The 70,749-nt window shown below is 37.9% G+C and overlaps 8 protein-coding genes across 10 annotated transcripts; 4 read left to right on the top strand and 4 right to left on the bottom strand.

Annotated features, from left to right (window-relative positions):
- Nucleotides 1-1,555: 1,555 nt before the first annotated feature.
- On the top strand, nucleotides 1,556-4,913 carry LOC108104932 (alpha-protein kinase 1). Its single transcript, XM_017211285.2, has one exon. It carries the CDS (start codon nucleotides 2,145-2,147, stop codon nucleotides 4,239-4,241), a length of 2,097 nt encoding a protein of 698 aa, XP_017066774.1. The 5' UTR covers nucleotides 1,556-2,144; the 3' UTR covers nucleotides 4,242-4,913.
- Nucleotides 4,914-8,467: 3,554 nt separating this feature from the next.
- On the bottom strand, nucleotides 8,468-17,522 carry LOC108104931 (autophagy protein 5). The gene is made up of 6 exons (XM_017211284.2): nucleotides 17,282-17,522; nucleotides 17,111-17,210; nucleotides 16,922-17,027; nucleotides 16,211-16,436; nucleotides 16,012-16,117; nucleotides 8,468-9,175 (listed from the first exon to the last, which is right to left on the bottom strand). The coding sequence occupies exons 1-6, from the start codon at nucleotides 17,432-17,434 to the stop codon at nucleotides 9,057-9,059; spliced, it is 810 nt and encodes a 269-aa protein (XP_017066773.1). The 5' UTR covers nucleotides 17,435-17,522; the 3' UTR covers nucleotides 8,468-9,056.
- A 507-nt stretch (nucleotides 17,523-18,029) lies between these two features.
- Nucleotides 18,030-24,376, top strand: LOC108104925. The gene is made up of 3 exons (XM_017211277.2): nucleotides 18,030-18,467; nucleotides 19,237-19,554; nucleotides 21,651-24,376. Exons 1-3 carry the CDS (start codon nucleotides 18,384-18,386, stop codon nucleotides 23,115-23,117), a joined length of 1,869 nt encoding a protein of 622 aa, XP_017066766.1. The 5' UTR covers nucleotides 18,030-18,383; the 3' UTR covers nucleotides 23,118-24,376.
- Nucleotides 19,567-21,608, bottom strand: LOC108104927. Its single transcript, XM_017211279.1, has 3 exons — nucleotides 20,473-21,608; nucleotides 20,188-20,399; nucleotides 19,567-20,125 (listed from the first exon to the last, which is right to left on the bottom strand). Exons 1-3 carry the CDS (start codon nucleotides 21,355-21,357, stop codon nucleotides 19,888-19,890), a joined length of 1,335 nt encoding a protein of 444 aa, XP_017066768.1. The 5' UTR covers nucleotides 21,358-21,608; the 3' UTR covers nucleotides 19,567-19,887.
- A 62-nt stretch (nucleotides 24,377-24,438) lies between the features above and the next one.
- Nucleotides 24,439-26,623, top strand: LOC108104926 (malonate--CoA ligase ACSF3, mitochondrial). The gene is made up of 3 exons (XM_017211278.1): nucleotides 24,439-24,640; nucleotides 24,698-24,887; nucleotides 24,997-26,623. Exons 1-3 carry the CDS (start codon nucleotides 24,563-24,565, stop codon nucleotides 26,565-26,567), a joined length of 1,839 nt encoding a protein of 612 aa, XP_017066767.1. The 5' UTR covers nucleotides 24,439-24,562; the 3' UTR covers nucleotides 26,568-26,623.
- Nucleotides 26,624-26,696: 73 nt separating this feature from the next.
- LOC108104928 (antigen 5 like allergen Cul n 1) lies at nucleotides 26,697-27,750 on the bottom strand. 3 transcript variants are annotated; one of them, XM_017211282.2, is made up of 3 exons: nucleotides 27,567-27,750; nucleotides 27,068-27,414; nucleotides 26,697-27,007 (listed from the first exon to the last, which is right to left on the bottom strand). In XM_017211282.2, exons 1-3 carry the CDS (start codon nucleotides 27,675-27,677, stop codon nucleotides 26,791-26,793), a joined length of 675 nt encoding a protein of 224 aa, XP_017066771.1. In that variant the 5' UTR covers nucleotides 27,678-27,750; the 3' UTR covers nucleotides 26,697-26,790. The 3 variants fall into 3 exon arrangements, with proteins under 3 accessions (XP_017066771.1, XP_017066769.1, XP_017066770.1); XM_017211280.1 differs by having other exon boundaries at nucleotides 27,068-27,483; nucleotides 27,567-27,748; XM_017211281.1 differs by having other exon boundaries at nucleotides 27,068-27,480; nucleotides 27,567-27,742.
- Nucleotides 27,751-33,522: 5,772 nt separating this feature from the next.
- LOC108104930 lies at nucleotides 33,523-39,014 on the top strand. The gene is given in 4 exon segments (XM_017211283.2): nucleotides 33,523-34,020; nucleotides 36,234-36,440; nucleotides 37,474-37,782; nucleotides 37,839-39,014. Coding segments are annotated over 4 exon segments (1,653 nt in total). The 5' UTR covers nucleotides 33,523-33,879; the 3' UTR covers nucleotides 38,835-39,014.
- Nucleotides 39,015-43,382: 4,368 nt separating this feature from the next.
- LOC108104921 lies at nucleotides 43,383-44,040 on the bottom strand. Its single transcript, XM_017211271.2, has one exon. It carries the CDS (start codon nucleotides 43,920-43,922, stop codon nucleotides 43,617-43,619), a length of 306 nt encoding a protein of 101 aa, XP_017066760.1. The 5' UTR covers nucleotides 43,923-44,040; the 3' UTR covers nucleotides 43,383-43,616.
- Nucleotides 44,041-70,749: the final 26,709 nt, after the last annotated feature.

Below are 70,749 nucleotides of genomic sequence, written 5' to 3' on the forward strand. Positions count from 1 at the left end.
TTGTTAAGTTTAGACAGGATGGCGGCAACGTCAACAGAAATAAACTATATATAAAAAATGTATATGGTATATATGCACCCACGACCATAACGAGTATAAAAAACCAAGATAGTTGGAAACCTCTATTTGTGTGTGTGTATGTTTGTATAAATATAAAAAATGCAGCAATGCATTCAACAGTTGATTCAAGAGAGAACGAGAGAGCAAGAAACCTACAGCGCTCGGTTGCCGAGAGAGCACCGCTCAACAAGTTCGTTCGACGATCTGTTGCTTCGCTTGCTTGTGAATGTGTTTGTGAGTTGGCAGGGGGACCGTGGCACAGGGGTGTGGGTCAAAAAGGGTGGGGGTTGACCAGAGGGGTAAATTGAAGGGTGAAGGGCACAGGGGGGCCGTGTGTGGAGTGGCAGTGCCAGAATGTCTGGCAGCCACGACTCTGGCGCACATACACATACACACTTTAGAAGTGCCGTGTCTGTATATGTGTAGGCAACTGGCAGAGCCAGCGAATTTGTAGCGCAGCCAGAAACAACAACACAACACAACACGGCAACAGCAACCGCAGCCGCTAAAGAAAGTCGCAGCACAGTGTGGCGAAAAGCTGTTTATATAAATTTTATAATTTAACAATAAAAAACTTACTCTGTTTAGTTTAAGATTTGAAAGTAAATCTTTAAAAAGGCGTATATATATTTCTCGTAGCGTATTTACAAATACAAGCAATATTTTGTAATTTTCATTCCATCTCAAATAAAAGTTTTAAAGTTATCTTTCTCACTTGTTTTTTTTCTCTTTTAGACTTTTGATAACAGTTTGTAATTGTTTAAATAAATTGCATAATGTTATATAGTTAACAGAAATGATCTAAATTTGATATAATTGCATAAACTGATTTGATAAATTATTAAATTTCTTTGTTAACATTAAGTTAGCAATGTTATTTTTCCAATTTATAATATAAGTAAGAAATTTATTTATTTAGGAATGCCTTAACATTTCTTGCTTTGGCCCCACTGTGTCATTTGCGGTGTTTTTCAGTTAGTCAGTCTTCGGGTGACTGTGGCAGTGGCTCCGCCGCAATCGCAAAAGGGATGGGGCTTGACGGGCAAGGGGAATGGGTTGTTCCGAACATTCGGTCCCACCGTGCACACAGCAGCAACAACAAAAGCGCCGCAACAGCGAACGGGTATTTCGCATCTTGCTCGCACTCTTGAAACACACGCACACATGGAAAGGCAGACACCTCGCGACACGATTGTCGTCAGTTTGTCTACAATGCTCAGCGCCATGCTGCTAGCCGTTATTGTTGTTCTTGTGGTTGCGCTCTCTAGCGCGCGCGTTTTCTCTCTTTCTGATTACTCTCTTTTTGTGCACGCACACGAACACCCACACACAAACAACAACAGAAGCAGCAGCGGCATTAGCAGCAGAGCACAGCAGACAGGCAGGCACTTTACGTATGTGTGCACCAGCGAATGCGTGTGTGTGTGTATGTTGGAGTGAACTCAACGCTGTCGACGGCGGCGCCGGCAGTGACGCCAGCAGAGCGGGGCAGTCTAGAACGTATCTTCGAACTAGAACGCCGAGGGCAGAACAATTGTGTTTTGGATTCCTTGCCGTGCGGATCGCAAACGCGAGTTATGAGAAGAGCGTAGTAAAACGTACGAAGTAGCTTAAAAGAAGACTAAAAAAGAAATAGCCAGCCAAACAACAACACACAAACGTTTAGTGCTTACACATTATTTTTTTAACTGTGTTTTGAATAAATGCATATATAAAGATATTTTTTGAAAAAAAAGAGGAATTTTAAAAGTGATTTTCAGTCGATTTTTATCATTCATATAAACTCCAAAAGTATCTGTGTGGCGAGTGTTTGTGTGCGTCTGTGTGCGAGTCGACGTCGACGTCGCTGCTTTGGGGACAGAGCTGCCAGATCGCGAGTTATGAAAGCGCAAGCGTCGCACGCAAGTAGCAACAACAGCTACAACAAAAGCACATAACACTACTTACTACCTACAACAAGAGCAACACACTTTTATACTACATTTTTTGTTTGCCACAACAAAGTATATATATACTTTACAAAGAAGAATTGTTCAGAAGAAAAACTGAATAAAGAACACTTAAAAAACAGTCAAAAAACCATAATGGATAGCAGCAGCAGCGAACAGCTAAACGGCTCTGGAGCTTTGAGTTTCAAACGGCCCAAGGATTCTTCAGAGAATTCCACAAGTAATAACAATTCTTCTGGCAGTCCCAAAATGGGCAGTCGCCGCATTTTTACGCCACATTTTAAACTGCAAGTTTTGGAATCGTATCGCAATGATAACGATTGCAAGGGCAATCAAAGGGCCACGGCCAGGAAATACAATATACACCGCCGGCAAATACAAAAATGGTTGCAATGCGAATCAAACTTGCGCTCTTCAGTGGCCAACAATCAGCAGCAGCAACAGCAACAGCAGCAACAACAACAGCAACAACAACAACAGCAGCAACTTCTCCCGCAGCAATCGGTATCACCGACACCGGCAGTCAAGGTGTTCCATCAGTTGAATCATCCGTTGGTACATCAGCTCCATCATCATCATGCCGCATCTGTTGGGCATGGACATCATCATGCTGCTGCCCATCATCATGTCGCTGCCCATCACCATGCCGCCCATCATCATCATGCAGCAGCAGCAGCGGCGGCAGCTGCAGCGGCGGCAGCTGCAGCAGCGGCCCATCATCATGCCGCCCATCATTTGTTGGCGACCAATGGCATGGTGCCACACCCCCTGGCCGCCCATCCACATTTACATGTCCCGGTGGCAATGCATCCACAACTGCATCATCAAAAGGAGCAGCAGCAGTTGCAGCAGGAGCAGCAACAGGAGCCACAAGCAGCTGGAAATATTGCCTCAAATTGCAGCAGTCAAGGATCCTCTAATGTCCTTTCCGCAGCAAAAATTGCCGCTGTTGTTGCCGCCGCCATGGCCACTACTAGCAATGGCAATTCCACACCAACAGCAATCCCCGCCAGCAGCAGCAGCAGCAGCAGCAACAGCAACAACAGTAGTTGTAACAACAGCAATAATAGCAGCAACTGCAACAGCAACCAAGTGCCAATACAAGTGCCAATTCTGAGCGGTTCCCCGGGATCCTCGTCATCAGCCAGTCACATTCCACACATGCCCTATGCATACCATCATCATCATCATCCACATCATAACCATGGCTATCTGGAGAATCGTTTGGAGGCCGTAGCCACACCTGCACCCATGGATTTATCTCTCGGATCCTCTGCCCGTCGTCAAATGCAATTGAACGAGAAGGATCCATCGGGCGTGGATCTCACTTTCCGCAAACGTAAGGTCATCACCAATCCTATGCAACCCGATAAGATTAGTAAGCTAGAGGAAGTGATCAAGAAGGAACCCGAAACGGAAACGGAAAACGAGGATGTCGAAGTGGATGTGGAAACAGAGCAGCCAGAAGAGCGCAAAGTGCCCTCCAAACAGGTCAAGCTATTCAAGCCCTATTTACTGGACGATGATGAGGAGCAGGAACATCGCCAGCAGCAGCAAGAGGATTTGGATGAGGGAGCTGGCGAGGATGAACACGAAGATGATGACGAATACCGTGATGCCGATGACGATGAAGTAGACTCCAAGGATGCGGCTGACAAGAAGCAACGTCGTCTCAAAAAGAAACCAGCGGTAATCAACGAACAAAGGGATCCCATTATCTGGAGCAATCATCCATATCCTGGAGGTTGTCTATCGCCTGGTAGTTCTACCACTAGCTTTCAATGCCCCAGCACTATGCAACAGCAACAGCAGACATTTCCCGTCGGCGGCGGGAGTCCTAATCAGCAATTTCAGGATAACTGCAGCTCAAGCAAAGCCACCTCGCCCCTTAGCCCATTCTCGGCGCCCGCCCTCTCGCCCACCGGTTTCTGTTGCCCCAAAGGATCGCCCGTTTCCGGTTACGAGAGCAGCTCATCCACCTACAGCGACAGCGGCAGCAACTACAGTCTCAATCTCCAGCTGCATGCCGTCTACAACGACAATCTGATGTATATGCAGCAGCAGCAGCAGCAACAGCAGCAGCAACAGCAGCAACATCAACTGCAACATCAGCAACACCTGCAACGCTGGCTGGATCAGGAGTCTTTAACGAATGCGAGGAGCACATCCGTGAATCGACCACTAATCCTTGTGGCGGATACTGCGCCCGCAAACATGACCCTGGTGGCCTAAAGAACACAACAAATACACAACACACACACACACACAATAGCAACTAAGCAAGCAGCAATCCCACCAATCGGATGTTATAATGGCAGTCACTGGGCCTGGCCTTTTAGTTCCCTAAGCCATATTTAAGTTTAAAAAAAAGCGTTTTTTTTTCTTGTCTTCTAGCTTTACCAACTAAGTTTATTTTATATATATTAAATTCTACACTTTAAGCGCTAGCGAGAGAGAGAGAAAGAAAGCGAAAACATATATCTTCCAAGCATATCAGCAAAAACAAAAAAACTCCCCAACCTTAGGTTAAAGATTATTATTTTTTTTTTTTTGGATACCTTCTAAGAACAAAGTTAAAGCTTAAGTTTAGTTATTCCCTTTTTTCCTTTTTTAATTAGAATGTGTAAATAATATTGTACAAAACAAAAGGAAAAGGGAATACTAAAACAAGGCGAAACAATTTAATTTAACTTAAGAATTTCAACGCTAAATTTAATTTGTAAAAGATGAGGGGCAAGGGGGATTGTGTGAAGTAAATAGGAGAGAAAAATGTGAAAACTGCAACTGGAAAAACTGAGAAAATTGTTAAGAGTAAAGCTTTAAAAATGAAACAAAATACAAACACACACACATACACCTTTACAATAAACACACACACACACATATATAAATATTTTTTTTTTTTTTAAATTTGGAAATTGAAAATTCTTGTGATATGAACAAACAACAAAACAAAATTTTAATAAAATTGTTGAAAACTGAAGCTTAATGAATATTAATAAATATATATATTTACAAACACAAACGAGAGCAAGAAATTAAATGTAAATTTAAGGGTTAAATCTAAAAAAAAAAGTTAATTATAATTATATATATATACCATATACATATATACAATATATTTATATACAAACAAGAGGATAACGTTTTTTTTTTATTGCCAAGGGAAAAATTGAATGAACCTATTTAAAAGAGAAAGAAAGAAGCGCATATACATAGAGAGATATATATACATAAATATATAAAAATCAGTATTTTTATATATAACATTTGACAACAACAACAATAATTTTGTTACCATAAAACCAACAAACAACAACAACAAAACAAAACCAACTACAAAACGAATTGATTAAATTACCAACAGAAAACTAAAAAAACTTTAAATTGAACTGGTTTTATCATTTTATTTGGTTTGGGAATTCGCGTGGAGATTTCAATTTTCAGATGGCTCTGTGGATTAAAGGAATACATAACATGTTTCTTTTTTTATAATATGGATAATGGAACACCTAAGCTTTGATGATCAGTTGGTTATTTTGCGTTTACAAATTTCTATGGAAACACTTTCTTACTGATCTTTAGCCTGATCTTTCATCATTTTAATCTTTAAACATAGACAGTTCTTAAAGTAGATGAGCTTGTTAAAGATTTCCGACTGAATCACATCGATATTTCCTGCTTTCTGGGGGTCTTAGAACCCCCATTTATAGAACCAATCGCCGTTTGATCTCATTCATGCCATTCAAAATGTGTATGTTGTTTCGTTGTGACAACTCATGGATTGTCAAGTAAGTCAGGGCATAGCTTAAGGCTTTTTAGGAGCTTTTCATTTCGACTAAATTGTGCCACGCCCCCAAGTCCTCATTCCCCCTAATCTATAGACCACCCATCGCCCCCCTGCCCCCAACTGAAGCAACACGGTCTCTGGTCAAATTCGCTTGGCACATTTCAACGGCGGGGTATGACTAAGCCGCAAATTCTATAATGATCGTATTTTTAAAACGTTTAAAAATAAAGTGCTCTCGTTTGCCAATGTGTGTGCGCCAATCACGAGCCCCGAGCCACAGCATTCAGCACCACGGCGATCTACATCAGCATCACCACCAGCACCAGCACCAGCACCAGCACCACATCACCATCGCCAGCTATCGTATCGTATCGTATCGGATCAGATTGAATAGGTTTTGTTGGGTTTAAGTTCTCGAGACAGAGCGGCATACTCATTGTTTTTCACTTTGACGCGTTTTCCCTTCTGCAGAACGAAAAAAAAAAAAAAAATAAAAATAAATAAATAAAATAAAGGAAATTCAAGTGATCACTGCCAAAGAATTTTTTGCGACATTTGCGGACAAAAACAGACGGACAGAACGATTGCAGACCCCATGGGATACCCTAGTCATGCACGGAAAGAAAATCTATACATGGCTTCCAATTTACTAGTTTTTGTAGATTGTAATTAATGTTTCTCAAAAATGCATGGTCATGAAATATCATATTTTGTAAAATACTTTGATTCAAATCTTAATTTAACTAAGAAATAAAACTTAATATTTGTCTCTATGTATGAAAGGGTGGGCTTGTTGCTAAGAGATCGGAACTGTTGGCATCTATGCTATTTGATCGTTCAGGTTCCCACGTACTCAAGTTAAGCCAGAGAAAGGGCGAGGAATCAGAACGGGGTGATTGATTTTAGAGGAATATAAAATCAACTACCATGGGAGATATAATCAAAGTTGAAATGATTTGGAATAAGAACCTGAAGTACCACAGTTCAGATTGGTGACAAAAAAAGCTTCAGAAAGAGTATCTTTAAGGAAAGAAACTTCAGCACAAAATATAACCTATAATTCCCTTTTAAGCTAAGAAACATCATCTAAAAAGTAATACCCCTCCTAATAGCTAAAGATCGGTACACCTTATGGCAGAAAAATATACAGTTTTTGAGGGAAGAGCGCGAACCACAGATGATTGCTAAATTTTCGATTTATTTTCGTGTTGTTTTCTTCGAATCGGGTTGCCGTGTAAACTTTTGCTCGCCTTTTTTTCTACCTCCCAGAAATGTGTGCTCTTTGTTGTTGTTGCCTTTCATGCCACGTGACAAATTTCGATCGTTCGGACGTAACAAAAACATATTATATATATATTTTTTTTGATTTGCAGCCAGCCAAAAAATTTACAAAGTAAATAGGGGAAGAAGACATATAGCACGGCAAATAGAATTCACCTGAGTCCCGAATCTCGAGTGCTTTGCAGATGGCCAGATATATATTATATATATATATATATATATTCACCTATATAGTTTGTTATTGATCAAGCGAGTTTTGCGGACCGTGTGATGTAATCACAAGGAACGACTCTCGCGCGATCCGATCGAAAATCGTGACATAATCTCTGTTATATGAATTTGTTTGGTTCTAAACTGTACCAATCGGTTGGGTATTACTTTTTGGTTTTCTTTAGGTTCCAAATGTGTGGCATAAAGTAAAATTTTTGAAATCGGAAAAACTAGTCTTAAGTTTTATTTTAAATATTAAACTAAAATGCACAGAAATCACTCCACATACATGGATGAATAAGTTATCTTTTTAAACTAATAAAAATATACAAAATAAGTAATAAGAAATGTTGCAGAAAAGTGATCTGTAATCTTAAAAGATATTTTACTTAACATTATTATATACAAAAATCTACCACTATAGCTTTAACATAAGCTTTTCCATACCCATGATCCCTGATCACTCAAAACCGCAGACAGCCAAAGGCATCCATCAATGGTTCCATCAGATTTTCGATAATGCTAACCCCTTCACTTTCCCTAGAGCTAAATATACACCCCCTTAACCCATACAAGCCATGTGAACTAATAATTAATAAGAAAATTGATTTTAATTTGGCTTGCCTATCTTTTTTTTTTATCAGATTTTAAGTTTATTTTTGGACTCATTCTGACGAACGTGCTCAGACAAACGATACAAATAACAATCAAATAAATCATTTTCAAGTGGTGCAAAAGCGTTAACTAATTATAGATCACTATGACTATGTGTTTATACATTTCCCTGACAGTTGCAAATCGATGCTCTTCAAATAAAGGAAACTAATATGAAGATCGCCGATACTCGGGGTTGGTCAAAAACATATTGTGTAAGGTCCGCTGGGTAGCAAAACAATTATTAAATAAAAAAAAAAGATCAGATATAGTACTACCAGTAGACCCATCCAGACCCAATTTTCAATTTTGGGCAGTATCTTGACAGGCGGATAAATTGCCACCAAAATTGATAACCTTTTTTTTGCCTAGGGCTTGTCCAGTTTCCGGCGGCTTAAATGTATCTTATGCTAGTTGATCGATGAACACTGCCAGCCAACGATCTACCGATCCATCCGCTAAAATATATTCGTACAGTGAAGATTCTTCCCTTTACTCGTACAAAATAAAATGTCATAACAAGTTTTATCATAACTTTCGTATATATATTTTTGATTTAGTCAATACTAAATAGCTTAAATCATTAATGTTGCGTGATGTTTGTTAATAATATTTAAAAATAAAAAACCTAAATATTTATGAAATACACAGAATTGAACATAAGACTATATTAATTTCATGTAAATTTATCGCAACTTAAGCTAACAGGTAGTGCTTTGAAATAAAAAACAGTGCACGACTGTATAAAGTTATATATATATGTATAGAAGTGTGTATGTGTGTTGATATTACTAGTTAGTGGGTAGTTCCAGTAATCGTTTGGTTTGCGCTGCTCGCTTCCTTTAAATGCTGGCATATATCGTACATTTTACTTAACTAGGCGTATGTTTGTATATATATACATGTATATATATATATATATATATATATATATGACTTTAATCGATCGCAGAGGATCGCCCTGGGATTTGCTGGAATCGAAAAATAGAACAGCGCGAAAATTCTCACAAAAAACGCACATATGGATGCACTTGAACACTCATACACTCACGGACTGGGCAAAAACATAGAATATATGGAGTATACATATATATATACATATAGATAAAGCGCTAAACATCCTTGTAGTCGACCGATAAATGCAGAAAATTGTCGGGATAGCTTAGGTGCTCGGACATCCATTGTAATTGGGTCTCCTCGTGAAGATCGATGCCATGGGTGCGGCAACCAACTGGAAATAGTAATATTAAAGTTAAACTATATCAAATTATACTAAACATAACCTAACAAATTGGCACTCTAAAAAAGATCACTCACTTCAATTGCTAACCTTTCCTTATTCAAGGCTTTAAGGTATCTCCTTAATAATATATTTTATTTATTTTTCTAAGGATCATAATAGGATTTATTTTATTTATAAATTACTTAAGTTTTTGGTTTTAATGTAAAAAAAGAAAAGGCTATCTTTGTGCTTTGTGCTAACCCACACTTGATCATATTATCGATCATTTCTTAAGACTGCCAAAAGTAGTTTACAAACATAATCGATCTTCATAAAACTTAATGAGATCATTTAAAGTTCAAAGGAACCATGCCGCCTGCATATAGTCCTATAATATAAAATTCAAATAGACTTTATGCCAGTCTTTTACAATGACTAAACAATATCGCTTATCACTAAATGATTCGTATTATTATACAATGGCCAAATTGGAAACCGGAAATCTTAAAGATTATTTAATCTTGAAAAAAGGTTATAACTTTACCAAAGGATTGATTTACGCATTATAAAATACCCATTAAAAGGCGTACTAAAACGTTCATTATGTAAAAGAACTCGGCAATCAATATTTCATTAATGAGAGACAGCACTGATATGAAGTCTCTACATATAGCTATACTGTATATTATAATGAATGAGATTAGCCATCGATTACTTTACACTGATAAGCCTCCATCTCAGTGGCTTCTATATATATATTCTGAGGGGATTGATCATGATCAATTTGCAAGCTATAAAGATTATAGACACCGAAAAGAATAGCAGAAAGCAATTTGACTCGCCTGGAAATCAGAGTTTAGCGCCTTATCAATAAGTGTGTTTTCTTTTCTTTCTTCTTTTTTTTTTTTTTTTGGAAGTACCAATCGTGACAAATTTCGTCATTTTTAATTTTAGCATATAAAATTGTAATTATAGATTGCTGATCGCCAATTCTCGATGCCTTGCGATTGCCAATCGTTCGGTGGTTATGGCGAAACGTCCCGATCGAAGCTCTATATCAGCTACATATACATATATATATTTGATATAAAATACATACATATGCATGCTCAGCAGATATGGAATGTGTATGAGAGTGGATGGTCTGATAATGGCTGATTACAGGCGGTGGGAGGCGGTGGCGATAAGATTTGTGCAACGGGGCGCGAGTTCAAGTAGGCCGCATAGCTCTATAGCTATACTATATTCATATATATACTATATAGTATAGTATACTACTCACTACACACCGTTCCATTCCATTTCGATCCGTTTCGGTTGGGCAAGTCACGAGTTTAATGACCAAGCTAATGGCGCTACCCCAAAAATAATAATAATCGAATTGTTTCGAGGATGGGAAATAATAGGCAGTGAATCGATTGGTTAAAGTATTAGGATTGTTCCAAAGATTGCTTATGAAACGTACGTTATACTTTTATAGTAAAACTTTTTAATGACCGATCGTGTTTAATCATGTAGATTTCACCCAACTTTATATAAAATTCCTATCTCATTCAAATATATATATGTATATAATTTTATAGTTCTAAAAAATAAAACTGTTAACCAATTAAAGGTAATATCACTCAAGGTATCGTTCAATCGCCAATATATCCAGCGATTTGAGAAACTCTTAAAACCCAAAAGGAAAGACAGCTCCAAAGCGCCAAAGAGATCATAAATCTTTCATTGGAAACCAACCCAAACGACATAAACTATTAAATAGACCGAACCGCAGATGTATATATATAAATATATCTATATATATACTTATGATCTTAATGATATGTGTAATTGTGTGCGGTCACCCAAAAGAGAAAGAGAGACATGCAGCGAGTGAAAGAGAGAAGAAGCAAGAACGAGAGTGGCGCCAAACAGTCTGAAAATTTATTGATCCCATTTTTATTATCGTCAGCGTGGAAAAAAGAGGGATCGGTGGGTGAGGAGGTGGTCGTGGTGTGGTGGTGGAGGAGGAGAAGGTGGTGGCGATGACAGAACGAACGACACCGCCTAGCTCATGGCTAAAAATAACAACGCTTCATCGATCTGATAAGGCGCCCCAATCATTATAATCACTTAATAGATTGTGTTCTATAAAGCCATTAAAAAACGAGTATATAAAAAATGGAAATAAAAAAAGCAACACACCTATCTCTGTTTCACAATTCCAAACGTTCCCAATTGCATTTGGGGAAAAGACAATTTTTGCAGTTCAGTGACGCCATTAAAAAAAAAAAAAGAAATAAGAAAAAGAGTGCGAAATCGAAAAGTGCTAATCAATTGTTTTGCCTTTTGTTTGTCTGTCTTTCTTTGGGCTTTTTCTTGCTTTTTCTGTATTTTTTGGGGCCCCATAATTTCAATTTTAATTTCGGTTTATTTTCATCCAGCTACAAAGTAAGGAAATTATTACGATCAAAGGGGCAATGAGAGAGGTGATATGGTGGGATTGCGGATGTTTAGCGAAAAGAAATCAAATCGAATTTCGTTGACGGTGCAGTTGAATTGTGAACTGAAGATTGCACCCGATTATGGCCGATCAAGCAGACAAGAAAAAAAAACAAACAAATAAGAAAATGGGGAAATTGGGGGGCAGGAAGTCAGCCCAAAGAAACGAAGATGTTTTCCAATCCTTGTTGGTTAAAACATTTCAACAAAGTATCAATATAGCATTAATAAATGTCTAATAATTGGATTTCCAATTTTATATATCAAAAAATAACTCAATTAACTACATACAAAGTAGTTTTAAAACCAAATTATAAAAATAATCATTTTTAATGTAACTTCATAGGCCTTTCAGAGAAACATTTTCGAATTCATTTGAATGTTTTCCTTTAGATTTTGGGATCTTTTAAATGAAGTATGATTGATGATCACCGGGTGTTAAAAAAAAGGTAAATTTAAATAATGATGCTGTGAAGATCAACACACAAACACTCACACACACACGCACACATATCTTCAGCCCACCCAAAAAGCGGGGCGTGGCAACGCCAATTGTCGCACAAACACACCTGCAAGCACTCATGGCTACACACCCATACATGTCCATTGTGCAGGTTGCATTTTGCAGGTTGGCATTTGTATTTGTATTGTTTGTCTGATTGACGAAATGCAAACGAAAAATGTGTCGAAATGGGACTAAGCAAATGCCCCGATGAAAGACCAAGTAAGAGGGAGAGCGAAAACAAGCGATGGTAGAGGAGGGGGGCAGGAGGTTTGGCTAAGGAGTAAAAGAGAGATCAAGAAAGAGAGAAGCAAAAAGTGATAAACATTGAGGTGCGATTTCCGTGCGCCGCCGTTTTCACCGGAGTTTTGTCGGAGTGCAGCGAAACAAAAAAAAAAAAAATACAGAAAATAAGAAAAATGTGGAACGAAGGAGGGGGAGAAATGAGAAGAGGAGTTGGAAAAACATTGGAGAGGGGCCAGCCAGGGCGACGAGGTGCCGGCGAAGGTGTAAATACAAATAAGCGGAGGTGATATCTCAGAACTTCCTTTTCACACATTCGAGAGCACCCTACAAATACAAATACAGCCAGCATGCCAAATACTTGCATACACATACGCATACATACATATAATATATAAACGTCGCTATAGCAGTTCAGCCAGTTATAGCTTTTTCAAGCCAAAGCTATACAATACACAGAAAATAAAAGATTTACATAGTTATAGAAATAGTAGACATTGTAATGAGTAAAGATTATTTCCAAAAAAAAAAACCAAAGTTTCTCAAAGACTAGGACATAAAACTGAAGTTAGTGAAACGTATTTTGCTCACAATAGTTTTTAAAATCTCTTCGAATGCCGAAACTTTTCAAAGCCTGGCAATACTGAAAGCCACTTGCATTTATTTGTTGCTTCTTTCCGGTGACGGCAGCGCAGTTGGCGTCTCTGCCGGCGGCAAATCATAAAAGCAGCAACAACAAATGAAGCGAATGCCGATGCACAAGGAGCTAAATGAGAGAAAAAGAGACAGAGAGCAAGATATAAACAGAGAGTGTGTGAGAGAGAGAGAGAGAGAGATAGAAGGAGCAGGAGCCAAAGGCAAAGCCCAAAAAAATGCGTTTCTTTTATTTTTGACGCGTCTTAGATTCTTCCTCTGCCGCTTGTTCTTTCGTCTTTATTCTGTTCGTATTTCTTCTTTTTTGATTTCTTGGAATCGCATCTACTTTGAACCTTCCACGTTCCGACTGAAAACTCAGATACCCGACTGCATTGTATATTTGAATTTCATTTTAATTTAAATACGATTTTCTATGAAAATGCACGCACCACAAATACGTGCAATCGTTATCCAAACCATCGCTCCCCCCCTCCTCCTCTTCATCCTCTCTCTTTGGTCTTTCTTGCCCCCCATCTCATCACAAGTTTCATGAAAAGGAAAAAAAGACCGGGCCAACAAATTGATCATGTTTTGAATGCATTTCTGTTTGATTTCAATTCCGATTTGTGTACTCAAAAATGCAAAAAATTTACGGATGGGGGGGCTAGAAAAAAAAAGAGAATGGTGGGGGTTAAATGAGGAAATGGAAAGGCATAGGGAGTATCCAAAAGAGATCGTATAGGAGGAATCTGATCCTAAGGCAATGCGAATATTGTATCTATTTATGTACCTTAAATATTCTTTCATATGTACATTAAACATAAATAAGGGAGCCCTTCATTGAATTGACATCCCTTAAAGCCATGGCATAAGCATAACCGAAATCCCGACAAAATAACAACCATTCTATCACGATCTTGCGATCCTTAGAGTTTTGGGAATCCACCTAGTCATTTCTAGTCATCGGATTCCATTAGATGGCCCATTTAAGCCAGGCGTGTGGCTAAAAAGAAGCCGATAAATCCTTTACCGAATCCGAATATCAATCTGAATCCTAGTATGAATCCTTCGCCAAGGACAACACTACTATATAACAACCATCATCAGAGTGCCGGAATGACCTTAGGGAAAATACGTGTTGATCGACAACCATCGACAATTGTTTAGGATCGTTGGAAATCTCTCACATTTCGAATGGGAAATTCCTTGGGATCATCAAGTGTGCCGAGAAGGCCCTCTATAAGCATGCAAATAAAGATTTCACACCTTGGCCAGCGCACTAGGGTGCATGGTGCATGGTGTATGGTGCATAAAGAACCATAGCAGCCAAAGGACACGACTCGAAACGAGAGATCGACATCGAGATCGGGACACCTGGGAAATACCCAACCAGCCTGAAACATATGGACATGCACACACACACTGGAGGGATCTCCGCTCTCTCTAGGTCTGAATGGGATGGATGGATGCATGGTGAGCTCTATAGGCACTAGCTACGTATATCCAAGTGGTTCCCGAAACGAAAAAAAAAAAAAACCCTCACAATATAATTCGTAAATCCCAGCCGCAGGTATTTAGTTCCGCCTTTTGTCCGTCTTTGGAATTCCCAATGCTATTATTGCACCTAAGCCACTGGAGTGGGAGGTTTGCAGTGTGTTGTGCGCGTTGCAAGTTTCTATCGTCCAGCAACACATCTATGTATCTCTTTCTATAGTGTTGTCTCCCTTTCTGTTCCTGCTGTCTCGCTCTGGTTCGTGCGTGCTGATCTTGTCGCCGGCGCGGCAGGTCAACAGCAATGTGTGGCATTTTCTATTGCTGCCCCTTAACAGACAGTTGCTGTTGTTGCAGGTTGCAGGTCTTTTGACAGTTTCTGTTGCTGTTGCTGGTGTATTTCTGTGGCATTTGTAAGTGCTGTTGCTCGGGATATTCTTTGATGTTACAGGTTCTATTGCTATTAAGTTTTTATCTACTTATAATAATTTGTAACTATTTATAGCTGTTGCTGGGGATGTCCGAGAATGTTGCCTAGGTTGCTTGCTTGCTTCTACTGACTTTTTAACAAATGCTTTTCCAAGATGTTTCCTCTGATGTTGCATATTAAATTGATATAAATTTAGTTTTATTTCTTATTGCACCACTAGTTACCATAATATGCACATGTCAATGTATTTAAAATTGTATCTTAAATGGCAGCAACATTGTTTTGTTTCAAATTCGCTTATGGTTTTTTGGATATTATTTTTTGATCAATTGATGTTGCTTTTTTGTTGCATTTGCTACATTGATAGCAGTTGTTATTGCCACGAAAATCTACACGCACATTTTCATTGTCGAGAATTTTCAGTTGGCAGACAAAAAATTTGTTCATTCCTTTGAATGGCCAAGGAAAATGCAACGAGCTAGAGGGAAACAGAGCATATTATTGGCCAGGCTAGTTCGAAATGGGCAAAGCGATCCGTTCCGATCCGATCCGCTCTGCGTCGCTTTTCCACCCCGGGGGCATTGTATTCAGCCCGAGAGAATCTCCTTTTCTATCTTCCATTTTTATTTGTATCTTTTTTTTTTTGTTTTTGAGTTTTTGTTCAGACAGGACATTGATGAATTGAACAATGATTGTTGGAGAGTGCCGCTCAGGGCGGATTTTTCGTCTCGGCTCGGCTCGGTTCGGTTCGTTTGTGTTATTCATTAGAAAAATAAATAAGTCAGACGGGTGGGTCAGCAGAAAGAGATACAGATAGATAGACAGACATGCACTTGGCCATGCCAGACTGACTGGCACCTTTTCCCTAATTTCCAAGAGACGTTGCGTCTGCGCAGACAATGGGTTTTCTCGTTTTCATTTTTCCTTACAGACTCTTTGGGTTTCGTTTTTTTTTCTTCTTTTTCTTTTTGTTTTTCCTTTTTCATTTTCATTTTAGAGTGCCTGTGGTAATTGATAGCCGCCAGTTCTAAAGTCTTAAATCGAAAATTCCGAACTCACCCGCTTTGCGCACAGGTGTCGATAATTCGGCCATCAGGTCGGCCAAACTCTTCTTTTGTCCGCCCTCGCTGATCGGTGAAATCAGTTTCTGGGTGTACGTAAAGTCCTATTAATAAAAATTTAGAAAAAAGGAAGCGGAAAATCCATCAGTTTAAGCTGAACTGAACTGAAATTATGTGATCTTTGGGTTTTCACTCACATCATCGATGTAGATTCGCAGGGGAATGTTTTTGAAGGACTCTTGATCGCTGTACGGTTCCATTAGCCTTCGATTGACCGCCCAGAATTGATCGAACTTGTCGTTGACCAATCCCAGCCAAAGTTGATTGTGATCCTTCTTCTGCATTGCGGATATTACTAGACCACGATGTTTTAGGACATCTGCCTCTTTCAGGCAGGACATATAGTGCGATTCCAGCAGCTCCCTAAATAATATGAATTATTAATACACTTTACCAGTTAAAATATAAACATATAAAGAACAATTCTCAAGCCTTTTATATAAATCATTATGAATATAATAATTCCATAACGTTTTTAAAGCCCTTGCAATTATAATAATTTCGTTTATATATTTTATAATTTCTAGCTAAAACCATAAATTTATGAATATTATTGATCAGCGTAAGCTGGAAAGTTTATATACATTTCTTTTTAATTTGTGGATTCATTTCATTATGTTTTTAACATTAAACAAGTCACTAAGCGTTACCAAAAAATTGATAAGGTATAACATTTTATAAACGGACTCTAATTGGCCATGATATTATATGTTGGAAGACAGGTTTTCAGTGACCCGGATTTAGTAACTAAAATAACCTAGTAAAAGCTGTATTATAACTGCAAGGTATAAAGTCGTTGTTTAGAGGAATTAGCTTTTCAAAATGATTTTGTTTTTTTGTATAAATACTTGGAGTTGAGCTTGACGAGCGTGTCCTCGGGAAACTTAGAGAAGTGAATGGTGAGGCACCACGGTGTGCCGTCCTCCTCCGGATGCAAAAGATCATAGAGGACACCTGAACAGCGATTCAAAGAATAACCATTAGTGATCAATAAGAATGTCATGATATATATATCATCGCATGAGTGTAAATCCCACCAATTGGATAGTGCAGTCGCAGGGGCGTTTCATTGAAGTCGAACCAAACAGCACCATCCTGATGTTCAGCGCTTATATAGCGGGAGAAATACTTGCGAACCTATAAGGTCACATGGAGATTATCATAGATCTTATATTGATAAAGATATACCAAGTATATAAATTGTTTACCTTGTCAGTTACCAGTGGCAAATAGCTCAGTCGCGATATCATGAGATAGAAGGGCTCTGGCTTTATGCCCACGATTTCGTCCCGATCCGCCTGGAAACATATACCAATCTGACCCTCCCAGATCATTCGCAACACCTCGCGGTCGTGGGCCATACTCCTATTTTCGCTTTTGTTTTGACTAAATTATATTTCCTTTTTGCACTATAAGACTTGCAGTGTTACCAGATGGTCGGTTACTGTTTTTACCACAAATGTTTTGACCAGCCCTGGTTTTTTAATAAGCAATATCGACATTTTTTTCACTTCAGTTCAAACGTGCACTATATTTCATTTTGTTATTCGAAAGCGTAATAAAAAATAATTTAAATAAACCTAAATCAAATAAAAATTGTAATGAACTTTTTATTATTTAAATAGCCGCCAATCGCTAACACTCGATAACAGCAATGGCACTTTCGCAAACGAGTTGGCATTTCTGTACTATCGAAAGATTTTTTGTTAGCCGGTGCGACTTTAACAGAGTTACCGGACTTTCAAATATATTTCAAATTATAGCTTCCATGTAATTTGGACGCAATTTCGAAAAACAAGCCAATTTTTCATCAAAATAAAAATATATATGCCCATAAATGAATAAAACCAATTAGATTTTATATGTCCCCCAAAACTAGCACAAAAAGTAAGATTATTAATTACATACACCTATCGATCGTTGCAATATATCGATTTGTATTGCCGCCATCAAATGCAACCATTCAGCACATAAATAAATAAAGTTGTGGTGGCTCTGCTCGCATTTTTATATTTGTGCTGCGGCTGCGTTTTTCAAAATTCGAATCTTTGCAATTTGCGATAATGTGATGTGATCTCAAATATGAAGTTATAAACAAAAACTGAACGCGAAAGTATCGTAAAAGGCAAATGATCGGATAAATTAAGGGAAAACTCCAGAATTCCCATAGAGCCAACTCCAATAGCAGCAGCAACAACAACAGCAGTTCGGAATCGGAGGCGCATTGTGTGAGCAAGATCCACGAAGGAGGGTGAAAGAGAGAAGGAGAGTGGGAAGAAGGAGAGGAGAGGTGGAGGAGTGGTGCACAGAATGGATGTTGAAATACCTGTTTTGGCTGGATATCTTAATGTGCCGACCCAAACTGGATTTTCGCTAAATCGCATCTCGAAAAAGGTATGGAAAATCTTCCTATTCGTTTCTCAACTATATCGGTGTTTTCCCAACTCTTTCCATTATTACTAAGTTATAAAGAGTTTTTTATTTTGGTAGTTTTCTACAAGTGCGTAGTTGTCGATAAACCAAACAGGACTTATTTGTGCATGTGTTTTTCTTTTGCATACTTGTTGCATACAAATGAGGTCCACTGTGGGAGTGAGAGTGAGAGAGAGAATGCCCGCTAGAAAGGGAGAGCGAGAATGGGGCCGACAACATACAATTATGGTCAACAAAGAATAATTGTCAACATTGATATTGTTTTAGATACTTGATTTTTAGGAACAAAATCACAGAAAACAGTATTTTTTTTGTTTATTAATGCTATCAACATAATTCAAAATGATTTAGCAAAGTTGTGAAAATTGTTTAATGTACATAAAATAAAGCTTTATGGAGTGCTAGTATTTTGACCGCAAATGTTGGAGTTTCAGATGGCACACACAGCTGGCGATTCATACGATTTCATGGTATTTGTGTTTATGTGCGACAGGAAATTCTTGAGCCAGCAGTAAACTAGGGGGAGAAGGGGAAATAGTGGGATTTGCAAAAAGTGTGTGTGTGTGTGTGTGTGGTGGTGGATTGGGGGGTCGGGGCGGTTAGGTGTTGATTGATGAGTAGTCAAGGGCTAATCCCATTATGTAAGTCAGAATCTATGCTCTACTTATGCATAGTTATTAAGTAATATTAATGTTAGTAATGAAATCTAATTAAGTTCATTCATTTGCAGAAAGCATGCAGTCGCTACTGTTTGCTATTCAAGGCCAGTCGTCATGGTATAGCCCGACTGGAGATGTGCGAAAGCAAGGAGGATCGCAACCCGAAGATCTTCACTCTTGAGAATTGTGTGAAGATCACGCAGGAACCACCGCCCGATCGCCTTATCCATATCGTCAAACGACATGTTAATTTGACATTGAGCACAAGCAGCGAGGAGGAGCTGAAGGACTGGATCACCGCCCTCCAAACGGTGGCCTTTTGCGACACTTCACAATCGGTCGGAATTGGGGCCATCGAGGAGGACAATGACCTGTACTGCAGCTCTTTTGTGAGTGATCACATTTTATTAAACCCGAAAACTAACAGGGGTGTGTCGATGAAAGGGGGATGTGATTTTCAATAATTAATTTCGAATCTTATAGTAGTTTAAAACTATCACATTCTATTTAAAATGATCTGTGAATGTTAAAGTAACGTTAATGCAGAAAAATTGCCAAGAAATTCACATTTTATAGAACCCATAAATTGTCTGATACAGCTCTTAGTGAAGGTTTTCTGTGTAACCAGATTAATATATTGCACAAACCACACTTATAAAACTCAAGTTGGATGGATTATATTACAAGTTCCTAGACCTTTTAATTGCTAGATTACATACAAATTAAGGTCTTTCGTGGAATGGGCAGCATCTTATTTTGGGATCATCAATGGCACGTACAGCGAGCAAGTGATTTATACCAGCGGTCTGCAGCCATTTAATATAACTCAAAAAAGAGTCTAATTCGTAGTACTGAATCTGCTTGCAATTAACCCCATGATGATGGGGCGCTCGATAGTCGTAGATCCAGTTGCGGGAAAAATCCCCAAAACGTCCCAGATACCTATACTTATATTTCTTTCTATTGGAATAGTTTTTAACAATTGATGATCCGTATTTAAGCCTTAACTGATCGCAACTTACATTTTTTTCATGGATTCAAAAGCTTGCACTCGAATTTCCGGACTAGTCAGCAACATTTGGATAACTGGAGGACCACATTTCATTTCACCTACAATTGCCATTAGGAACAAGAAAGGCATTAGGTCAAAATGTATGGCACTTATCATATTAAATGCGAATTCTTTACGCTGTGGCCACTTGTAATTCAGCCAAATTATTAAGGAATAAAAAACCTAAAGAGATTAGACAGTTGTTAACGATGAATTATATCCAAAAAAGCTAAACAAATAATTAGATAAAACCCACCTCCAATTCCGAGTTAACAGCCAGTGAGGGCAAATCTAGGAATCTCTTTACTGTGTTCATCTCGAGAAGCAAAAATTCCTGGCTACCGACAAATAGAAGAAACATACTGCCCAATCGCGATAGCAGACTCTCCTCTAGATGAAGTCCTAGCTTAATGCTGCCTATATATAAGTATAATGCTCCTTCCGGAGTACGAGAACCTTCATCGACTCCATTCCATAAATTGTCGATGATATCTTGGCAACCGAAGAAACGGGAAGCGTAGAAAATCTCCAATAGGAGATCGAAGGACATATGATCGCATGGCTCCAAAACCCAACGATACATGGAAGCAAAGGCTCGGGCGGTAATTATCGATGAGGGCAGCTGGAAAATATGTGTATGGGCCCAATCCTGGCGATGGAAGAGGGTCGATAGCAATCCAAGAACCATAGAGTGGCACCTAAAATACTTTCCCTCTACTATAACTGTCAAATTGGGTTTTATGCTAGTTTTCAATAAAGTCATCATCTCTTCAGCAAGAAATGAACGTGGTGTTCCCGGAGAATCAAACCAGGCTTGTTCTAATGCCGACTTCTTGGTTCCCTTCGGATCCAATAAGCATTCCACTTGACTAACTGATATCATCGGCATTAGATTTTTTGTCAAATTTCTATTGACGCCATTGATTTGATCAAGAACATTATCAAAGTTTCCCACTCGGAGGTCAAAGGGTTCTTCAAGGGGCAAAGGCAGTTCGTATTGCAGCTTCATGGAATTTTCAAAAAACAGATCGGTGCTACTGGCGCTATTTGTGAAATGGTTGTAATCATTTTCGTTTGGCACCTTAAGCTCCTTTTCGTCCGATTCATTGTCTTCCTTCTGATTCTCTAAAATCTCAGACATAATTTTTCTAAAAGTTTTAATTTTTAACTTTGAATTTTGAATAGAAAAATACTTGAAAAACTTTATATCACAAAAATGGTATCAATGGCTGTAGGCAATGTATAAAACTTGTACAATTTTCAATTTGTTTTAAAAAGCAATGCCAACTATTTTGACTGAGGATAGTTCAGAACTTGAGTTGGTTATATAGATATGAAAACTAAGTGCTTCCAAGGTAGAATATATTACATATTATATATGTTAATTATGAATATACAATTCCTCATTATTAACTCTCCATTTTTCCTTTGCAGGATGGCCTTTTTATCATCACGTTAATTCCTTCAGAGGCCTCCATTCGTTGCTGCATCGAACCCAAGACCTATATGCTCCAGATGACACCCACTGAACTTCAGTTGAAATCAGAGGATATGGGTGCTATAATTGCCATGTGGCCGTATCGATTTATAAGGAAGTACGGCTATCGGGATGGTAAGTTCACTTTCGAGGCTGGCAGAAAATGCACCACCGGCGAAGGTGTTTTCACTTTGGATCATACCAATCCGCAGGAGGTATTCCGCTGCATGTCTGCCAAAATGAAATCGATGAAGAAACTAATTAGCGGCGATAGTCTGAGCACCTTGGAGTGCGGTGAAAATCAATTTAGTGCGGCTGCTGGCATGGAACCCGGTTCGCGAAGTCCCCTGCCACCATCGCCATCGAGTAATCCCCATGGTGGAGAATTCGAGATAAATTCAACGCAAAGTTGCATTTCCCTAAGGGGTTTTATTAGTTCCAACGATTCGCTAAACAACTTTTCGGCTGGTGGCAGTGTAGGAACTGGAGCTACAGCGGGTGGTGGAGGAAATTCTTCCGGTGGAATCACACTATCTGTACCCGCAAATAGCAGCAACAGCACTAACAGTAAACACATTCCCAATAAACCTCCACGCAAACCGGGTGGAGTCAGCCCAACAACCCATTGTGATAAATACAGGAACGTTGTGAAATATGAGCCTGTGGCCATAACGACGATATCCTCGCCATCCGCCACCTCAGACGTGAACAGTTCGGTGATATTGAAACCTTTGGAAGGCGAACCGATAAACCTGCCAGATATTGCACCCGATTTACCGCCTGATTTGCCGCTGCGAAATGAGAGCGCCCCAAAGGCGCCGCCACCAGAGCGGGATTACGAGTGCATCGAGAATATAACAGAGGCGTGGCGCACCAGGGGCGTGGGCGATGTTAGGCACTGTGAACGTATGCCAATACTCTGCGATACCTCAGAATTTGTACGCCAGCGATCGGTCACAAAATCCACCTGTAGTGTTCCGAACACACCCAAAATCATAGACATTGATATTGGTGAGGGTTGTACAAGTGCGACTTCCATCGGTGATTCCAATTATGATCGTTTGGATTTTCTATCTCCGAACAATAAGACATCGAGTGGCTACAAGACCATTGTGAATGTCACACTGCCAGGTAATCGAAACCGTTGCAGTTCACCCAATGAATACGAATTGATCGCTAGTCCTGATACGGAAAGTTTCCGTAAGGCCGATGATAGCCATCTTGGCTACGGGGTGCTGCGAAAGACCAGTAGTACTACGAACAACAATAATAATCTAGGAATCTCCAATAGTAACATCAGTGGCGGCAGTGGCAACATTAACAATGCCACAGCCAACAAAAGCAACCTCGATGCAGCTGCCATCGATCATCGCAGCTATAATGGCCTTAACTATACAATCGTCAGCAAACCGAAGCGAGTGTGAAAGATCTGAGGATTTTTGGGAGTAGGGATCGGGCGGGCATCCAGAGATCCTGGGATCGAACCGGGTGCAATGGGGTTTGGGGTGGACCAGGAGGTGATAATCCATGTTTTATTTGACCAAAAAAATTGTTTTCAATCTAAGCCCCCAGGCAAATATTATTTCAAACAGTCTTAACTTATAATTTCCTTTCATAATTCTAAATTTTTTTTTATAAAAAGATTTCAAATATTGAAAACTAACAAGCCAGTAACTGAATATTTCCATTAATTTTGAGAATAAGTGAAAAAGAAGAGACTGCCGAGTGCCTTACAGTTCTACAAAAAGAAAATAGAAATTAAAAACAAACAAAAACAGGCTAGAAGACGAGGGAAGGGAGTGCTCCGAATCTCCAAATCCCAAAAACTGTCCCTTCCTCCGCCCTGCCAAAAAAAAAAAAAAAAAAAAACCATTCGAATCGTTCAATTTTTTGTTATGTTAAATTCGTAATCTGTGATTGTATTGTTAATTGTGAAACTGTTAAATTTTAGCCAGCACTGCCCGCCACTTGATTGCACTCGAAAATCTTATATTAAATATAATTCTCTGGACGTAACGAAAAGTTTCAAAATGTGTATGCGATTTGTGCTAAATATATGTATTGTATATTTAATGAAACTAGATTTTTAATACACCGAAATTGTACTTGTTTCCGTTTTTCCGACCGGTCCTCTCAAGGTTTTTTGTTGCCATATATAAATCGGTTATAGAAAATCCCTCGATTATAATTCCTATACGTTTTTGTATGATAAATGTATGATAAAAACAGCCATAGGAACAATCGGTTTAATGCCATAATCTCCAAAATGTCCCCAAAACAACAGTTGGCCCCTAATTTTGTTCAATCTTAGACTGTAAATATGTAGGTTTTTTAAGAGTTTTTTTTTAATTGCACCTCCTCTTATAACCCAAAAGAAAAAAACAAATATAAAGAGAAAAACCCATGCACGTTCGAGTTCTCATGCCAGGATCGTTGTAAACGACATTTTTTAGTTTTATGTAAAGGTCACAAACAAAAAAAAAAACACGAACAATCAAAACAAATCGAAAAACGAACACAAAAAAAATACCAAAACGAAAACTTGTGACTTACATATTACTTGAAATAAATCATTTTTTTTACTTATCATTACGTTTACGATTATGACTATTGTAATTATTATTTTTTGTGTCTGCAAACTATTATTGTGTAAATAAAGACCAACAAAATCAAACCACTTAAATTTAAATGAGTTTGTCTTTTGCACTCCCAAGTATGTCATGGTAGAAATTTCAGAATCGTTTTGGCTTTTCAAGCGATAGCAATTGAAAATCGGAGCTAAATTCTGCTCTCCGTACCATCTACTCTTATTAAGTGTTTTCGCACCAACACCACTTAATAAAAAAATATTGAAAAAAAATTTAAAAAGATGCTTTTACTGCGACGTTGCCACAAATTAAAATTGCGTCCTTGGATACGTCTTTGCTCCGCTGAATTAATTCATAAGGTAAGCATAAATACTTTATAAATCTTAGTTCTCTAATTCCTTGATCCCTTTTTCTAGGATGGCTTTATCGAAAAGCTGCGTCATAGCTTTGATGAGGATGAACGCAGTAATCTGGTGGTGCCCACGTTCAAGAAGGCCATGCTCTATCCGGATGAGATCGCTGTAAAGGACATCACAGGAGAATACACCTATTTCCAGTTATATTTGGCCGCCAAACGTCTGGCCATCCAGATCTCAAATATATGCGGTAAGTTTTTTAAATTAAGTTTTTTTTTAGATATCGAATCAGCTAAAGATATCTTTAATATATGATAATATGCATATCGATCGGTTCATATATATTTTTACCCTTATAGGCAGTGCCTCGCTATCAAATGTGACATACTTGTGTTCAAATAACGCCCTTTGGGTTACTATCCAGTGGAGCTGTTGGATTTCAGGTCAGGTGGCAGTACCCCTAGAATCCGGCCAAGCGATGGATCAACTGCGTCGTCAGGCATCGAGCTGCAAAACCAAACTTTTAATAGCCACACCAGAATTTGAGCCCCTTGCCCAGGAGTTATCGCAGGGATTGCAATCGGCCACCATTATATTGGATCACGCATTCGTACCAACGGCTGAGAGTGTATCCTCAACATCGATGTATGCCAAGCAGTTGGTTGGAACTCAGGGAGTTATCCTAACGGAGAGTACATTGCCAAGTGATTTCTATGCTAAGGCACCGGCAATGCTAATCTATACGCCTAATGCGGTGAATAATCCAAAACCAGTGCTATTGACGCATCGTAATATCGATGCCCAGATACGATGTTTGATCGGTAGTTGGCGTTTGGGACCTGCAGATTGTATGCTGCCTATTATATCCATGAATCGAATGCATGCTGCCTTGGGTGCAATTCTAAATGTAGGCGGCAATGTTGTACTACAGCAAAAGTTTGATGGACATAATGCTTGGAGCGCTCTATTAGGCATAAATAGTCCATCTAAACAGCGTGTAACTCTCTTTTTGGCCATGCCCATTGTCTACAAACGATTGATTGCCGAATATGAGAAAATGTTTTCCAAAGATTCGCGAATGGTTGAATATATTGTGAATCATTGCCGACATAAGATCCGATTGATGGCCACCGCTTATGCCTTGCTACCGGACTCGGTGTTTTATAGATGGCGCGAGATTACGGGACAAAACATATACGAATATTATGGAATGATTGAAACTGGTTTGGTTTTGGGTCATACTCTGGATGAACCCCATCGTGATAGTTCGAGTACATCTTCATCGGCATCGAGTTCCTCGGCAAGTTCAAGTATTTCAGCCCTAAATGATTATCGTCCGGGAACTTTGGGTGCTCCTTTAAAGGGAGTAACAGCCCGTTTGATAAGCAATAAGGGTGCTGAACTTATAACCTGTAAGAACGAACTCGGTGGAACTGTGGATCATGGTCTTATACAGGTTGAAGATATTGGCGGTGATACATGCTTGGCCCAAACCGTAATTGGTGAACTTCAGATAGCTGGCTCGCATTTGGTATCCAATTCATTGGCCATCAATAATCAGCAAATCGTACCGGCTAACACATCATCCACTCAACAAGACAATCCTCAAGATGATTTCTTTAAAACCGGCGACATTTGTGCCTATCAGAATGGAAATTTTTATTTTCTGAGCAAAACCAGTGACGTCTTTACTGTTGGCGGCTATAAGGTGTATGGATCAGAAATCAAAAAGGTATTGATCTCACATCCGAATATCAACGATGTGGCTGTCTTGGGTATACCAAATAAGTTGTGGGGCCATCGTCTTGGTGTTATATGCATTGTACCACCGGATGCGGATATAGATTTGGATGCAATCAAAACGTACTGCTATCGCCATCTGCCGGCACACAAGTGCCCCACTGTTTTCAAGACTCTCGTATCGAAATAGACTAGTCTTAAGTCAGACTTAGCTTCAAATTCATGTGATTTTTCGCAATGTTATCCAAAATATCTTTTTTTGCCATATACCAATAATAATTTTAAATATTTTCAATTGAAACGATCATACAATGTATAATATAGCTTAAGGGTCTTAATGATTATTGGTCCTTTTCGATCTTTTTATAATATATAACTTTGGTAGTAATAGACTAAAACTATAAATTTATTTTTTACGCACATAATGCTGGATACTGGGAGTTTAATCCCTTGCGACACTTGCTGCCTGCTGTGGGGCATTCGCTATAGACACTCTGCCCCAAGACATTTGAATAGGCGTAGTTACAGGCCAAATTGAATTTCCGATCTTCGCCAACTGTATAAGAAACAAGACCACAGCCCACGGCATCATTTTTTTCATTGATCAAAACGGTCAAGTGACCTATGACTCTGAAGAATTAATAAATGCAGCTGTTATTTAGGGTTCAGTGTATAAAATAAATAACTAACTTTGGTTGAGTCACGGGTAACTTTTGCAAATCCGAAGCTTTTATGTCCCTTTCCTCACCAGCCCACATCTGAACTGCTATCTCCAACAATTCCCTTGTGGTGATCGGCATTGATTTCCAAAATCCTGCTGCAAATAAATTCTGACCAGATTGACGAAACTTTTCGGTATTGTGACAATAATCATGCTCCATAAGACAGGTTTTGGCATTTAGTAGTGCCAAATTTTCCAAATCCTTGTTCCATTCTATAGTAGCCATTTTGCAGGCGAGCCTTCGAATCTTTGCCTTGCCACTGGCCCATTTTTGTCTCACTATATTGTGAGCCTTGATTAGAAGATTTTTATGATCCTGAGTGAGTTTAACAACAGTAACATTTTTTGGACAGTTGGTACCAAAAGAGCCGTTTCGATTTTGCTGCTTACAATTTATATAAATATATTACCGAATTTGGTTTATACAAATTTAATTTTGAACAAAAATTGTACTTAGAAGTCACTTACACATGCAATATGGTTGATTCTGCTGGGACAAAGATCCGGTCTGCAGTAATTATCAGCCATACAATAGATCATAAAATTTAAGAATAAAATAAAAACCGTAGAGTCCAACATTTTGGAACTCTTTCAGTTCTTTACCAATTGCAAACTGTTTATATATGTCTATATGCATTCTAAAATTTTATGACGGCTTGGTTTATTTTATCTCTAGACAGTTTTGCACGACCAAGTTGCAGTAATTCAAAAGTTATTACCCATTCACATTTTCAGAATATCCATTTGCCAACGTTGAGAATTGGGGAGATAAGCTATTGGCTTTCTGAATCATATTAAATATGAAATTATTTAAATTAAAAAGTTAAACGGCATTCAACTTTTTGAACATATTTGTAAAAATGTTAAAAATTATAGTAGATTGCAAAAAATATATTTATTATGAAGCCATAACGATGTTTAACTTACACTTAAATTCGATTGAGCAATAGCCTGAATTGTAATTTATCGATAGATCGACGTAAAAATTAACACTTTACAACACTATAAATGGCGCGCATTCAAGTATTGAATAATAATAAATTAACCTTATTATTATCAGTGATGAATTAATCATTACATAAATGTTTATGGCAAATAACGAATACCAAAATGGCTATCAAAATGCTACTCTCCGCCCCCATAAAGAATGATTATAATTCATTGTTAAGTTTTCGATAAGTTTGTTGATGTTGATGGCTTGTTGTTGTTTACCCATTTTTTTTTTTACAATTTTGTTTACGCACAATTTTTTGTGTTAACGTGCCGGTGGCAACGTCGGCGTTACAAAATTACCCTTTTTCACTCTTCTTCTTGGAAGATAAAGCAAAAAATTCTATTTACCAGCTAAAAATAGCAAGCGGCGGCAAAGCAAAAACCAATTTACAATTATGCTGAACGGGAGTTGCTTTCTGCACAGAGAAAAATATGTTAAAAATATTTAATATAAGTTATCTTTATAGTTTTTTATCTAATTTTTTATAAGTATTTCCAGGGAAAATTGTGACGTGTCAAAGAAGTCTACAAAAAATTGAAACCGAAACCTTTTTATTGCTCTTAAAGTTTATAATATGAATAATGTAATATTAATGTTTAAAGTCGAAAAAATAAAAACCTTACTATTGTATTAATATAATCTTATTTTTTCAGTGTGTGATGGATCTCCACTTGGCACTTAAGGAGCTTTCAATCGCCTGTCGTCAGGGTTATAAGTATGTTTGTGTGAGATACACCAAAAAACTCACATGTTTGTTTAGATTTTTCACATGTTTTTGTTTTGTTTTTCTGGGCCACGTTGTTGTTTTTTGTTTTCTTTCCCTTTTTCAGAATGCTGTTAGTGGTCGAAGGTCAATTGCACAAGCCCTAAAAAGTGTGTTTATTGGCCATAAATAAAAAATAATTGAATTAATTTATCATTACCACCGAAGGCAAATGCCATAAATCTTTTGATTTTACATTTATAATCCCCAAATTATAGACTTTTATTTGATTTATTTCAGTAGGAAATTGTCAGTTTTCTTTGATCCTTTTAGTGATTTGTGAAAGATTCATTAAGTTTCTTTTTTCTTTATTTTTTTATTGGTTCGAGAAGAAGATTAAATTATATTACTTTTGTGAAAAATTGATAGCCCTAAAAAATATATTTATTAATACAATAATAAGCTGTTTTTTTCGCTTAAAACAAAATTATTTAGTGGGTTCCCCAAACCCTTTAGCCTAGAAAAATGGTAAACAATGCGATTTGAATTTCCAGAGTCACTTTATTTACCGAACATTTTCGAAAAGCAATTCCCAATTTCCAAATCTGTTTTGTGTTTGTTTGCCCTTTTCATTTTCAAATCGTATTTGCTTTCTGGCCTAATCTTTGCATTAAAGTTGGTCTGGCTTTTATCTCTCGGCTTTGAGTTTTGTAACCCGCGAATGGTCAGGAAAGTCATGTGTTGTTATTTTTATATTTCGGTGTTGCTATTGTTTTTCGGGTTTTATCAGCCATTATAAGCAGGTCGCTGATAAGGCGACCGTCAGCTGTAATTTAATTTAGTACACTCAAAGAAATAAATCATTTTAGCAAAACCTATTTTGTAGGTGAAACGAAAGAGTTCAAGCGGAAAAGATTTATTGGTCATTTAAGTATGTATGCTTCTATCCTATTTTTATTTAATTGTTTAATTTATTAATTTTCACATATTAAAAAGGTTTTACGGTTTTGCTTCTATTTGCTGTTTTAAATCCTGATCCTTTTTGTTTAAAAGCCTTAATTAAGAGTGCTTCACTTCGTATTTTCACTTAAAAATAAATATATTTTTATCAATTAGGAAAAATGAAAACCTACCACAATATTAGGAAAAAGGATGCGTTGCAAGTGGCACGTAGTCGCTGGCATTTCTAGTTTTTTGTTGCTGTTGTTTTTCTGGTGGTGCAGGCAACTGGAAAACTAACACACACCACTCCACAACGCAATTTAATTTTATGTCATTTAATGTAAAGGCGCAGCACGACTTCTCTGCCGTCGTCGCTGCCTCTGTCGCCGGTGTGTCGACGTGCCAAAATCCGCATACTGAGAAAAACAATTCTTAACTCTTCAAAAACTCATGGAAAACATTGAGAAAATATACAAATTTATATTAAAAATTTTAATATAATCTATCAAATGATATTGTTTCTATTGAAATTGCTAATCTGATATCTGATTTTGTTACATTTCTGGTAAGTTCTAGATAACCAGAACACAAACTAAATTCCACAGTTGCCAGTTCAGTTCAATAGCATCAAAGACCAACAATAATAAAATCGCTCACATGTTGCTGTTGTTTTTCTTTTTTTGTTTTGCTTTTCTTTTTTTTTATTATTTTTGTTTTTTTTTAACTTTTTTTTTTTGAGCCGGCGTTGGGGCGCAACACGTACGCCAAAAAATTGAAAAGCAGGGAAAACAACAACACACCAGACTCTCAAGCAACTCACACATACGCACATCATTTTAATGGCGTTGCGGAAATCTGAAATGGCATCAAAACTGTGAAACTGCGGACCTTGAAGAGCACGACAAGAAATACTAGACACGCAGAAGCAAAAACCAAAAAAAAAAAAAAGCATAGAGCATGAAGCACAAGGCTTCCCTTTCGAGACGATCTTGTCCAATATTCTTTGGTCTGGGCACTACGCGTCGTTCCTAAACACACGTGTGTGTGTCAACATCAATCCAACCATACCGATTAGATCCCCGGCACACGCCCAAAAACATACACATGTTTAATACAGAAGCACAAATTTTGGGAGCGGACTTACAATTACAATACAGTGGTCCCCAGCTAAGGTAGCAGTGAAAAGATAATCACATCTGATATTTTTGGGTGTTATATACGAAAAAAACTTATAAGAATTCTGTATTTAACATCAGACTCATAAAAGATATTATGATGCATTATTTTATGGTAGTTTTTAAATCAATATCAATACAATTTATAAATAAACATAAAATCCATAAATATTTAAATTTAAACAATATCCCCGAGAATATGTATGTACTGTACTTTGCACACCTTATTTTTCCGCGCGCTTGTTTATTACGCATTTTAATTTTCGGCAATTGAATTTTTTTTTGGAGCTACTTATAGAGCAGTAGATGTCATGTGGATCGTGGTTGTAATGTTAATAGCTCCATATGTGACGTCATTAGACTGTCGTGTGGCTCCAATTTTGTTGGTGTTTATTTTTTTCCATTCTCGTTTTATTTATTTTTGCAGGTGCAGCGGTGCAAATAGATTATAATTTATGTATTTGTAGCGGGCGCATGCTAAACTGCACACACTCTATACAATACGTACATATATATATACTATATAGCTGAGACCCTGTTTTTGGTGGTCATGTGTTTGCAGTTGTTTTGTGTTGCTATTGTTGTCCCTGGACCTGAGCGTTACGTGACGCTTGGAAAGTCAGCAGACCTCAGGCAGACAGTCGATGCGCCGGTTGTTCTTGTTCCAAGCATACATTGTACGGCCACCCCAAAACAAGTGACGTTTATGCGGAATAGAGGGACGATCAGTTATTCACAAGATATCTTTAATAATGTTTAGGCGTTGGAAACTGATACTATATCATATATTATGACTGTTGTAGAAGTTTTTTTTTTCTTAAATGTCAATTATGTATGCAAAAAGTTTTATTCTTTCCTTCTAAAATCTGTAACCGGCGAAAAATTCTTCATTTTAAGGTCAAGAATTCTTTAAAATCCGACTGTACTAGAAGAGAATGTTCCAAAATTTTAATAACCGGATTTAGTTAAAGATATCATGATATGACCTTCGCATAAACCGCTTTGGAAACTTCCCGACCAGCTTGCATGTTTCGGTTTTCTGTCTGTATTCCAAGTTTTTGCCTCCGCAGAGTGCAGTGCACTCCGTTTGCCGCATTCAAAACGGTATAGTTAAAGGGGGGCCTTCCATTTTTGTTGCATTTTGTACACAAGATGTTGCACTTCTACGCGGAACCAGTGCTTGCCAAACTTTTAGGGCTTATAGAGGCATATTGATCTTGATGGGCAAATGAATACGATTAAAACGACCACTATAGTCGAAGATTAGTGGAGCAGATAATTCCCTTTAATTTTTACCGGCCAACTGATAGGTCCAATTTAAATCAATCCTTATTTTTTTTTTTGGTTCGTTCTTTTTGTTGTTGTTATTTTTGTTTCGGTTATTTTTTGGGTCCAAGTCCATTGGCGCTCTATTTGATCAAGACTATTATACAATCTCACACGTACAACTACATACATGCGTATGTTCATATGTAACAAGTGTGTAAGAGTGGAGGAGTCAACAGTTGAGGTACTACTAATAGTGCTATTTCGGGTTACTGATTTTGATTGATTTTGATGAAAAAGATATGGTAATATTACTTTGAGACTATACCTACTACATTTGCATGAACATACATATGTATAGTAATATTAAAAATTAGTAGAAGTAAAAAACCTTGTAACAGAACTATAATTTTGACCGCAAATGTGCGTACAAAAATGCGTTTTTCGTGGAGCAATGAAGTAGAATAGAAACGGAAAGACAGAAACTATTTGTGCGTGTATGCATGGGTGTTTCTTCAATCTTGTCCGTGTGTGTATTTGAGGGGGTACTTTATGGAGGGCATGGTGCGAGGGATGAAGGGTGAGTTGGAGCATATTGTATTGGACCGACAGTTTGTCACACGCAGCGACCTAAATACGCACATTATATGATATTGTGTTTTTGAATTTTTTTGGTTTTTGTTTTTGTCTTTGTTTTCTTTCGTTTACATTATCAATGGTAAACTGTTATGTTTCTGCATATGTTTGTTTTTATGTTTATTAAATGCATTTTCCTTTGGTCTTTCCATATGAAAACGTATAAAATTTAGCATTTAAGCGAGGTTTGACAAGCACTGCTTTGTACGCTAGTTTGTTTTTGCTGTTGCTTTTGCTCCTTCTTCCTATTCTTTTGCTTCATTTTCTTCTTCAACCGGCTTACATGGTCTGTCTGTGTATGTAAGCGAATGTGAACCGTAATACAGCACTGGTCACGATAAAGAGAACATGTAAAATTCTCAGCTTGTAATTTAAAATGTTTAAGGGTTATACAAATTTTCAACATTCAAATACTTAAAACCTATAATATTAGTTTCTCATGATAATTCAAAGACCATCAAACTTAAATATTATTTTTTTTAATTTTTTCGGTGTTGTAACTATTTACTATTTTCTTGGCCGCAACTGTGTATGTATGGTCTGTTTCTGGTAACAATCCCAAGAAGCAGCTGTTGTTGTCCCCGCACCCTTCTTATGCTGCCCATGCACAGATATAAACACACTAACACTCTCGCTCTCACACACACATTGAAAGACCGCTTCTGCTTTTACAGGCGTCGACGTCAACTTCTTTTCTTTGCGCAGTGATGGTTTTCAAAACGAATTCGAACGCTTAAGCGAACGGTTGTGTTTCCTCCCAAGCCCAAAAAAAAAACAATATTCAAAAAACAGTAAGAACTGATACCTCAGAGAAATCAACAAAATACGTTACCGAAAAAAAGTGTAATAAAATATACGATCAAAGAAAACATTTTTTTGTGGTGCATCTTCAAAAGAAAACCGGTTGTTAAATGCGCGCTGCAATAAAGACAACAGCAAGAGTTAAACAACAAATACCATAAAAAAAGCAACGTTGCACATTTTCTTCAGTGCATTTCAAACTATAAGGAGAAGAATCAAAAATTGAGGAAAAATTAAGAAAAGAATACTTAACCAAAAAACAAAATGGCATTCTCGATTGTAAGCCGTAGCATTTTGCGCACTTCGAGAGAAATCCTGGAACGCAACATGGCCGCAACTGTCGGCGTTTTGCAGCAGACCGCCTCCCCGCCCCCAAATACGCCCGTTTCGCACAGTGATTGTCATGTAAGTTACAAAAACACAAGTTTTCTGCTTAAAAACATCCAAATAAACGGTTTCCCCAGAAACAAACTCAAAAACAAACCAGAAAAATAGAATCGCAATTCGAAAATAAGCAAAAGGGGAAGAGTAGGTGGGGAGGAAAAATATAGCAGGGGAAGCGGAGAGTGAAAATTAGGAGAGGGAAGTTTACGAAATGAGGCCAGTGAAAATAAACTGTAACAGTGTATCACAAACTGTAAGACCTCTACGGGAAAACTTCAATTTTTGTATTGTATAATTGTACATTCTATATAAATCTTGCTTATTAAAAAAATTCTATTCCAATTATTAAAAACTTCTTCGAAAGCGGCTTTGTAGATAAAAAGTTTCGGATTTATAAAAGTTCTACGGTTGATTGAGAACGTTCATTTGTCTAATGGCAATGTCTTAAATATCAATCATTAAAGGGCGTAGCAATTCAATCAATCAATAATAAATTTGAAGACAGGCGCCAAAATATACATTTACCTTAATAAAACCAAAAACCGAAAGACAAACAAAAGAAAAATTACATTGAAAAAAGAGCGCTGGTTATTTTCTAAAATTTCAAAAGGTAACTTTTATTTGATGTCTTGCCTACACCTTTTTGTTTACATTATTTGTTAACTATAAAAATACCGGCGACTATGTATAAACAATATTTACATAAATGTTTCGGTTTCAAAACAAAATTTATGATATTATGTTGACTCCAAATAAATGTAACCCACCTATGCCAACATTATATTTAGTGTTATTTTTCCACTGTGTATTCAGGTGAAAGCTAGCTTTCCTTTCGCACCAACAACAACAACAAACTCCTCACAGTTTGAGAGTCGGAAAACTGCGCAAATTCTGTTGCATGAAATTATTGCGCAAAAGCATTGGATATAATAAGAGAGTTCCTCCCCTTTTCCAAATTTTGTTTTTCCCTCGAAAAAAGTAAGCTTTAGAATCACAGGAAATTTCTTTTATCAATTGTTTTTATCCGCGTATTTCCTTGTTTTTTTGCTGTTGATTAACATTGACCTGTTGCTCGACTTTGATTTTTATTTGCCGACGACTCTCTGAATCTTCTACATACATCATTGTCATTGTTTTTTTTTTGTTTGATTTTCTTATGGTCGAAACGTGTTTTTTTGTTTTTGAGACGCGCAGACATTCAAATGAAAAGAGGCCCGTTTTTTCGCATTCATTAATTCGTATTTTGGAGAAACTTGTTTACGAAAAAAAAGAAACAATCCAAAGTTCGTTTAACCAAATGAAGTGGCGGAGCCGAAAAATAAGGTTCCAAAAAATAAGCGTGCGGACTTTATGATAATGGTATATGGGGTATGATATCATCGTCGTCGTCGGTGGCTGGCAACATCTGTATACGGATTCTTTCTTATCGAGAGTGCCATTGAAATTTAAAACGTTTACAAGAGTTTTCGGTCTCTTGTAATTAAAAAGAAGACAAGTCTTTATCTTTTTCCAATAACATTGACAGAAGCTGTTGAAGTGATGAATAGAAAAAAATCATTTCTTCGAACGGTTTTTTTTCCGCATCTAAAATTATCTTTTTTCATTTTCAATTATGCAATTTTTTCTCCTGGTCATTGTTGTTTTAACTTATCCTATATCTCTAATATCTTATTGGACTTTTCTTAATTTCTTTTCTTCTTTTCCAATTACATAACCTTTTTCTCCAACTGGTTTTTATTACCATCTACCACTGTTTGTTACATGATCGCCACGTGGTTTTTTTTATTACTAATGATGAGGGGCTCTCAAACTGTAAAATGAATTTCAAGAACTCATACAACAATTTTGACAGTCACTCTCGGCACCTCTTTTTTTTTGTGGCAAACAAAATACTCGTAAAAAACGAGATAACGAATCGGGTTTAGAATTGTTTTGTGAGTAAACAGAACTGACCTTAACAATAGGAAAATAACAACAAAAATGAGAGGAAAACAGCAGTGTTGCTGAGTTGTAATTAAAAAAAACATAATGGGCCGAAGGTCGTATAGAAACCATATCAACAAATAAAGAGCATTCAGCATGGGGTTATAGCAATAAAAATAAATAAAACAACAAGCTTTTTGGGTCATGTTCTAGTGTTACATTTAAGACCAAAATCACGGATTTTGTCAGTTACTGTTATACATTATTTTTTAGATCATTTTTAAATATTATGAATTTTCTTTTAATTTTAGCGCTATTTTTTGGCAACTGGTGGTAATATTCATGGACTATTGTGGCATCAAATGCCAACATCCATGGTCCAGGCTGTCCGTCAATATTCTAAGAAATCCGGCGGAGCAACCAAATTGCGACGTGAGGTGGAAAGTGATAGCGATTCCGATTCGGACGATGAGTTCGAGCGACGTCGCCAGAAAACGGATTCCAAACGCAGCGAACGGGTGAGTGAACTGCTTGAAAAATGCATAATATTGCTCAGATATTAATGTGTAACCCATAAAAGAAACCCACAAACAAAAACACACACCTCCACGTGGCTGAGAAATTTCAATTGTTTTCGCTTGACAAGCCAAGAAACGTGTTTCGAAATTTGGTTATCGCGCTCTCAATGTCGTTTTTTGAACCTGCTCTGCGGTATTTTAAAATAGTATAACATTGTAATCTGGTTAACAGTGGTCAGTTTACAATGGTAACCGGTTTTTGGAAACCAGGCTTTTTAAAGATCAAAGCTTTGTTTCGGTCTTTAATATACCTAAATATGGCTTTCCCTTGGAAAACATAAAATAGATTACATCGAAAAGCGTTGGCATTTCTTTCAAGTCCTGTAAAGCAGTTTAGTGGTTAGGCTTAGTGTACAACGTTTACTGCTTTGCTTTAAAAGGTCTTTAAAGCAGTACTAACGAGTCCTGGACTAATGAGTCCTGGTAATAGATTACATCGAAATGCGCTGGCATTTCTTTCAAGTCCTGTTACAGCAGTTCAGAAAAAGCTGTAGGGTAAGCAGTTTAGTCGTAAGGCTTGGATTATAGCTTTTACTGCTTTTCTCCAAAAGGACTTTAAAGCAGTGCTCACGAGTCCTGGTCTGAAAAGCTTTAAGTTGCAAAACACAAAATGGATTGCATCGAAAAGCGTAGGCTTTTCTTTTAAGTCCTTTTACAGCAGTTCAGAAAATGCTGTAAGGTATAGCCTGAAAAGCAGTTTAGTCGTAAGGCTTAGAGTACAGCTTTTACTGCTTTTCTCCAAAAGGACTCCAAAGCAGTACTTACGAGTCCTGGTCTGAAAAGCTTTAACTTGCCATTTTCAGTCAGTTGCAAGCTGTATAAAAATAAAGCTTGGTTTAAGAATAGAAAAGAAATCTAAAGCTTAGTTAATAAATCTTCCATTGGAGTCCTGTGTTTTCGAAAAATCAAACATACACATTTATATTAAATAAAAAAAAAACAAATAATTAAATTCTTAAAAATCATTTTTTAGGGCGACTCAGCCTTCTGGCGTCGAAAAATGCGTACTCTGCATCGCATTTTGGATGTGAACCACGACGGCGTCGTGTCTTTCGACGACTTCAGTTTGCTGGCCAAACGCTTTAATGATCTAGGCCATTTGACCCCGGAGGTCGCTGCCGAGTTCAACGATGTGATCAAACATACATGGGAGGAGCAGTTCGGGGAGATAACCCCATACAATCTGGTGACTGCCGAGCAATTTCTCACCGATCTGCATCATCGTCTTAATGATAAAAAGATGGCCAAGCGCATCGGTCGCTTCCTGCCCTATTTGTTTAAGGTAGGTCTGAATTCTTAATTTTACTTGTTCTTTGGCTAATTCAAAAACCATTTCAGGCTGTGGACTTTGATCACACTGGCCATTTAGATCTCGAACAATACAAGCTCTTCTTCCGCTGTCTGGGACTAACCGAAGACGATGCTGCCGTTTCATTCGCTGTGATAGACAAGAACGGCGATGGCCAATTGTCGCTCAAGGAGTTTGTGCACTTGGGCCGTCAGTTCTTTTTAACCGAGGACGATACTAAGATATCGAAAATGTTCTGGGGACCGCTGGTGGCTGATCATTGACGGGGTGCAGTCACTGCTGTAGATCACAAAACATCCAAAACAATAGCAACAATAATCCCACAAAATTCATACCACAATCAAGATTATGAAAATCAACAAGAGAACAGCGACCGATGCCACAACATCGGCAATAATAACACCAATGAGCCAATGCTAAATACATTAAAAACGACAACGATGATGGCCAATAATTATAATAATAAATTAGTGGCTAAATCGTTGCCAACTCGCGTGCAGGCGGCAGGCGGCAGTTGGCTAAATCTACAGCATGTGGCGCCGCATAAATCGGGACCGATGATAACTACCATTACGAAGACAGCCACACCAACCATGATCGTCATAAGGAACATGAGCATTTACGACTATTTACGGGAACATTTGAGCAGTTCAAAGCGCCAGCGGTCGAACTTTGAACCCCATCCATCGCCTAGCAATTGTCCCGCTTCCAAGTTGCGCAAGCATAACTTTAGTAACTATCAAAAGGAACGGGAAAGGGAGCAACGGTATAAGGATCAGCATAATAACAATCATCGATCCAAGGGCAAACCATCGATGGATGATTACGATATAAGCTTCTTTTTCTACCTAAACTCGTTAATTTTATTCACAATGTCGTGCAGCCGTCAATCAGCTGCCGAGGGCGATGACCTAAAGCATTTTATATGCGACCGGATCCGGAAATTCGATCGTCTTAGGCGTAAGGCAAGAAAGCGCCGAAAGCGACGTCCCAAACAGCTAAACGAGGATCAAATGCATCTCTAAACTCGGAAAAATAAAGCTTATAAGATACATACTTTAACATATACACCGGTCACCCTATTTACTATATAATCGATAATTTTTTTGCCTAGTTAAGAGTTATGTTTAACTGATATATTACACAGCAAGCATGATATAACAGAATACAACTGATTTTAAAATGTACGTTTAAAAAAACCAAAATATGTTTTTATCTATTGTATGCTTTGCAGTTTACTGGTAAGTTTTTAGGAAATTCTTAAACATGGATTTCAATATTAGTTTTTGTAATCAAATCAAAGATCAAAGATATCAAAGATGATTCCAAAAACAAGAGATTTTACTTAACTGTACAGAAATGGAGGGTTCCCTTCTCCTCGTTTCGGGCAAATTGCATGCAAATGCAAAAAAAAAAGGAAGCAGACGTTATTTTCTACCACTTTTTGTTATAATTTATTTTATTTTTCATTTTCCCCTCACTTGGCATCTGCGGCCACATATCATTATGTAAGCGCCAGCGAAAAGGATTTGCAATATCAACTGAAAAGTGTTTAGCTGGATGTGGTGGAGATACAAAAAATTCTACCTTATGTGGGAGATTGATTAAGTGAATTTTTAGTACCCTAAAATTTCTCTAAGATTTAATTAATCTTAATCAAAATAGAAGATTGATTAAGCAAGGTTTTTAATACCATAAAATGCCTCTAAGAATTAAATTTTTCATTATAAAAATAATAATCAAAGATAGAAAAATGATTTTTCCATTCAAGAAAAGTGTTTGAAATGCAGTTCAAACTATATTGTTTTTGGCTTACCAAGTAGCAGGCGAAATCTATAGACCCTATCTATAGGGCATAAAAAAGAATTACGTTGTGGAAAAGGGCAAGAAAAACTTGTCGCGCGTAAATCTCTGCGATGGCAACCTCCCACGGCCGTCTAGGCTGGCTGACCAGAGCTCATTATGCGCATTTGTTGCTGGGCGGTAAAAAATTCGGGGGTTGACTAAGGATGATGGGCGTAGCAGCCCATTTCTTTCCTCTACTTCTAGTCCTTCTCACTAATTTTTTTTTTTTTTTTGTCCAACAGCACCGCATAGTCTCATTTTCCCCACTTCCCTGCTCGTTTTTTATTCATTTGTAGCTAATAATTTTAATGCTATTCAAAATTATGTTGGAAAAAAGCGAAAAAAAAGGAATATGTAAAAAGAGAAATGGGGTTGTGGGTTGAGTGGGTGATGGAAGCCATGTGAAAGCATTTTTGGAGACCCCTCACACACACGGCGCTTATAAATTGCATTTGTATCTAAAAGGACATTAATTTTGGTTCCACAAAGAGAAAATCAGCCTGTTTTAAAGGTTCAGAGATTTTCTTTTTCTTTTTTTTAATAAAAATAATATTTGAAAATAAAATATCTGGTAAATATTTTAAATATAGTTTAAACATTAAAGAACTTTTATGTTTTATTAACATCTTTTTATCTTAGAGAATAATCCATTTAACATTGTTTGATGTCGCCTCAAATGGCTTCAAAAATCTTCAAAGACTTATAGATGCAATGTAATGGCATTAAAGATTTCTTTCAGTGCTTCTGTGGCTGTGCGAGAAAGCAGTGCTGTCGCCTTTCTGTCCCTCTTGCGCATTTCTTATTCGCTTCAATATTTTATAATTTAATTTTTTTCCTTTCCCCGTATTTTTTCCATTTTTTGTTGGTTTTTTTTTGGTTGTGCCACGCACATGACGACCATCGCTAATCCTTTTGCCTCACATACACTCTTAAAAAAAAATCTCACACACTTGCACTGCTACATCTTTCATTATGTAAATGCACGCTTTACACATTTTTTTCAAGATGCACTGTCCAGCACTCTGACTAACCCTCCTCCCCACGCCCACACCTTTTTTTTTATCATATTTTTTATTTCCCAACTTGGGATTTCCTCATGTATGTGTGTGTGTGTGTGTCTCTATATGAATGAAAAATATATATATATATATATCACACAGACACACATGTAACTGGTTAAGTACATATGTAACTCGCCTTCGTTGGTCTCTTCTACTAATTTTCATCTTTTACTCTCCTTCACTTAATATTTTTTATGGTTCATCCTCTTCCGTCCTTTATTTGCCATTTCAACGTGTTTTATCGCGTTTTAAGAGCAGTTTTTAAAAATTAAAAGCACGTCCTAAGTCCACATTTGGTCAACAGCTGCTGTCCAAGATGGGAAAGCCACCCACGCTTTACCTCCCCTTTTCTTTCCCCTTTCGTTTTTTTTACTGGATATGCATTTAAACAACAGTCGACTAAAGCTTGATTGGATCTATATATTTACTTACTATTTTCAGATTGAAATAGATTCTTTAAATTATTATATTTACTTTGAAGATAAACTTAGGAGAATATTTTAAGAATTTTATACAATCATAATTATACATTTTTTGGTTCTTTGCTTTTTTGCTATTAAAACTTTTATGGATTTGCTTTTTAATTCAGGTAACGTTTCCCCCAAGATAAATAGGCATTGCAGTTATTGCTGTTTTAACTGCTACCCGCTAAATGCCTTTGCGGCTGGCATAAATTTCGCAGCTAATCATAGAAAAAAGCGACTAAACTGGCGGAGCGGTTGAGAGACATATACTTATCCGGCGAAGGCCGTAAAAGTGCGCTAATGTTAACCCGTTGCGTTGGCTCCTGTTTGAATTACAACACCGGCCCCCATGCTCTCTTAAAAGAAAAACTCCATGCAAGGGGGTGTTAAGGCAGCGTTATGCTGTTGGCATGATAATTTAATTACAGCCCTGGGATTGGGTTTTGCGGCAAAGGCGGCATCAATCTGGAGCTTAGACAAGACAATCTTCCACATGTGTATATGGCATCTTCGTCTTAACACCTTTTTGGCCAAAACCTTTGGAGTCAGATAAAAAGGTGTACAACCGAAACCAAGAAAATCACTTCAGGAGTAGGCTTCAAGGGATTTACATTATATGAATATGAAATGCTCTAACTTAAAATATAAGAAAACGGACTAAAGTTTGTATTCATTTCAGAAATTATTCAGTTACCTAAGAAATATGAGAATCGCATAGAGAGGTGATTGGATAAGAAATAATACGTTTTTATAATCGCAGAGAGAGGGGGTTTACTCTAGAAATATACTATTATTCATTTTCAAAGGTAAAAACCTTTCAACTTGTTTATTTATAAATAATATATAGATACCCTCACGGGTCCTAGCTAATGTATCCCCCTATTCTGTGGGTGTCGTCTCGCGTTGTCAGGGTATATAATTATATATTAAATTAAGCCATTTGCATGCGCGTATTTTTGGGCGGCCCCTCTTTTTTGCCATCCCTTTTGTGGCCAGGCTGTGTTGTAGATTATTAAAAATTATGCTTCACAGTAGGACATGCAATGCTGGCAACCCTTCCTCCGTGTAGTCACATAGGCCACATTAACGTGCCTGAGATAAGAAGCAGGCAGCAGTTGCAAAAATTGTTTCTCTTTTTTTCTTTTAATTTTTTTTTTTTTTGGTTGGGGTTTCTCAATCCCCCCGACATTTATTACTGTTGCTGTTGTTGTTGGTGTTGCTGGGCCAACGCAAATCCACGCAAAAATTATATTTTGACGTTTGTCAGCGGTTGGCGGGGGAAGGAAAAAGATGTGGGAATACGAGCTAGAGGAGCCTACATGACAAAAAAAAAATAAAGAAGCAGAACAAGAAAATACAGAAAGAGGTTGTTTAGGGAGGTCGCGGAACAGTGGTGGGTTAACCCCAACCCTAAAACGAACGAAATTCACTTTAGGGGTTTGGGGTTGAAAGCTTTATCATTGCCCTACAGTCGAGATTTTAGTTTGCTAGTATAAGAGGGAAACCTAAACTAACTGTTAGTAAGAATAATTTGAACTAAAGAAGTTTATATAAAAGATAATATCGAATAAATTGGGGCTTTATCAATCAGAAAAATATTGTTATAAGAAAATAATAATAGAAAAGAAAAAATAATATATCATTATATTATGAGTGATTTATAAAGTGATTTAAGTTATTTATTAACATATTATTAAAACAACATTTAATATTAATTAACAACTTTGAAAGGTCTAAGATTTTTGTGCAGCGCATTTCTCCTGCTAGAAAACTCATACATGACTGTGGCAACTCTGGCTGCATTCATACCTTAGGGAGGCCGCCTCGTCCGAGATTTGTTTAACTAAATTTATATTCTAAATGCAGTCTGTCCTGTGGTTGTTCTGCTGGGCTTTTTTGCTGCTTTGTTTTGCCCCTCTCTCTCTCTCTCTCTCTCTGTGACATAAGCCGCGCTGCTTAGTTTTAAAAACTTATTTTAGTGTTGGAATTAAATTTTGTTTCGCTTTAGCCTTTGTTGTTGCTCCCGTTTGCACTGTCGGCCTTTTGCGATTTGGGCCTGGCCAGATGTCCCAACTCCACTCTTAATACATCTAAATTGCTGACTGTGTGGGATGGTGACCAAATCCTCGGTTAATGTAACGCCATTTTGTTGGATGTTAGGTAACACAAGTGAATAATAAAATCAGCTCATGAAAATGAAAAGTACGAGTAATTTCTTATATATTTCTTTTTTTTTGTGGTAGATAAAGCGACGATAGACGGTAGAATATGTGATCGATTTTTAGGGTTCTACAATCATTTGTGAAACTTAAAATCGAACACAACTCTAACTTGTTTATTGGGGATTTTGCACGTGGACGAAACGAAGTGTATTACAGTTGAAGATATGGTTCAGATCCTCCAGTTTGGTGTATATATATATATATATAATTGCAAGCTAGACTCGTTTCTTCAGGAAGCGAAGGGTTCGATGCCAGAGCTTTAGGTCCTTCACTTTTTGTCGTAGATCGTGCAAAATCTCACCCATACTCTGATTCTTTTTGTGCGGCGGCATGGGCAGCATGGCATCATCGGGAGCAATTTGAGGACCCCGATAAGATTCGACGACAGCACGGCGGGCTGGCAAAGTTGACGATGACATTTGCGGCACTGGGACAATGGGTTCGACCAATCGCACCGTCATCCTAGCGACGGACTGATTTATGTTGAACTTGTTCTGGTTCTGATTCATCTTCATCGCCATCACTTCGGTAAAAATTCTTCCATACAAACAGTATAGACGGAAAAATATAAATAAATAAATGTATTATATTTTTGGAATGCTTATTGTTGACCGAGTCAGATGTAACTGATATATATTCGATGTCTGGAACAAAGGTCTTGACATTCAACTTACGTTAATTGCTGTGATAGCTACGTTTATTTTTAGTGCCCAGGTAGAACTATTGGAAATCGCATAGAAGGGTTTATTAATTTTCAAAAATCCTATCCAAGTTAATTACATTTTCCAATTGTCTAACAACTAATCTAACTATAGTTCTTTGTGATATTTTATCAATTCACAGTTGTACTAGACAGTTATTTGGTTCCTGTCTATTCTGACTATTTTTCTGTTGACTTATGCATAGAAATTGTTGGTCATGTTTTATTTTGATTTCATTCCGTTATAGTTTGTTGGATTTTTATAGTTCTGACCTAAACAAATAGGCTAACATCGCGAACATCGTCCACACAAAAGGACGATGGGTTTTGCGGGCTTGGTTGAGTGGGTTAACTGAGGCATTTGGGATCATAAATTTCCAGCACAGGACACTGTTTGCTGTAGATGCGGTAGTAAAATCGCCGCTGCTTTATTGTTGGGTTATTTGTTAATCGTTGGTAAATTTTAGGGTCGCTTTGCACTAAAACGGTTTGGGTGAGCGAATGGATTAAGATTTCTTCTTTCTTTGTTTAAAAGTCTAACAAAAAATCAGTTTAGATTAAGTTTTTTTTCATATTATCATAAAGCTTAATACTTTACAATATTTAATGCATCCTTTTTTAATGATATTCTTAAATATATAAGTAAATTTAAATATTTACTTAAGTAATGTAAAAATCCTTGTGCTTTACAAATATCTTGTTCTGGTTTTATATTTTTTTCTTCAATATTTTATAAATTTGATCGTGCAGTAAGCCAAAATGTCTGATGGTATTAGCTTGTTTCTTTTCACTTCCCTTTTGTTGGTGGTGCGTGTGTTTTTGATTTTTGCAGGTGGCACACGGCGCAAAACGGAAGCGAAACGGCAACGACACCTTTGAGTGAAATAAATGATAATGGCCTCAATGATTATGCATCGGCACGTTTCTCATCGCGACAACACACACACAGATACACCACTCACACACACAAAAACATGGAGGAAAGGATTCAGAATACAGGATTCAGGCGGTCGCTGGTTTACCGTTTACCCGTTAGCTGTTTTTAGCTTTGTGGCTTTTCATGTTTCTGTTGCTATATTGGGGCACTGAGAAAAAGTTCTATTTCTATGTATATACTTATATTAAAAACAGAAGTGAACATAATTAAAAGAATTAAGAATAAAATTAAAATAAAAAAAGATTGTTAAATTTACAGACTAAATGTCTTTGTAATTTATAAGAATATATTTTACAATTTTGTGTTCTTATTAGATGCCTAAAAATAATTTTAACAAATTTAATTTATACGATTAGTTTTTAATTTTCTATATTTTTTGCCTTTCTCGCGATTTTTTTGTCACTTATGCTTTCTGTGTGTATGTTCGAGTGTGTTGTTTTTTTTTTCTGCTGCCTTCGCAATTTCCCTGGTCCAGTTTGGTTGTTGTTGTTGTTGTTGCTGCTGCTACCTTTCTGCGGTTTTCCCCTTTATTTTTTATTGTTGTTTGATTTTCGCGGTCGCGCGTTTGGCTTTTCATTTCATTTAACACGCCCGCCAATGTTTTTGCGGCTTTGGCTGTGTCAACAAATCACAACCCGCCTCCTTTTCCATCGTGCCGCCCCCAATTCTCGTTACGCCTTTAACCCATGTTAGAAATGCATTAGAGTCTGTTTGGCAGGTGGGTTGAAATTTTTTGGGGTCTTTTATTTTTGGGGCCATAAAATATCAGCGCTTCATTTACCAAAAAAATAATCACTTTTTTTATTGTAGACTTTGACTGGTTTAAATAAATTTAAAGTATCTGAACTTTTTGTCCCTTTTTTTTTGTGTGTGTATATTAACTTTGAACAATGGCTCCTGGGGAAAATCACCGAGAACTGCACAGCCACCATAATCAATCTCAAGTTTCACTCAAAGCATTAAGATAAAAACTCCTACAAACACATATGTATATATAAATAATATAGTAATTTTCACATTTAATTAAAATTATGATAAAAGCATGCAAAATATTTCACAAGCTGGGCAGACTTGTGTGTGTGTGGCCAAGTCTTATATAGCATATGTATTTCTTTCATATCAGAGAATACAAATAGGGCACAGAAAAAGAGATGGAAAAAAATAAGGAAAACGAGGAAACTAAATGAGTGGGGTAATGGAGAGAAAGAAGAAGCTAAAGCCGGGGGAAGAAATTTAAAAAAAAAAAAAATGCTCATAGCAAAAATCTTGCGCTGTAATTACATCATTTATGCAGGACGAATATGTCGTTTTGTTCCTTGCCTGCAGGAAAAAAGAAGACCATACAGATGAGAGTGTCCTGCGCGCATTCGTGTGTGTTGGTGACTGCCGGCAAATGCCTTTCAAATAAAATGGTCAGCGGAATAATAATCAGCAGTCGAGTCTCTGTGTCTCTGATATACATATATGTGTAGTAAATATATACAACATATTTTATATAGATAAGTGGCAAGGCGACACGAACTTTCGACCAAGAAAGGATAGTGAAAAATATATAAATAAAATGCAGAACAAATATCTGGAATATTAAAACCTTGATCGTCTACCATCAACTTAAGTTATGAAATACTTATAAACGTTTTATAATTAATGCCATATAGTTTTAGTAGGTACTTTAATAATCATCGAAACGAAAAATAGAATGTAAAATAGAAAAATAGAATGTAATCATTAATTTTTTATAAGAACCATAAAATGGTAATTGTTTAACAGTTTGCATAGTTTTCTAAGAACTGCTCTTGCATTCAAGTCCTTGGCTACTTTGGTCCAGATGCCAACTTTGGACGATGGGTGGCGCTACACTCATTATTAACTGCTGTTGCCACGCCTCCACCCATCCGCCTTTCGGTCGGCACACATTTAATATGAGAAAATGGTTTCAATTTTTTATACACTTTTCTATGCTTTGCTAAACATACAAAAAACGCATAACGCTCGAGAGTGCCTGTGGGAAAAAGTCGGGCCTGGATTGGGCAACAAGGGGTTAAGGCGGTGGAGAGGTTGTTCTATTCGTGCTGATGTCGCTGCGATACTTCCGCCAAAGTGGCACAAACAGTTGCAGAAAAAATATAATATTATATATCAGCGTTGCGATTGCTGTCCGGTCGTCCGCTTTTACCCTCTCTCTTTTATATTTTTAAATAATTTCTTTTTTTTTTGAATATTTTTTTACAACAGAAAATATTGTACGAGTATTGTGAAAAAATCGTATATATATCTAGGATAGATGCATGTGTGCATATGAATGTAAAAGAGCACTAATTTTGTAAGGATACGCGCTCCCTTGGACAACGGGCAACTCACGTAGCAAGCAGGAGAAAGCACTACAAGAAACTTCTTTTTAATTTATGAAAATAAGTTTTAATGTCTCTTAGTATATAAGGAACTTAAATCTGGCATTAATAACTTTTTACTAAACTTTTGATTAAGTTTTGGATATCTTTATTAGAGTAAAAAATCATTCATTTTTCATTTTTCTATATTATCCAATGTTGTTACATGAAAACCATACTTTAAATTCAGCGAATTTGGCTACTAACATTGAGAAGCATGCAATTTGGAAAACGTTAAGCAATTTTGCAAGTTATGGGCTCAATCTAATTGGTTAGATCCCCATTAATTTTTGCAAGTGCAAAGTGAAGCATGTGGCACATAAGTAGACGACGACCAGGACGATGACATAAAAAACGCTGGGGCTGAAAAAAGACACCAGGACACACTCACACTAAGTTGCGTATGCTAAATGGCCAGCGGCCCTGGGTTTTGGTCATCGTCATCTCTCCGTGGCGTACAAATGACGGCTTCCGCTTGTGCATATTAAGCGTGAAGGATAATAATTTTACACACACCACACCGCCACCCACCAGCCAACCCACACATAAAGCATACTCCCCACTTTTTTTTTTATTTTTTGGGTTAACAAAAATGGGTATTAATATTACTTATGGTTAAATATACGCGACTGCTACGCGACGTCTGTCTGCGGTCTTTGTGGAACATGAAGAAAATTTTCAGAGGATGATAAGTAGTAGGAAGTCAGGGAGGAAAGTATGCAAATAGATAGTAACTTTTCCCAAAAAAAAAAAACACTCTTCATTTGAATCTTAATGTATATTTTTAGTGAATTAATTTATGCATTCTATAATCCTTTTTGTATCATAAAAAAAAGTAGTAGTAGTTTTGTAGTTTTCTTATAAAATAAGTTAAAAATGACAGGGTGCTATAACAATTTAGTGATGCTTAATTCGCATTTTGCATAGTCTTAATTAATTTTCAAGAATTAGAGAGAGCAATCAATTTCAAATCCAAAAAATTCAATTAACGATGAATTTGCCAGGTGCTTGGTAATATTAAAGACAGTCTTGGTCGAAAGTACTTCAGGTGGAAATTCAGTTTTACTCCTGTTGCTGCTGCTGTTTAACCAATTCGAAAATGCTGCAGCTAATCACATACAATTCAATTCGTTTTACAATTTCAACTAATTTCCATTTCAATTAACTTGCTAAAATGTAATTTAGCAGGACCAGCAGGCCACTACGAACCCATCTAGAATCCAGGTGGTGAGCTGGCCGAAAACCGCGTGCAAACCGTTCGGAAGGAGTATGACCGACTGAGGACGAGAAGCAAGGACGAAAAGGGCGTTGCTGCAGCGCTGACAGACAGTTACAAGCTGGGACACATGTGTTCAAAAATATAGTTATATTACAGAAAAACCTAACTGTTTTTACTAAATATTTGAAGGGGAATACATTTTATACTTTTTAAGAATAAATTGGAGTACCAAAGAAGATAAAACTATTTAAAATTGTTTGTAAATAGCTATTTCTAGTGCAAACTGAAGTCATGGAAAATATTATTATTAACATATAATAACAATTCTAATATTCTAACCGCAACTGTGGAACTATACACATATAGCTGAAGGCAGAAATCTGTGCGGTTGGTATGCGCTCAAAATCGTAATTGGACTACAACTGTAAAATCAAACAACTGACTCGACGGACAGACTGAGTGGGTGGGTGGTGGTAGAGTGGGTGAATCCTGGCTAGGTGGTGGCTACTTCCTCAGACAGGTGCAGCAAACTGCCGCTACCACAATTTCTACCGCTTTCTCTAACCGCTCTCACTGCTGCTCACTGACGAACCTGACAAAGGCATAAACGAATCATGCACATGGCTGAATTTTCGTCCCAGTCGACCAAGAATTTTACTGATCGACTTTCGGATGTCCTTGATTGTACAAAATATTTAATCAAATATATTCTTATTGATTTAAGACATATAACCTCTCTCTCGATGGTGATTGTAAATATTCAGTTTTTAAATCCGTGTATCTCAAAACACCATTTCAATAATCCTTTTAAGACAACCTTACCATCTCCCAAATTGATATACCCGTCTTTATTAACAAAAAACAACAAATTCCAAAAACTGAAATTTATTCTATTTTTACCTGTAGTTTAATTTTTGGACTTCTCCGGCGCAACAGTTTTTAAGTTTGGAGACTCAGTGTTTTCCACTGATCAACAAGCAGTTGTCTTCTCTCTACTCCTGTAGTCAGGAGCACCGAAGGTTTCGGTTTCATGGCAAAGCGGGGCAATTTCAATAAATCAACAAAATTTTTCAAATAATTCAAAAATTTGTCTTCAACTCATTTGCGAGCACATTAAAATGCACATTTCACAATTATGAATTTATGAATCCTTTGTGTGTCTATCTGCACTTCTCTTATCCTCTTCTCGCTTACGCCCAGAAATACAAAAATAATAATAATAAAAAAAGCAGCGAGGGGAATGGGCGCCAAAAGTTTATTTAAGCGTTAAAATGGGCAAAGATAGTCTTGCGCAGGTGAAATTTTACGTGTAATAAATTTGTTGGCTTTGCCCAGAATGTTACAGCAAAAATTGGCGGCCGGTTGCTTCTTTTTGTTTTGGGTAGAAGGATATAAGGACAGGATAGTCACAGACGCAAAAACGGATGCGCCCGTCCGCCGAAGTTACGAACGACAAATTTTTATGCGGCTCAATTGGAGAAGTGAAAAAGCCGTGCATGTCGAATGGTGACCTCGACGAAAATAATTCAGGATTGTTAAGGTATTTGCAAATTTTATGTTTTTAATTCTATTTACCTCGATTAATATTATAAATTAATTTAAGTAATAGTTGTTGTCCAAGCCGTGTAGAGACTAATGGAGAATCTTCAAAGAACGGCAATATATAGACTAATATATTTCTAGAGTTTTATTTTAACTGATCAAAGGTCACCAGTTAGAAGTACAGGTACAGTTACGACCATTGGGTTATTCTGAGTTGGCTGCCTTGTCTTTTGGCTTTCCCAAAGAAATATGAAAAGTCAAAGTTTCCACGGCACTGGCAACGACAACGCCAGCAAGCAATGACAATGTTTCCGCTGCGAATAACTTTTGCCCAAGGATTTATAGTTGAGCGAGTGGGAGAACGAGCAGGTTGGTTGGCGGCTGACTCTTGGATCCTTCGAGGCTTGGCTAAAACCGAGTTGTCATAGCGATAGAGCTGCACATCCACAGGCAGAAAGTTCCAGCTCTAGCTCCCCAGCTCTAACCAAAAAGATAGGGGTAGAAGGAGATCCAGAGGAAGACTAAGGACTACGTGTGCCCGCCTCGAAAGCCATTTGTGCTTAATTGCGTGTAGGGCAACTAATGAGCGGAGTTATATACCCAACCAGGAGTCGTAACTGGGCGGCAAGGACACCCGGGGACACCCAACTGTTTATAATTTTTACGAAAATGCGAGAAAGGAGCACACGGCTCGCACTCCTGCGCCGCCTGGCAAATTTATTTGTTGCGCTGCGAAAATATTTATATTTCTTCTTCAAATAAAATGTAACATTAATTTGAAAATGAGGGGTTGAAGGGGCATAGTAGGGGCGTCGTTTTCTGAACTTTGTGCCGTTTGAATTATGCGTGCCAAAGGGTTTGCCAGTTAGCCAGTTTACCAGTTTTACCGGCCATGGCCGAAGAGTCTGCTGAGAGGCCATTAAGCGCAAATTATATTGGCCGAAAAAGTGCTGTAAATTGCCAGACAAATGACTCACCAAGGTGTTAATATTGATCACGATTTGGAGTTGGGTTATGATATTGAAAGCGAAAAGGCGTGGTTAACACTTTAAAGACACTCTAACCCACGAAATCTCTAAGATGTGATAGGCATAGTTCAGGAGCTTAAAAAGTTTATATAGACCCCAAATATATATTACTGTCTAAAAGTTTCCTCAGAAAATACCAGATAAAGTTGTAAAAGTATTTAATATATACATAAAATATTACAATTTCCATTTTTATTTAGTTTTATATCACTTTACTACTATGCAATTCATAGTTGGTTGCAAACAATTCTGTGCTGCGAATAGCGATGACAGAAGCTAAAAAAAGGAAAACATACAAGAGGTCAAGAGGATGGAACCCAGAACTTGCGGTCACTGATTCCGATGATGGGGACATAAGCAGCTAATGCCACTGGAACGTTCATACGTATGTAATATAAATGAGGAATGCAATACCTCGTATGGAATATTGAAAATTTCTGTCAGAAATTGGTATTTCGCCGTTGCCGTTGCTTAGCTCTAACTTTGTCAAACAATAGCTAAAACAATGACTTTTTTATGCAGCTTACAGCCAACACTTTAAGCCCCTATACCCACTTTTTTCATTAGTGCACTGCTCTTTTGCTGCGAGTGCTGATTTCATGGCTAAAAAATCAAAATTCTATATTTGTTGCGGTTATTTAGCTCTAGCTCGGTCAAAACCAGACGCATAGCTAAAACAATGACTGTTTTATGCAGCTAACTACCAACACTAAATACCCCTATACTTGCTTTTATCATTATTGTTCTGGATTATCTGTGCGAGCTCTGAATTTATGGCTAAAAAATCGAAATACCTATTTCTGACAGAAATTTGATATATTATTTTCGGTTTTTTAGCTCTAGCTCGGTCAAAACAAGACGCACAGCCAAAAGAACGACTGTTTTATGCAGCTTACAGCCAACACTTTAAGCCCATATACCCACTTTTTTCATTAGTGCACTGCTCTTTTGCTGCGAGTGCTCATTTCATGGCTAAAAAATCAAAATTCTATATTTGTTGCGGTTATTTAGCTCTAGCTCGGTCAAAACAAGACGCATAGCTAAAACATTGGCTGTTTTATGCAGCTTACAGCCAACACTTTAAGCCCCTGTACCCACTTTTTTCATTAGTGCACTGCTCTTTTGCTGCGAGTGCTGATTTCATGGCTAAAAAATCAAAATTCTATATTTGTTGCGGTTATTTAGCTCTAGCTCGGTCAAAACCAGACGCATAGCTAAAACAATGACTGTTTTATGCAGCTAACTACCAACACTAAATACCCCTATACTTGCTTTTATCATTATAGTTCTGGTTTATCTGTGCGAGCTCTGAATTTATGGCTAAAAAATCGAAATACCTATTTCTGACAGAAATTTGATATATTATTTTCGGTTTTTTAGCTCTAGCTCGGTCAAAACAAGACGCACAGCCAAAAGAACGACTGTTTTGGGCTGCTAACGACCAACACTAACCACCCCTATCACTAGATTTTCGATTTTGGGAAAGTCAATTTTGGCCCAAATTTCGCATTTTTGATAAGGGGTACCATCATCAAAATTTTCAAAAATGGGCCAAAAATGAAGTTTCCCAGATTTGAATGCAAACCAATTGGGTATCATGGCAATCAAGTTACGAGCCCTACGAGGTATTGCATTCCTCATTTGGCCCATTTTTGGCTGTGCTATGGCTAAAAAACTGATTTTTTGTTGAGCCCAAAGTTATGCTACGTCTTTTTACAGCAGAGCACGGCCTTGTTGCAGTTGCCTAGCTCTAACTTTGTCAAAATAAGACGCATAGCTAAAACAAAAACTGTTTTATGCAGCTTACAGCCAACACTTTAAGCCCCTGTACCCACTTTTTTCATTAGCGCACTGCTCTTTTGCTGCGAGTGCTGATTTCATGGCTAAAAAATCAAAATTCTATATTTGTTGCGGTTATTTAGCTCTAGCTCGGTCAAAACCAGACGCATAGCTAAAACAATGACTGTTTTATGCAGCTAACTACCAACACTAAATACCCCTATACTTGCTTTTATCATTATTGTTCTGGTTTATCTGTGCGAGCTCTGAATTTATGGCTAAAAAATCGAAATACCTATTTTTGACAGAAATTTGATATATTATTTTCGGTTTTTTAGCTCTAGCTCGGTCAAAACAAGACGCACAGCCAAAAGAACGACTGTTTTATGCAGCTTACAGCCAACACTTTAAGCCCCTGTACCCACTTTTTTCATTAGTGCACTGCTCTTTTGCTGCGAGTGCTGATTTCATGGCTAAAAAATCAAAATTCTATATTTGTTGCGGTTATTTAGCTCTAGCTCGGTCAAAACAAGACGCATAGCTAAAACAAAAACTGTTTTATGCAGCTAACTACCAACACTTAATACCCCTATACTTGCTTTTATCATTATTGTTCTGGTTTATCTGTGGGAGCTCTGAATTAATGGCTAAAAAATCGAAATACCTATTTCTGACAGAAATTTGAAATATTATTTTCGGGTTTTTAGCTCTAGCTCGGTCAAAACAAGACGCACAGCCAAAAGAACGACAGTTTTGGGCTGCTAACGACCAACACTAACCACCCCTATCACTAGATTTTCGATTTTGGGAAAGTCAATTTTGGCCCAAATTTCGCATTTTTGATAAGGGGTACCATCATCAAAATTTTCAAAAATGGGCCAAAAATGAAGTTTCCCAGACTTGAATGCAAACCAATTGGGTATCATGGCAATCAAGTAACGAGCCCTACGAGGTATTGCATTCCTCATTTGGCCCATTTTTGGCTGTGCTATGGCTAAAAAACTGATTTTTTGTTGAGCCCAAAGTTATGCTACGTCTTTTTACAGCAGAGCACGGCCTTGTTGCAGTTGCCTAGCTCTAACTTTGTCAAAACAAGACGCATAGCTAAAACAAAAACTGTTTTATGCAGCTTACAGCCAACACTTTAAGCCCCTGTACCCACTTTTTTCATTAGTGCACTGCTCTTTTGCTGCGAGAGCTGATTTCATGGCTAAAAAATCAAAATTCTATATTTGTTGCCGTTATTTAGCTCTAGCTCGGTCAAAACAAGACGCATAGCTAAAACAATGACTGTTTTATGCAGCTTACAGCCAACACTTTAAGCCCCTGTACCCACTTTTTTCATTAGTGCACTGCTCTTTTGCTGCGAGAGCTGATTTCATGGCTAAAAAATTAAAATTCTATATTTGTTGCCGTTATTTAGCTCTAGCTCGGTCAAAACAAGACGCATAGCTAAAACAATGACTGTTTTATGCAGCTAACTACCAACACTTAATACCCCTATACTTGCTTTTATCATTATTGTTCTGGTTTATCTGTGCGAGCTCTGAATAAATGGCTAAAAAATCGAAATTCCTATTTCTGAGAGAAACTTGAAATATTATTTTCGGTTTTTTAGCTCTAGCTCGGTCAAAACAAGACGCACAGCCAAAAGAACGACTGTTTTATGCAGCTTACAGCCAACACTTTAAGCCCCTGTACCCACTTTTTTCATTAGTGCACTGCTCTTTTGCTGCGAGTGCTGATTTCATGGCTAAAAAATCAAAATTCGATACTTGTTGCGGTTATTTAGCTCTAGCTCGGTCAAAACCAGACGCATAGCTAAAACAATGACTGTTTTATGCAGCTTACAGCCAACACTTTAAGCCCCTGTACCCACTTTTTTCATTAGTGCACTGCTCTTTTGCTGCGAGTGCTGATTTCATGGCTAAAAAATCAAAATTCTATACTTGTTGCGGTTATTTAGCTCTAGCTCGGTCAAAACCAGACGCATAGCTAAAACAATGACTGTTTTATGCAGCTAACTACCAACACTTAATACCCCTATACATGCTTTTATCATTATTGTTCTGGTTTATCTGTGCGAGCTCTGAATTATTGGCTAAAAAATCGAAATACCTATTTCTGACAGAAATTTGAAATATTATTTTCGGGTTTTTAGCTCTAGGTCGGTCAAAACAAGACGCACAGCCAAAAGAACGACTGTTTTGGGCTGCTAACAACCAACACTAACCACCCCTATCACTAGATTTTCGATTTTGGGAAAGTCAATTTTGGCCCAAATTTCGCATTTTTGATATGGGGTATTTCTATATTTGTTGCGGTTATTTAGCTCTAGCTCGGTCAAAACAAGACGCATAGCTAAAACATTGACTGTTTTATGCAGCTTACAGCCAACACTTTAAGCCCCTATACCCACTTTTTTCATTAGCGCACTGCTCTTTTGCTGCGAGTGCTGATTTCATAGCTAAAAAATCAAAATTCTATATTTGTTGCCGTTATTTAGCTCTAGCTCGGTCAAAACAAGACGCATAGCTAAAACAATGACTGTTTTATGCAGCTAACTACCAACACTTAATACCCCTATACTTGCTTTTATCATTATTGTTCTGGTTTATCTGTGGGAGCTCTGAATTAATGGCTAAAAAATCGAAATACCTATTTCTGACAGAAATTTGAAATATTATTTTCGGGTTTTTAGCTCTAGCTCGGTCAAAACAAGACGCACAGCCAAAAGAACGACTGTTTTGGGCTGCTAACGACCAACACTAACCACCCCTATCACTAGATTTTCGATTTTGGGAAAGTCAATTTTGGCCCAAATTTCGCATTTTTGATATGGGGTATTTCTATATTTGTTGCGGTTATTTAGCTCTAGCTCGGTCAAAACAAGACGCATAGCTAAAACAATGACTGTTTTATGCAGCTTACAGCCAACACTTTAAGCCCCTGTACCCACTTTTTTCATTAGTGCACTGCTCTTTTGCTGCGAGTGCTGATTTCATGGCTAAAAAATCAAAATTCGATACTTGTTGCGGTTATTTAGCTCTAGCTCGGTCAAAACCAGACGCATAGCTAAAACAATGACTGTTTTATGCAGCTTACAGCCAACACTTTAAGCCCCTGTACCCACTTTTTTCATTAGTGCACTGCTCTTTTGCTGCGAGTGCTGATTTCATGGCTAAAAAATCAAAATTCTATACTTGTTGCGGTTATTTAGCTCTAGCTCGGTCAAAACCAGACGCATAGCTAAAACAATGACTGTTTTATGCAGCTAACTACCAACACTTAATACCCCTATACATGCTTTTATCATTATTGTTCTGGTTTATCTGTGCGGAGCTCTGAATTATTGGCTAAAAAATCGAAATACCTATTTCTGACAGAAATTTGAAATATTATTTTCGGGTTTTTAGCTCTAGCTCGGTCAAAACAAGACGCACAGCCAAAAGAACGACTGTTTTGGGCTGCTAACAACCAACACTAACCACCCCTATCACTAGATTTTCGATTTTGGGAAAGTCAATTTTGGCCCAAATTTCGCATTTTTGATAAGGGGTATTTCTATATTTGTTGCGGTTATTTAGCTCTAGCTCGGTCAAAACAAGACGCATAGCTAAAACATTGACTGTTTTATGCAGCTTACAGCCAACACTTTAAGCCCCTATACCCACTTTTTTCATTAGCGCACTGCTCTTTTGCTGCGAGTGCTGATTTCATAGCTAAAAAATCAAAATTCTATATTTGTTGCCGTTATTTAGCTCTAGCTCGGTCAAAACAAGACGCATAGCTAAAACAATGACTGTTTTATGCAGCTAACTACCAACACTTAATACCCCCTATACTTGCTTTTATCATTATTGTTCTGGTTTATCTGTGGGAGCTCTGAATTAATGGCTAAAAAATCGAAATACCTATTTCTGACAGAAATTTGAAATATTATTTTCGGGTTTTTAGCTCTAGCTCGGTCAAAACAAGACGCACAGCCAAAAGAACGACTGTTTTGGGCTGCTAACGACCAACACTAACCACCCCTATCACTAGATTTTCGATTTTGGGAAAGTCAATTTTGGCCCAAATTTCGCATTTTTGATAAGGGGTACCATCATCAAAATTTTCAAAAATGGGCCAAAAATGAAGTTTCCCAGATTTGAATGCAAACCAATTGGGAATCATGGCAATCAAGTTACGAGCCCAACGAGGTATTACATTCCTCATTTGGCCCATTTTTGGCTGTGCTATGGCTAAAAAACTGATTTTTTGTTGAGCCCAAAGTTATGCTACGTCTTTTTACAGCAGAGCACGGCCTTGTTGCAGTTGCCTAGCTCTAACTTTGTCAAAACAAGACGCATAGCTAAAACAAAAACTGTTTTATGCAGCTTACAGCCAACACTTTAAGCCCCTGTACCCACTTTTTTCATTAGTGCACTGCTCTTTTGCTGCGAGAGCTGATTTCATGGCTAAAAAATCAAAATTCTATATTTGTTGCCGTTATTTAGCTCTAGCTCGGTCAAAACAAGACGCATAGCTAAAACAAAAACTGTTTTATGCAGCTTACAGCCAACACTTTAAGCCCCTATACCCACTTTATTCATTAGTGCACTGCTCTTTTGCTGCGAGTGCTGATTTCATGGCTAAAAAATTAAAATTCTATATTTGTTGCCGTTATTTAGCTCTAGCTCGGTCAAAACAAGACGCATAGCTAAAACAATGACTGTTTTATGCAGCTAACTACCAACACTTAATACCCCTATACTTGCTTTTATCATTATTGTTCTGGTTTATCTGTGCGAGCTCTGAATAAATGGCTAAAAAATCGAAATTCCTATTTCTGAGAGAAACTTGAAATATTATTTTCGGTTTTTTAGCTCTAGCTCGGTCAAAACAAGACGCACAGCCAAAAGAACGACTGTTTTATGCAGCTTACAGCCAACACTTTAAGCCCCTGTACCCACTTTTTTCATTAGTGCACTGCTCTTTTGCTGCGAGTGCTGATTTCATGGCTAAAAAATCAAAATTCGATACTTGTTGCGGTTATTTAGCTCTAGCTCGGTCAAAACCAGACGCATAGCTAAAACAATGACTGTTTTATGCAGCTTACAGCCAACACTTTAAGCCCCTGTACCCACTTTTTTCATTAGTGCACTGCTCTTTTGCTGCGAGTGCTGATTTCATGGCTAAAAAAATCAAAATTCTATACTTGTTGCGGTTATTTAGCTCTAGCTCGGTCAAAACCAGACGCATAGCTAAAACAATGACTGTTTTATGCAGCTAACTACCAACACTTAATACCCCTATACATGCTTTTATCATTATTGTTCTGGTTTATCTGTGCGAGCTCTGAATTATTGGCTAAAAAATCGAAATACCTATTTCTGACAGAAATTTGAAATATTATTTTCGGGTTTTTAGCTCTAGCTCGGTCAAAACAAGACGCACAGCCAAAAGAACGACTGTTTTGGGCTGCTAACAACCAACACTAACCACCCCTATCACTAGATTTTCGATTTTGGGAAAGTCAATTTTGGCCCAAATTTCGCATTTTTGATAAGGGGTACCATCATCAAAATTTTCAAAAATGGGCCAAAAATGAAGTTTCCCAGATTTGAATGCAAACCAATTGGGAATCATGGCAATCAAGTTACGAGCCCTACGAGGTATAACATTCCTCATTTGGCCCATTTTTGGCTGTGCTATGGCTAAAAAACTTAATTTTTTTGTGCCCAAAGTTATGCTACGTCTTTTTACAGCAGAGCACGTCCTTGTTGCAGTTGCCTAGCTCTAACTTTGTCAAAACAAGACGCATAGCTAAAACAAAAACTGTTTTATGCAGCTTACAGCCAACACTTTAAGCCCCTGTACCCACTTTTTTCATTACTGCACTGCTCTTTTGCTGCGAGTGCTGATTTCATGGCTAAAAAATCAAAATTCTATATTTGTTGCGGTTATTTAGCTCTAGCTCGGTCAAAACCAGACGCATAGCTAAAACAATGACTGTTTTATGCAGCTAACTACCAACACTTAATACCCCTAAACTTGCTTTTATCATTATTGTTCTGGTTTATCTGTGCGAGCTCTGAATTATTGGCTAAAAAATCGAAATACCTATTTCTGACAGAAACTTGAAATATTATTTTCGGGTTTTTAGCTCTATCTCGGTCAAAACAAGACGCACAGCCAAAAGAACGACTGTTTTGGGCTGCTAACGACCAACACTAACCACCCCTATCACTAGATTTTCGATTTTGGGAAAGTCAATTTTGGCCCAAATTTCGCATTTTTGATAAGGGGTACCATCATCAAAATTTTCAAAAATGGGCCAAAAATGAAGTTTCCCAGATTTGAATGCAAACCAATTGGGAATCATGGCAATCAAGTTACGAGCCCTACGAGGTATTACATTCCTCATTTGGCCCATTTTTGGCTGTGCTATGGCTAAAAAACTGATTTTTTGTTGTGCCCAAAGTTATGCTACGTCTTTTTACAGCAGAGCACGGCCTTGTTGCAGTGTGCCTAGCTCTAACTTTGTCAAAACAAGACGCATAGCTAAAACAAAAACTGTTTTATGCAGCTTACAGCCAACACTTTAAGCCCCTGTACCCACTTTTTTCATTAGTGCACTGCTCTTTTGCTGCGAGTGCTGATTTCATGGCTAAAAAATCAAAATTCTATATTTGTTGCGGTTATTTAGCTCTAGCTCGGTCAAAACCAGACGCATAGCTAAAACAATGACTGTTTTATGCAGCTAACTACCAACACTTAATACCCCTAAACTTGCTTTTATCATTATTGTTCTGGTTTATCTGTGCGAGCTCTGAATTATTGGCTAAAAAATCGAAATACCTATTTCTGACAGAAATTTGAAATATTATTTTCGGGTTTTTAGCTCTAGCTCGGTCAAAACAAGACGCACAGCCAAAAGAACGACTGTTTTGGGCTGCTAACGACCAACACTAACCACCCCTATCACTAGATTTTCGATTTTGGGAAAGTCAATTTTGGCCCAAATTTCGCATTTTTGATAAGGGGTACCATCATCAAAATTTTCAAAAATGGGCCAAAAATGAAGTTTCCCAGATTTGAATGCAAACCAATTGGGAATCATGGCAATCAAGTTACGAGCCCTACGAGGTATTACATTCCTCATTTGGCCCATTTTTGGCTGTGCTATGGCTAAAAAACTGATTTTTTGTTGTGCCCAAAGTTATGCTACGTCTTTTTACAGCAGAGCACGGCCTTGTTGCAGTTGCCTAGCTCTAACTTTGTCAAAACAAGACGCATAGCTAAAACAAAAACTGTTTTATGCAGCTTACAGCCAACACTTTAAGCTCCTATACCCACTTTTTTCATTAGTGCATTGCTCTTTTGCTGCGAGTGCTGATTTCATGGCTAAAAAATCAAAATTCTATATTTGTTGCGGTTATTTAGCTCTAGCTCGGTCAAAACCAGACGCATAGCTAAAACAATGACTGTTTTATGCAGCTAACTACCAACACTTAATACCCCTATACTTGCTTTTATCATTATTGTTCTGGTTTATCTGTGCGAGCTCTGAATTATTGGCTAAAAAATCGAAATACCTATTTCTGACAGAAATTTGAAATATTATTTTCGGGTTTTTAGCTCTAGCTCGGTCAAAACAAGACGCACAGCCAAAAGAACGACTGTTTTGGGCTGCTAACGACCAACACTAACCACCCCTATCACTAGATTTTCGATTTTGGGAAAGTCAATTTTGGCCCAAATTTCGCATTTTTGATAAGGGGTACCATCATCAACATTTTCAAAAATGGGCCAAAAATGAAGTTTCCCAGATTTGAATGCAAACCAATTGGGAATCATGGCAATCAAGTTACGAGCCCTACGAGGTATTACATTCCTCATTTGGCCCATTTTTGGCTGTGCTATGGCTAAACAACTGATTTTTTTTTGTGCCCAAAGTTATGCTACGTCTTTTTACAGCAGAGCACGGCCTTGTTGCAGTTGCCTAGCTCTAACTTTGTCAAAACAAGACGCATAGCTAAAACAAAAACTGTTTTATGCAGCTTACAGCCAACACTTTAAGCCCCTGTACCCACTTTTTTCATTAGTGCACTGCTCTTTTGCTGCGAGTGCTGATTTCATGGCTAAAAAATCAAAATTCTATACTTGTTGCGGTTATTTAGCTCTAGCTCGGTCAAAACCAGACGCATAGCTAAAACAATGACTGTTTTATGCAGCTAACTACCAACACTTAATACCCCTATACTTGCTTTTATCATTATTGTTCTGGTTTATCTGTGCGAGCTCTGAATTATTGGCTAAAAAATCGAAATACCTATTTCTGACAGAAATTTGAAATATTATTTTCGGGTTTTTAGCTCTAGCTCGGTCAAAACAAGACGCACAGCCAAAAGAACGACTGTTTTGGGCTGCTAACGACCAACACTAACCACCCCTATCACTAGATTTTCGATTTTGGGAAAGTCAATTTTGGCCCAAATTTCGCATTTTTGATAAAAAAATTTTCAAAAATGGGCCAAAAATGAAGTTTCCCAGATTTGAATGCAAACCAATTGGGAATCATGGCAATCAAGTTACGAGCCCTACGAGGTATTACATTCCTCATTTGGCCCATTTTTGGCTGTGCTATGGCTAAAAAACTGATTTTTTGTTGTGCCCAAAGTTATGCAACGTCTTTTTACAGCAGAGCACGGCCTTGTTGCAGTTGCCTAGCTCTAACTTTGTCAAAACAAGACGCATAGCTAAAACAAAAACTGTTTTATGCAGCTTACAGCCAACACTTTAAGCCCCTGTACCCACTTTTTTCATTAGTGCACTGCTCTTTTGCTGCGAGTGCTGATTTCATGGCTAAAAAATCAAAATTCTATATTTGTTGCGGTTATTTAGCTCTAGCTCGGTCAAAACCAGACGCATAGCTAAAACAATGACTGTTTTATGCAGCTAACTACCAACACTTAATACCCCTATACTTGCTTTTATCATTATTGTTCTGGTTTATCTGTGCGAGCTCTGAATTATTGGCTAAAAAATCGAAATACCTATTTCTGACAGAAATTTGAAATATTATTTTCGGGTTTTTAGCTCTAGCTCGGTCAAAACAAGACGCACAGCCAAAAGAACGACTGTTTTGGGCTGCTAACGACCAACACTAACCACCCCTATCACTAGATTTTCGATTTTGGGAAAGTCAATTTTGGCCCAAATTTCGCATTTTTGATAAGGGGTACCATCATCAAAATTTTCAAAAATGGGCCAAAAATGAAGTTTCCCAGATTTGAATGCAAACCAATTGGGAATCATGGCAATCAAGTTACGAGCCCTACGAGGTATTACATTCCTCATTTGGCCCATTTTTGGCTGTGCTATGGCTAAAAAACTGATTTTTTGTTGTGCCCAAAGTTATGCAACGTCTTTTTACAGCAGAGCACGGCCTTGTTGCAGTTGCCTAGCTCTAACTTTGTCAAAACAAGACGCATAGCTAAAACAAAAACTGTTTTATGCAGCTTACAGCCAACACTTTAAGCTCCTATACCCACTTTTTTCATTAGTGCATTGCTCTTTTGCTGCGAGTGCTGATTTCATGGCTAAAAAATCAAAATTCTATATTTGTTGCGGTTATTTAGCTCTAGCTCGGTCAAAACCAGACGCATAGCTAAAACAATGACTGTTTTATGCAGCTAACTACCAACACTTAATACCCCTATACTTGCTTTTATCATTATTGTTCTGGTTTATCTGTGCGAGCTCTGAATTATTGGCTAAAAAATCGAAATACCTATTTCTGACAGAAATTTGAAATATTATTTTCGGGTTTTTAGCTCTAGCTCGGTCAAAACAAGACGCACAGCCAAAAGAACGACTGTTTTGGGCTGCTAACGACCAACACTAACCACCCCTATCACTAGATTTTCGATTTTGGGAAAGTCAATTTTGGCCCAAATTTCGCATTTTTGATAAGGGGTACCATCATCAAAATTTTCAAAAATGGGCCAAAAATGAAGTTTCCCAGATTTGAATGCAAACCAATTGGGAATCATGGCAATCAAGTTACGAGCCCTACGAGGTATTACATTCCTCATTTGGCCCATTTTTGGCTGTGCTATGGCTAAAAAACTGATTTTTTGTTGTGCCCAAAGTTATGCAACGTCTTTTTACAGCAGAGCACGGCCTTGTTGCAGTTGCCTAGCTCTAACTTTGTCAAAACAAGACGCATAGCTAAAACAAAAACTGTTTTATGCAGCTTACAGCCAACACTTTAAGCTCCTATACCCACTTTTTTCATTAGTGCATTGCTCTTTTGCTGCGAGTGCTGATTTCATGGCTAAAAAATCAAAATTCTATATTTGTTGCGGTTATTTAGCTCTAGCTCGGTCAAAACCAGACGCATAGCTAAAACAATGACTGTTTTATGCAGCTAACTACCAACACTTAATACCCCTATACTTGCTTTTATCAATATTGTTCTGGTTTATCTGTGCGAGCTCTGAATTAATGGCTAAAAAATCGAAATACCTATTTCTGACAGAAATTTGAAATATTATTTTCGGGTTTTTTAGCTCTAGCTCGGTCAAAACAAGACGCACAGCCAAAAGAACGACTGTTTTGGGCTGCTAACGACCAACACTAACCACCCCTATCACTAGATTTTCGATTTTGGGAAAGTCAATTTTGGCCCAAATTTCGCATTTTTGATAAGGGGTACCATCATCAAAATTTTCAAAAATGGGCCAAAAATGAAGTTTCCCAGATTTGAATGCAAACCAATTGGGAATCATGGCAATCAAGTTACGAGCCCTACGAGGTATGATTTTTTTTGTGCCCAAAGTTATGCTACGTCTTTTTACAGCAGAGCACGGCCTTGTTGCAGTTGCCTAGCTCTAACTTTGTCAAAACAAGACGCATAGCTAAAACAAAAACTATTTTATGCAGCTTACAGCCAACACTTTAAGTCCCTGTACCCACTTTTTTCATTAGTGCACTGCTCTTTTGCTGCGAGTGCTGATTTCATGGCTAAAAAATCAAAATTCTATACTTGTTGCGGTTATTTAGCTCTAGCTCGGTCAAAACCAGACGCATAGCTAAAACAATGACTGTTCTATGCAGCTAACTACCAACACTTAATACCCCTATACTTGCTTTTATCAATATTGTTCTGGTTTATCTGTGCGAGCTCTGAATTATTGGCTAAAAAATCGAAATACCTATTTCTGACAGAAATTTGAAATATTATTTTCGGGTTTTTAGCTCTAGCTCGGTCAAAACAAGACGCACAGCCAAAAGAACGACTGTTTTGGGCTGCTAACGACCAACACTAACCACCCCTATCACTAGATTTTCGATTTTGGGAAAGTCAATTTTGGCCCAAATTTCGCATTTTTGATAAGGGGTACCATCATCAAAATTTTCAAAAATGGGCCAAAAATGAAGTTTCCCAGATTTGAATGCAAACCAATTGGGAATCATGGCAATCAAGTTACGAGCCCTACGAGGTATTACATTCCTCATTTGGCCCATTTTTGGCTGTGCTATGGCTAAAAAACTGATTTTTTGTTGTGCCCAAAGTTATGCTACGTCTTTTTACAGCAGAGCACGGCCTTGTTGCAGTTGCCTAGCTCTAACTTTGTCAAAACAAGACGCATAGCTAAAACAAAAACTGTTTTATGCAGCTTACAGCCAACACTTTAAGCTCCTATACCCACTTTTTTCATTAGTGCATTGCTCTTTTGCTGCGAGTGCTGATTTCATGGCTAAAAAATCAAAATTCTATACTTGTTGCGGTTATTTAGCTCTAGCTCGGTCAAAACCAGACGCATAGCTAAAACAATGACTGTTCTATGCAGCTAACTACCAACACTTAATACCCCTATACTTGCTTTTATCAATATTGTTCTGGTTTATCTGTGCGAGCTCTGAATTATTGGCTAAAAAATCGAAATACCTATTTCTGACAGAAATTTGAAATATTATTTTCGGGTTTTTAGCTCTAGCTCGGTCAAAACAAGACGCACAGCCAAAAGAACGACTGTTTTGGGCTGCTAACGACCAACACTAACCACCCCTATCACTAGATTTTCGATTTTGGGAAAGTCAATTTTGGCCCAAATTTCGCATTTTTGATAAGGGGTACCATCATCAAAATTTTCAAAAATGGGCCAAAAATGAAGTTTCCCAGATTTGAATGCAAACCAATTGGGAATCATGGCAATCAAGTTACGAGCCCTACGAGGTATTACATTCCTCATTTGGCCCATTTTTGGCTGTGCTATGGCTAAAAAACTGATTTTTTGTTGTGCCCAAAGTTATGCAACGTCTTTTTACAGCAGAGCACGGCCTTGTTGCAGTTGCCTAGCTCTAACTTTGTCAAAACAAGACGCATAGCTAAAACAAAAACTGTTTTATGCAGCTTACAGCCAACACTTTAAGCCCCTGTACCCACTTTTTCATTAGTGCACTGCTCTTTTGCTGCGAGTGCTGATTTCATGGCTAAAAAATCAAAATTCTATATTTGTTGCGGTTATTTAGCTCTAGCTCGGTCAAAACCAGACGCATAGCTAAAACAATGACTGTTTTATGCAGCTAACTACCAACACTTAATACCCCTATACTTGCTTTTATCATTATTGTTCTGGTTTATCTGTGCGAGCTCTGAATTATTGGCTAAAAAATCGAAATACCTATTTCTGACAGAAATTTGAAATATTATTTTCGGGTTTTTAGCTCTAGCTCGGTCAAAACAAGACGCACAGCCAAAAGAACGACTGTTTTGGGCTGCTAACGACCAACACTAACCACCCCTATCACTAGATTTTCGATTTTGGGAAAGTCAATTTTGGCCCAAATTTCGCATTTTTGATAAGGGGTACCATCATCAAAATTTTCAAAAATGGGCCAAAAATGAAGTTTCCCAGATTTGAATGCAAACCAATTGGGAATCATGGCAATCAAGTTACGAGCCCTACGAGGTATTACATTCCTCATTTGGCCCATTTTTGGCTGTGCTATGGCTAAAAAACTGATTTTTTTTTGTGCCCAAAGTTATGCTACGTCTTTTTACAACAGAGCACGGTCTTGTTGCAGTTGCCTAGCTCTAACTTTGTCAAAACCAGACGCATAGCTAAAACAAAAACTGTTTTATGCAGCTTACAGCCAACACTTTAAGCCCCTGTACCCACTTTTTTCATTAGTGCACTGCTCTTTTGCTGCGAGAGCTGATTTCATGGCTAAAAAATCAAAATTCTATATTTGTTGCGGTTATTTAGCTCTAGCTCGGTCAAAACCAGACGCATAGCTAAAACAATGACTGTTTTATGCAGCTAACTACCAACACTTAATACCCCTATACTTGCTTTTATCATTATTGTTCTGGTTTATCTGTGCGAGCTCTGAATTATTGGCTAAAAAATCGAAATACCTATTTCTGACAGAAATTTGAAATATTATTTTCGGGTTTTTAGCTCTAGCTCGGTCAAAACAAGACGCACAGCCAAAAGAACGACTGTTTTGGGCTGCTAACGACCAACACTAACCACCCCTATCACTAGATTTTCGATTTTGGGAAAGTCAATTTTGGCCCAAATTTCGCATTTTTGATAAGGGGTACCATCATCAAAATTTTCAAAAATGGGCCAAAAATGAAGTTTCCCAGATTTGAATGCAAACCAATTGGGAATCATGGCAATCAAGTTACGAGCCCTACGAGGTATTACATTCCTCATTTGGCCCATTTTTGGCTGTGCTATGGCTAAAAAACTGATTTTTTTTGTGCCCAAAGTTATGCTACGTCTTTTTACAACAGAGCACGGTCTTGTTGCAGTTGCCTAGCTCTAACTTTGTCAAAACCAGACGCATAGCTAAAACAAAAACTGTTTTATGCAGCTTACAGCCAACACTTTAAGCCCCTGTACCCACTTTTTTCATTAGTGCACTGCTCTTTTGCTGCGAGAGCTGATTTCATGGCTAAAAAATCAAAATTCTATATTTGTTGCGGTTATTTAGCTCTAGCTCGGTCAAAACCAGACGCATAGCTAAAACAATGACTGTTTTATGCAGCTAACTACCAACACTTAATACCCCTATACTTGCTTTTATCATTATTGTTCTGGTTTATCTGTGCGAGCTCTGAATTATTGGCTAAAAAATCGAAATACCTATTTCTGACAGAAATTTGAAATATTATTTTCGGGTTTTTAGCTCTAGCTCGGTCAAAACAAGACGCACAGCCAAAAGAACGACTGTTTTGGGCTGCTAACGACCAACACTAACCACCCCTATCACTAGATTTTCGATTTTGGGAAAGTCAATTTTGGCCCAAATTTCGCATTTTTGATAAGGGGTACCATCATCAAAATTTTCAAAAATGGGCCAAAAATGAAGTTTCCCAGATTTGAATGCAAACCAATTGGGAATCATGGCAATCAAGTTACGAGCCCTACGAGGTATTACATTCCTCATTTGGCCCATTTTTGGCTGTGCTATGGCTAAATTTTTTTTTTTTTTTTTTTTTTTTATTTACATATTTACATTTTTATTTCGCCGGAATCGTTCAGGCATTTGAACATAACCGGGCGTTTATCAGGAAATTAGTTATGGTACTATGGGTGTACCTAGAGTATATGTACAAATATTTACAAAACTAAAATAAAACTATTTACAAAATATTACAAGTTTAAGAAATTAAGCGGGATGGCAAGTCGCTGGGGTGGAATCTACTAAGTCTTCTAGTAGATTGCGGGTCGGCAAGCCTGCTAGCCAGAGGATTTGGGTGACCTATTAGCCTGTCCGAGTATCGGCTGCTGTGTTGGTTTAAGAGATCGCCCACGGGAACAAGCCGTAAGTCGTTCTGTATGGCCTGGTTGGTTACGTACCACGGAAGCCCGGAAGCCCGTCTAGCAGCTCGTGCCTGAACTACCCTCAGCCTGTTTAGCTGGTGCTTAGACGCGGTGCCCCAAACTTGTATCGCATACGTCCAGGTTGGCGTGAGAATTGCATTTATTATCAGAACCTTTGTCGAAAGCTGGAGACTTTTCGCGCTCAGGAGCCAATCGAGCTTCTTAAGTTTGCGGTCGCACTTAGCTCTGATTGCCGTGATGTGGGTGTTCCATATGAGCCGCTGGTCTAGGTGTACACCCAAGTAGCACTGCGATGTGGCGTTCCGGATGGTGTCACCGTTAAAATTTAAGACGATGTCGATCGTAAGCCTTAGTGTAAATGTTACGCTTGCCGACTTGCTGCAGTTTATGGCTATATTCCATTGCTTGGTCCAGCGCTCCATCGCACGCAGCCAGTCCTGAACTGCAGCCGAAGCCGTCAGCTGAGATGTGTGGGACGCAAGCAACGCCGTGTCGTCAGCATATGTAGCCAAAAAGCATACGGGCGTCTGTAGTGGGCGACGGAACTGGCATGTCACTTGTGTACATGGTGTAAAGAAATGGACCAAGCACACTTCCTTGGGGCACTCCTGCGTGGATGTGAGCCAAGCTGGATCTTGCGTCCCTTACTGCTACTACAAAGGTTCGATCGGCAAGAAAGGACCTCAGGATGACGAAGTAGGGAGCAGGGAGAAGTTCCTTGATTTTATACAGGAGGCCCTCATGCCACACCTTGTCAAAGGCTTGTTTGACATCCAGGAAGACGCCTACAGTGTGCAGTTTGTGCTCGAGTCCATAGGTGATGTGATTGACCAGGCGATGGACTTGTTCTGGACAGCCATGAGATTTTCTAAAGCCAAACTGATGTTGGGGTATATGGCCTTCTACTTGAGGTAGTTCTAAAAGACGACTGAGTAAACACCGCTCGAACACTTTCGATAGTGTAGACAATAAACTGATTGGACGGTAGGAATCAATTTGAGTCGGAGGCTTGTTTGGCTTAGGGATCATGATGATCCTGGCTTGCTTCCACTGCCTCGGAAAATGACCCAGGCTCAGCAGCTATGGCTAAAAAACTGATTTTTTGTTGTGCCCAAAGTTATGCAACGTCTTTTTACAGCAGAGCACGGCCTTGTTGCAGTTGCCTAGCTCTAACTTTGTCAAAACAAGACGCATAGCTAAAACAATGACTGTTTTATGCAGCTAACTACCAACACTTAATACCCCTATACTTGCTTTTATCATTATTGATCTGGTTTATCTGTGCGAGCTCTGAATTATTGGCTAAAAAATCGAAATACCTATTTCTGACAGAAATTTGAAATATTATTTTCGGGTTTTTAGCTCTAGCTCGGTCAAAACAAGACGCACAGCCAAAAGAACGACTGTTTTGGGCTGCTAACGACCAACACTAACCACCCCTATCACTAGATTTTCGATTTTGGGAAAGTCAATTTTGGCCCAAATTTCGCATTTTTGATAAGGGGTACCATCATCAAAATTTTCAAAAATGGGCCAAAAATGAAGTTTCCCAGATTTGAATGCAAACCAATTGGGAATCATGGCAATCAAGTTACGAGCCCTACGAGGTATTACATTCCTCATTTGGCCCATTTTTGGCTGTGCTATGGCTAAAAAACTGATTTTTTTTGTGCCCAAAGTTATGCTACGTCTTTTTACAGCAGAGCACGGTCTTGTTGCAGTTGCCTAGCTCTAACTTTGTCAAAACCAGACGCATAGCTAAAACAAAAACTGTTTTATGCAGCTTACAGCCAACACTTTAAGCCCCTGTACCCACTTTTTTCATTAGTGCACTGCTCTTTTGCTGCGAGAGCTGATTTCATGGCTAAAAAATCAAAATTCTATATTTGTTGCGGTTATTTAGCTCTGGCTCGGTCAAAACCAGACGCATAGCTAAAACAATGACTGTTCTATGCAGCTAACTACCAACACTTAATACCCTTATACTTGCTTTTATCATTATTGTTCTGGTTTATCTGTGCGAGCTCTGAATTATTGGCTAAAAAATCGAAATACCTATTTCTGACAGAAATTTGAAATATTATTTTCGGGTTTTTAGCTCTAGCTCGGTCAAAACAAGACGCACAGCCAAAAGAACGACTGTTTTGGGCTGCTAACGACCAACACTAACCACCCCTATCACTAGATTTTCGATTTTGGGAAAGTCAATTTTGGCCCAAATTTCGCATTTTTGATAAGGGGTACCATCATCAAAATTTTCAAAAATGGGCCAAAAATGAAGTTTCCCAGATTTGAATGCAAACCAATTGGGAATCATGGCAATCAAGTTACGAGCCCTACGAGGTATTACATTCCTCATTTGGCCCATTTTTGGCTGTGCTATGGCTAAAAAACTGATTTTTTGTTGTGCCCGAAGTTATGCTACGTCTTTTTACAGCAGAGCACGGCCTTGTTGCAGTTGCCTAGCTCTAACTTTGTCAAAACAAGACGCATAGCTAAAACAAAAACTGTTTTATGCAGCTTACAGCCAACACTTTAAGCCCCTTTACCCACTTTTTTCATTAGTGCACTGCTCTTTTGCTGCGAGTGCTGATTTCATGGCTAAAAAATCAAAATTCTATATTTGTTGCGGTTATTTACCTCTAGCTCGGTCAAAACCAGACGCATAGCTAAAACAATGACTGTTTTATGCAGCTAACTACCAACACTTAATACCCCTATACTTGCTTTTATCATTATTGATCTGGTTTATCTGTGCGAGCTCTGAATTATTGGCTAAAAAATCGAAATACCTATTTCTGACAGAAATTTGAAATATTATTTTCGGGTTTTTAGCTCTAGCTCGGTCAAAACAAGACGCACAGCCAAAAGAACGACTGTTTTGGGCTGCTAACGACCAAC

This window comes from Drosophila eugracilis, unplaced genomic scaffold (genome assembly GCF_018153835.1).
Source record: "Drosophila eugracilis isolate 14026-0451.02 unplaced genomic scaffold, ASM1815383v1 contig_2147, whole genome shotgun sequence".
NCBI lineage: Eukaryota > Metazoa > Arthropoda > Insecta > Diptera > Drosophilidae > Drosophila > Drosophila eugracilis.

Bases quoted from the DNA above. Each gene is read 5' to 3' on its own strand.
- LOC108104932 (XM_017211285.2), top strand. From the start codon at position 2,145: ATGGATAGCAGCAGCAGCGAACAGCTAAACGGCTCTGGAGCTTTGAGT.
- LOC108104931 (XM_017211284.2), bottom strand. From the start codon at position 17,434: ATGGCCCACGACCGCGAGGTGTTGCGAATGATCTGGGAGGGTCAGATT. The intron at 17,211-17,281 runs GTAAACAATTTA...GTGACCTTATAG, and splicing joins TGCCACTGGTAACTGACAAG to GTTCGCAAGTATTTCTCCCG. The intron at 17,028-17,110 runs GTGGGATTTACA...ATCGCTGTTCAG, and splicing joins GCGACTGCACTATCCAATTG to GTGTCCTCTATGATCTTTTG.
- LOC108104925 (XM_017211277.2), top strand. From the start codon at position 18,384: ATGGATGTTGAAATACCTGTTTTGGCTGGATATCTTAATGTGCCGACC. The intron at 18,468-19,236 runs GTATGGAAAATC...ATTCATTTGCAG, and splicing joins TAAATCGCATCTCGAAAAAG to AAAGCATGCAGTCGCTACTG. The intron at 19,555-21,650 runs GTGAGTGATCAC...TTTCCTTTGCAG, and splicing joins ACCTGTACTGCAGCTCTTTT to GATGGCCTTTTTATCATCAC.
- LOC108104927 (XM_017211279.1), bottom strand. From the start codon at position 21,357: ATGTCTGAGATTTTAGAGAATCAGAAGGAAGACAATGAATCGGACGAA. The intron at 20,400-20,472 runs GTGGGTTTTATC...TAATCTCTTTAG, and splicing joins CTGTTAACTCGGAATTGGAG to GTTTTTTATTCCTTAATAAT. The intron at 20,126-20,187 runs GTAAGTTGCGAT...CTATTCCAATAG, and splicing joins TTTGAATCCATGAAAAAAAT to AAAGAAATATAAGTATAGGT.
- LOC108104926 (XM_017211278.1), top strand. From the start codon at position 24,563: ATGCTTTTACTGCGACGTTGCCACAAATTAAAATTGCGTCCTTGGATA. The intron at 24,641-24,697 runs GTAAGCATAAAT...CCCTTTTTCTAG, and splicing joins CCGCTGAATTAATTCATAAG to GATGGCTTTATCGAAAAGCT. The intron at 24,888-24,996 runs GTAAGTTTTTTA...TTACCCTTATAG, and splicing joins CCAGATCTCAAATATATGCG to GCAGTGCCTCGCTATCAAAT.
- LOC108104928 (XM_017211280.1), bottom strand. From the start codon at position 27,677: ATGTTGGACTCTACGGTTTTTATTTTATTCTTAAATTTTATGATCTAT. The intron at 27,484-27,566 runs GTAAGTGACTTC...ATAAATTGTAAG, and splicing joins GAATCAACCATATTGCATGT to CAGCAAAATCGAAACGGCTC. The intron at 27,008-27,067 runs GTTAGTTATTTA...TTAATTCTTCAG, and splicing joins TTACCCGTGACTCAACCAAA to AGTCATAGGTCACTTGACCG.
- LOC108104921 (XM_017211271.2), bottom strand. From the start codon at position 43,922: ATGGCGATGAAGATGAATCAGAACCAGAACAAGTTCAACATAAATCAG.